The 72089-nt window shown below is 46.3% G+C and overlaps 1 protein-coding gene across 1 annotated transcript; it reads right to left on the bottom strand.

The window, feature by feature from the left end:
- Nucleotides 1-13847: 13847 nt before the first annotated feature.
- On the bottom strand, nt 13848-56328 carry LOC147701477 (ferritin heavy chain A-like). Its single transcript, XM_086930150.1, has 4 exons — nt 56128-56328; nt 48911-49057; nt 27266-27391; nt 13848-14065 (listed from the first exon to the last, which is right to left on the bottom strand). Exons 1-4 carry the CDS (start codon nt 56326-56328, stop codon nt 13919-13921), a joined length of 621 nt encoding a protein of 206 aa, XP_086786276.1. The 3' UTR covers nt 13848-13918.
- Between the last annotated feature and the right edge of the window lie 15761 nt (nt 56329-72089).

Raw genomic sequence — 72089 nt, 5'->3', positions numbered from 1 at the left:
TCTTTCCGTACCCGTTCACTCACAATGGCTCCTGTGGTGCATGGTTCAAAATAATTAATTCCTTAGATCCTGATATTGCTGTTTTCGAAGGGAGCTGGGTTTGGGGAAACTTGAACTTAGTTCTGCTCAACGTCTGTTACCCTGATAAGGAGGGACTCCCCACTAGAATAGGAACTGATCTAGAAAATGAAGTATACGGATTAAGTAATTACACCATTAACCTTATGATTCTTACCGTTGAATCCGAAGCTGCACCAGTTCTGCCCGCTATGTCAGTATTACCCGTCACTGGTAAATTATGTGTCAGGAAGAAAGGTTCAGTACACTTGGGTCATAGTAAATGTACTACTGTGGTCGAATTCAGTGATCATGGTAAATCGTCCTTTAAAGCTATCCGTCATTCCTATTTTGTTTGTGGTCATACCGCATACATACGCTTACCTCTAGATTGGGATGGTACCTGTTATATTGCATTCCTTCTGCCACCTGTTTTTCTAGCTCCTCCTGATTATCACAGAAATACACATCTAGTAAAGAATAGACTCAGAAGAGATCTCTCGCTTGTCGACTACACAGAAACGGCATGGGAACAATACACCGATTTTAATAAAGGATTCTTTTTCTTTTTAGGCCCTGTCCAAAATAGTAAATTAATACGCAGATTAACTAGAACACTTGAAGCAGTAGTGAATGAAACTGCCTCCGCCCTAGGTAACTTAACCGAAGAGCAGTCCGCCATGCGGGTTGTTGTCCTTCAGAATCGTCTTGTTATTGACGTCATCTTGGCAGATAGAGGTGGAGCCTGTAAGGTCATCGGGTCAAGTTGCTGTGTTTTCATTCCAGAAAACGCACCATCTGTATACAAAGCTATTACACGTCTTCATAAAATTGCAAATCTGATACATCAGAATCCAGGCACCTGGACTTGGTCCGGTTGGTTCTGGACAACGTTAACCGCTTGGGGATGGAAGATCCTATCCCTCCTAGGCATTGGCCTAGTCCTAGTATTCAGTTGCTGCCTGTGCTTACAGTGTGGGCCAGCGATTTGTGGACTGTGTGCCACATCATGCATTGAACATTCCAGTTTTCTTTCAAAACGTGAAAGAAAGAAAGAAGAGCAAATGATGTTACAAGAACAAACTGATCGATTCATGAGGATCGATATATCATGAAGGGTCCGTAGGGAACAAGGAGGGAATGAGGAAATATAAATTTTTGGTCAAGTTGTGTTCCCTAGCGTGTACCCCACCGTCTCCATGTACCAGCTTAAAGTGCATGTAACTTCCCTCTGTGCCAGCTATGAAGACGCAAATACATTTGCGTCCAACGTTAACATGTCCTCTTTCAGACCCACCCTGAATGGGTTGAATAGCCCGTTCCTAAGTATGCTATGCCAACGTCTTTTTGTAGTGTACCTTACACGTTTTTCAGCTCTGGCAAAGTAGGCCCTGAATTTCTGCCATCGAGCCTTTTTTCTGGCTTCTGACTCTGAAAGCCTCAGCCCAGGCTGCCTCTGTACCCGTGAACTCTGACTTACTTCCAGCGCGGCCCACCGCGCTTAGCTCAGCCTGCTGCCTGCCAAGACTGACTACAACCTTCGAATTATCTGTTCCGCTCCTCGAAAATACATTCCTGCCTACTAGTTCCAGTAAACATCCCTCTCAGCTGCAGGGCGAAAAGGGTCGGCCTGTCTCCGTGCAAGTAATTCATAGCCTCTGTTACCATGCTCCCATGGAAGGCCCATGCCCCCACGCTTCTCATGCAGACACTCAGGCGCTTATACACGCACTCACAGTCAGTATAGAATAGCTTCTGCCCCAGAGACCTTTTCCGTTCTGATAATATGGTTCCCAAACATCAGATATTAGATATGATAGAAGTACAAGTTGATCTGACATGCCAGACTTCTGTCTCTTTCCGTCAGTGTAAATGTCAAGTCCCCTGCACCCTCCAGTTTCACGTCAATCACACGTCATGCAGCTGCGCGCGCATCCAACCTTTCCGATTTCTGCTGACATTGCAACTTTCTGTTTAGTGCCACCCCTTTTGTGACACCTACCTGTGACGTTTCTAGCACACACCTCTAGTTCACGCCTAGTCCACGCCTTCTGATTACGTACTAGTAACACGTGGATGCTGTTATCTTGTCTTCTCTCAGCTGTTACGCCTACTATATTGCTTTCTATGGTGTAAATTAAGTATATAAGCTATGTATTGTCAATAAAACTTTGCTCTATCCCTTCTTCCACCCCTGTGGTGGGAAGAACATGATATCCAGGTCTTGACCATTCCTTTTTAAGGAATAAAACCCCTAAGAACTCTAACACCACGGACTCTGTTTTTTTCTTTCCGATTTGAGTTATTATTGATTAAGTACTTACCTGCATAGAAATTAAGACGGTAAATTATATATTTACAACAGCAGTGATCCGTAATCTGCCAGCAATAATGTTAACCACTGGCTGGAGACTTCATTAGACACCCTAATACCAAAACAATGGACAACCAGCAAAAAAGTAGAGCATTGTGCACCATGGTACTCCCCCAAACTTAGGGAAATGAAAGTGTGTAAGCGCTTGGAGAGAAACTGGAGGAGGGGTTTCTCCACAGCAGAAAAAACTAAATACAGAACTGCCATGAGAGCTTATGAGACAGAAATTAGAACTTCTCAATCTGACTACTATGGAAAGAAAATACTTTTTGCTGCCAATTCCCCCCGGGAAATCTTTAAAATCACTAAGTCTCTTCTGAAACCTCCAGTACCCCCTTTACCCTCAGAGGATAAAGATGAAAGATGTAACAATTTGGCACTGTTCTTCCATAAGAAAATTGAAGATATTTACTCCACCTTTCCCCCGCTAGTAATGCCAACACGGTCCGACCTTTCTGAATACCCTTCCCAACTCCCTGTCCCCACTATTGACATAATCCCCCCCATGGATATAAAAGCTTTAAAAATCTACTTTGTCCAATTGAAATCTGACTCCACGTGCGATAGCGCTCCCCCCACTATCCTTAATAAAGTCCTCTATGCTATCGCTCCGGTTAACCTGGAACTTATTAATACCTCCTTTTCTGCCGGGACTGTTCCCTCCTCCTGGAAACGGGCCATGGTCAGAGCCGTGTTGAAGAAACCAACCATGGACCCCGAAGTCTTTGCGAACTACCGGCCAATTTCACTTTTGCCTGGGATAGCCAAAATAAGTGAAAAATACATTAACTCTGTTCTCTCTACATATCTAGAGCAAAACAACTGTTTACACCCCTCGCAAACTGGCTTCAGCCCCAACCAAGGCAAGAGACTGCCTTACTAGTGGTTATTGAGGAGTCACGGAAAATTCTTGATGCCGGAGTGTCCGCAGCTATTATACTACTCGACCTTAGCGCGGCCTTCGACACGGTCAACCACCAACTCCTGGTGGTAAGACTAAGAGAAAGCGGGGTGACGGGTATGCTTTTAAAGTGGCTGGAGTCCTTCATCACAGAAAGGTCTTTCCAGGTCTTTGAAGATAATGTCGTCTCAGATAGGATGCCTTTGAGATGTGGGGTGCCTCAGGGCTCTTCCCTGAGCCACACGCTTTTTAATGTCTATATGCACCCCCTGGCTGATGTAGTCAAGCCCTTTGGGGTTAGGATCATTACCTACGCTGATGACACCTAGCTGGTGGTGTCCCTTAATCTCTATGACAATTGAAATACCAGCCTGGCAAACTGCCTGGAAAAAGTGTCTGCGTGGATGGACAGCTCCTTTTAAAAATTGAACGCTGCTAAAACTGAGCTCATGTTTTAGGGCAAAACCACCAACCTGGAGCCCAGTGCCTTTTAGCCAAATTGTCTAGGTTCTATGCCAAACCCCAAGGACCATATCAAAAGTCTTGGGGTTTGGTTGGACAGCAACCTGAATTTTGGGGTACAGGCAAGCAAGGTAGCAGGCGCCTATTATGGCATCCTCAAAGTGATAAGAAAGATTCTACCACTCCTGCCTTTCAGTGCCAGGAAACTGCTGGTGCAAGCCTTGATTCTTTCTCGGCTGGATTATGCTAATGTGATCTATTTAGGTACCCCTGTTACTACTATCAGAAAACTTCAAATAGTTCAAAATTGCGCCGCACATCTTCTGATGCAGGCCCACAACCGGGAATCTGCTAAACCACACATCACCTCTCTGCACTGGCTGCCAGTGGCCGAGAGAATCCAATTCAAGGCACTGTGTATTGCTCACAAATCTCTCTCGGATACTGCCCCTCTAATCCTGCGTGCCATTATTCCCCGATATCTTCCTAAAAGGTCACTGCACTCTGAGAAGAAAAATCTTGCCACTATTCCCAGAGTGAACCGAGTGCGGAGTGGGGGCCTGCGTTTCTCCGCTGTTGCGGCGAAGTGCTGGAACCAACTGCCGGACCCTATTCGGCTCAAGCCCAACCATTTACGGTTCCGCAAACATCTAAAGACTCTGCTGTTCCCCTGAACCTGCTGCCCCGCCTTCGTTTTATGCTTGTCTCCAGCGCTGGGAGGCCTTTGGTAGCCATGCGCTTTACAAGGGTACACTCACTCACCTTTGCCAATCTTGTCACCAGCAACTTCGCCAATATTTTGGGCTCAGCCTTCAGCAGCGAAATAGGTCTGTACGACAAGCATATTGTCTTAGGCTTCCCCGCTTTATGAATGACCACTACATTCACCACCCATTGATCATATGGGAGTTGTCCCCCCTCTCTGCATTCTGTGAACACATAGCGGAGATACGGAGCAGGCAGTTTGTACAGTTCTATGGGAATCCTGTACGGGCCCGTAGCCTTCCCGGAGTGCACTCCTCCGATTGCCTGCGCCACCTCGTCGTCTGTGAGTGGGGATTCTAAATATTTCCGGTTATCATCCGACAACACGGGCATTTGGATGTCTTTTATCATTGCGCTGTTCTCCGCCTCCGTGTATTCCCCAGCCAAAGTATATACCCCGCTATAATATTCCCCGAACCTATCTGCAACAGCCTGCGGATCCATAAATGTGGCAGGATCCTCCCCCTGTATCTCTGGTACCAATCGCGATGCCCACTCACCCTTTTCCAGCCATGCTATCAGTTTACCGGCCTTATCCCTGTTCTTGTAAACTCTGCTTTGTGTTTCGTAATTCTGCACGCTAGCCTTGTCCCTAGCGAATCCTATGTACTCATCCTGCCGCAATTTAAATCTATGTAACCCCCCCCGCGTCACTGCCCTGGACACCTCCGCCTCCAATCTCGACACCTTCCCCTCAACCCTCTCTATCCCTGCCTGCCTCTCTTTTTCTTCCCTGCAACCAAGGTTAAGGCCTCACCCCGAACGGTGGTCTTATATGCCTCCCACAGAGTCTGCGCCAAGTCCACAGTGCCTGCATATTCTTGGAAATACCTGTCTGAGATTTTAACAACTTCTTGGTGTTGGGGTCCCTCAGGTGCCAAGCGCTAATAGAGGCAACCCTGCTCACATCATACTGATCAAACTCCAGCCAAAGCCAGACCGGAGAGTGGTCTGAGATGCCCCTGCCCAGGTGGCGAGCCTCCCGGACAGCATTTGCCTGGGCAGCTGGCACCAAAACGTAGACTATCCTAGACAGACTACTGTGTCCGGCGGACACATGTGTATAGTGTACTTTGTGAGACGTTAGCCAGGCATATGATGTCCACTAGTTCTAGTGGGCACCTTGCACCAGTCTAGTTGACCCTTATTGATGGTGGTTGTAAAGCCAACCTTATAGAAAGCTATCTGTGTGGTAGCATGAACCAGCAGTCATCAGGCTAAGACTTCAGTAGGCGAGTTAAGCAAGTTGTTTTTACCAATTATAATCCTTTGAATACCAAATGAAAGGACACCACACAAGGTATATATCAAATATATATGTATTTAATCTAAACAGATCGGCATTAACCAGAGAGCAGGAGTTACCAGGAGGCTATCATTGCCCCTCGAAGATACGCGCTACTACCATAAATATTGCGGTCTCCGCGAACTATAATCAAAACTGCTTACTGCTACATCTGCATAATAATCATGATAAGAAGGCCATCCTTGCCCTATAAAGATACGTGCTCACCGTCCCGACAGTCTGCGCGCTCAAAATTTGAATTTCGGGTTAGCCAATCCGGCAATTTATCTTACGCTCTAGCATTATAGATAGCGCCCACGAATTTGAGTCATTACCACTACATCTTAACAACCCGGTGCACAACTGAGAATCACGTCATCGTCTCTGCATTTCCCCTTAACTACATGACGGGAACTTCCCCGAAAACTGTGTAGAGCTGTCCGTTACATGCAAGAGCGAGAATGATACGCTGTTCACCATCAAAGAGAATACCGCGGTTAACCTAGACTTCCTCGTTGCTGTGCTGCATTTTCTTTGCTCCAGATTGATTATATGATGGTACTTTCCTGACTAAGACACCCACTGTGTCGAAACGGGTTGAAGAAACCATCACTACCTATACCTCATTATCTATTAGGATATGTGGTTTATGTATATTTCTGCCATACTGTAAAGTGTCATAATTTTTTAAACCAATTTGTTTTATGAAAATTATTAAAATTTGTGATTTTTAAAAAAAAATGCTTTTTAGTAAAGCTTTATTTGTATTTTGCTGGTGCACATTGCCCTGTTGAACTTTATATTGCCTGGGATTGTTATTTGTCATTATATTTAATCTAAACACAACCCCTCTGCACTCTTTATGAGGTCAGAGGTAAAAATACAATACAAGTCACACAATTAATATACGATAAGTTGCACAGTATACGTTATGCCCTAGGGGCCTCACAAACTATATACTAAAATAGTGGTATAAGAACAACAAGAGAATAAGAAAGCAGGCGTGGGGCCTGTGGAATCGCTGGGGCTACTCTAAACAACCAAAGGTTAGGCAGTAGGAGGCCCACAAGAGACGTGTGCAGTGTCTAAACACAGGCGCGGGTTACCATTGGCTTTTCTTTGTGAAACATAAAAGTTATAAATATACACTTCCGGATGGACTAGGATGGACCTCTTTTAAGTTAGGACACTTCGAGAGTCCAGACTCACGGGAGCACCGGAGTACTCGTGTTACCTCACCCAGGGAAGCCGGGTGCATGGGTGTCTTTTCGTGTCGGGTTTCGTCGTCGTTTTCTAAGGAGAGCTGCAAAGAAGTGCTGCAGGTGACCAGAGGAAAAGTGTCCGGGTGGATCCAAGGGTGGATCGAAGATCTGAAGAAACTGAAAGCAGTAGGGACAGAGTCTGGGTCACTAGTCAGTGACCAGGAAGGAACCAGGAAGGAACCAGGCGATGTCGGGTGATTTCAGGTGAAGTCGTCGATATTGTCTCTTCAGCCACGAGGTCTAGGAGGCATCGACGATGACCAGGCGCTGGATTCGAGCTGTCCCACGACGGATCTAGTTGACTGCAGTATCCGGATTGGACCCAACAAGCATTGGCAACCGCAACCCACGCAGGATGTCGAGATTGGCTCTGTTGCAGACCAGCAAGGTCTGTGGCGCTTCTCCTTTGCATGGAAACTGGAGCAAGCCTGGAGCAACCAGGAAAGCAAGTTAAGTTCAAAGAAAGGTCTTCAGGGGGCTCACTAGCCAACGGGCAAGGAACCGGGAAGACGTGTCGAGCTCAAATGCAAAAGCAGGGCCCACGGAACACTCGCGGAGTGTGGGGGCCTGGGCTTAGGTGAAAATGGTGCTCGGGGCTGGGGCTTCAAGCACCCCAAAGCACAACTTCGAGAAACTTCATTGAAGGAGTGCAGCTTACAAAATGCAGGATGTCCAGGAGTTCCGGTACCACGTCTCTCGTGTCCGCCACTTGTCTCAGCTTTGCTGTAGGTGTGGGTCGGGTCAGAGATGTCTGGAAGTCCGTGTCCTGTGTCTCAGATTCTTCGGGATCCGGCGGTAGCCTCGAAAATACAGACCGGCAAAGTTGCTGTTGGTGCCTGTTTGAACAGGGTGGTCACTCCTTGACCACAAGGGAGATGTCTTCCGTCTCCCAGTCGAAATGGAATGTCGAAGGTCCAGGATACTGTATCAAAGTTTCGTCCAGGGTAATCTAAAGTCCTAGGGACACAGCTCCTATACTTATACTAAGGTTGGGGGCTGGACTACCTGGCTATGTCCCTCCTATGGGTGGACCTGGGCAGGGGGTGATAACACCCCCTTCCCTTTGTCCAGTTTCACGCCAGCAACCGGTTTGAACCGCGCTATGCATGGAGCACCTTGTGTGCCCCAGGCAGTGTCTGGAAAAGCATCTGCTGATGTAGCCCTCCCTGCCCCAATACACAAACCCCTGTCTGGGGAGGTGCTGGCGCCTCCCTTGACAGGAAACCTATTGTCCAGGCCTCCCCTGCCGGAGTTTCGTCCAGCAGCAGGAGGTCAGACTCGTGTCTGTGGCAGCAGCATCCATTTTGTGATGCTGAGGCTCTGTTTAACTTTAACTGGGTAAACAAGTAACTACATGTCTTCTCCCTCTAGAAGGGTGGAATGTTACCCCCACGACCAGGACTGGCGGGGGGAGGGGTAGTATTCCAACGTGTTTGACACCTTACACAACATGTTTTGATAAAGACAAACCAACGTTAGCATTAACTGCGAGGATTATAATGCACTTTAGAGTATATGATATGGCTATATCATAGAACAGCTATAAGGAGATGGTTCAGAAAGCTGCAGAGGGGCTCAGCTCATGCTAGGGCACCCTCTCACATAAAACCAAGCACTCTGCCTCCAGGATTGTTAAGGCCTGCCATAGGAGTGACTTGTAGGTGTATATGTGTCTATATGTATATATAGATATAGGTATACTATATCTAAGTAAGTGGTGATTACACCACCTTACCCAGGCTGTGTGAACAGACCTGTGGTGTCAGTTTGGAAGGCAAATCAGGGGTGGCACAATACATGCTGCAGCCCCTGGTAGGCCTAAGGTGCTCCTATGTCCTGGGTACCTATGGTACACTATACAGGGACTCACAAGGGTGACCCAGTAACCAATCTGGTATGTACCTAAAGTACATGGTATCAATTTGGAGAGAGAAGAGCTGGGCTGTGGGTCTGATTGGCCGGCCCACAGCCACACTAAAGTCGAAAAAACAGAGAATCACAGCAAAAAGTGGGGGTGACCATAGGAAGCGGACCCTACTCTCGTACACACTTCTCTTGGATTACAAACCCTCCAACCATCCACCAGCCCCATCGTGTCTAAAAAGTCGGGGAGCCAGCTCTTTGCTGGTCTCAGAATTCGGGCCGGGTGTCGGTCCACCTCCCCGTCAACCTCCGCGTTAAAGTCACCCCCTATCACAAGAAGACAAGATAGAACCCAAATCTCGGAACGTGTCGGACTGGAGGCCAGGTGGGGCATAAATGGAGACATAGGTAACCGTTCTCCCCTCCCATTGCCCCGATATGCTGATGTATCGGCCACGCTGGCCAGACCATGTTGCCTGAATCGTTAGGGGAAAGGATTTTTTGATCAGGACACCTACTCCTCTCGACCCAGTGGTAAATCCAGCTTGTGCTACCAGTTTATAACCCCCTCTATGTAGGGCCATGCAGCGATTCCGGATGAGATGTGTCTCCTGTAAGAGCACCCCGTCCAGGGAGTGCCTTCGAATCAACTGGCTCACCATACCCCTCCTAATTCGGTCTCCTAGGCCATTAACATTCCAACTAAGCACAGTTATCCCAGATCCCCGTCTAACATTGGACATATAACTGGTATGGAAGCAGTACATTTAAAGCATTGTCTCCTGATGTGAGAAAAGAAGGGAAAAAAAGCATCGCATAATGCAAATGATTAAACAAGCAATCAAATTGTGCAAACAATTCTGTATTTGATAGAACCCCAAAACTAAGAAACCCTATCGCTTCCAACTCCCACCCCCCCCTCCCTGCACCCCAGCATACGGCTGACGCCCATCCCCAACTAGCAGTGTGCCTGTCGCCCAATACCTAACCTAAAGGGGAGAAGAGCCAACGCCTCCCCCCGCCCCCCAACCCCTAAACCACAGTCTCCGAACCCGGACCAATCCACAGCCGCTACACAATCAGCAAAATGCAGCTAATAAACTGGCTGCAGATTCACCTCACCACCTGCCAATCCAAAACAGTTAGAATGTTCCAGCGGCCTCCATCACTCCTGCTCCTGCTGCTCCTCTCCTCCACCTCCGTCTTGCCCCTCCCGCTCCTCCGAGTGTCTGCTGTCGACCCAGTCAGATGCCACCTCAGGGTTATCAAAAAAACAGGCCTTCCCTTCGATTTCCACACGCAAACAAGCTGGGTACATCATGGCGTATTTGAGTCCCTTGTCTCTAAGTTTCTTCTTCACCTGCAGAAAACTTTGCTGTTGTTTCTGCACCATCTGGGTGAAGTCTGGGAAAAAGGAGAGTGTGGCATTCTCCAATTGCAGGCCCCCCCCCACCCCACACGAGCTGCCTGCAGGATCACATCTCTATCTCAGAAGTTCAGGACTCTCGCAATCATTGGGTGAGGGGGAGCCCAAGGCCTGGGCCTCCCCCCCCCCCGGTACTCTGTGGGCTTGCTCGATCATGAAAAAGTTGCTCAGCCCTTAGGCTTGAGGTGATTGGGGATGATATCTTCCACAAGCAAGTCTGGCGCCGGTACCGCTGATCTCTCGGGCACCCCAAGGATACGGATTTTGTTGCGTCTGGCCCTTCGTTCATATTCGTCGAGCTTCTGGACTGTCAGGTCACGGGAAGTCTTAAGATCACGCACCTCCTGTTGCAACAAGGCCACAACGTCGATTAAGCTAGCAGTCTTGAGATCGAGCGATTTAACTTTTTCACTTGCTTTTGTAAGATCTGCTCATGTCAAGTTAACCTCGATCGTGACGGTGTCAAGTTTGTTGTCCAATGCGACCATCTTGGAACCCAAAGAGGATTGGACACCATTTATGGCCGCCATGACGTCTGTGAGTGTGGGTTCCACTGGAGAGCCCAAGGAAATTCCCCCTGCCGATTGGGTCTGACTAGAGTCCTTAGGGGAGCCTTTAGGCATAGTGTAACGATCTAGTTTATTGGACTGAACATGTTTCGGCCCCCTAGAGGATCGGGGCAAGGCCTTATCCGCGTCGGGCTTAGTCAACATTAGGGCGCCAGTCACTCCCCATCTCAACACTCTATTTACTGGAACCCCACCGGGGTCTGAAACTCTGGGGTCCACCTTGTGACCCCCTGCTGCCCCATGACTGGCGATAGCTCCGCCTAAAAACAGGTGCCTGATCTTAGTGGAGGCCTTTACACCTCCGGGAGTAAGCAGGAACACCACCGTTTGCACCCACGCTACCAGTGGCAGCGCAGGTTTCTCTACGGGGCGGCCGCCGCCCCCTTACCACAGAGTCTCCCACCCCCGACCGCAGGAGAGCTCCTCCACCACCGCTCCAGGGACAAGAAGGACTAGGCCGGGCTAACCTCTGGGCCCCATCACTAAATTGCAGCGCAAGCCTCTCCCTATGATCGGATGCCCCAGCCGCCAGTATCCGCCCATACACAATGGCAGAATACTGTCTCTGCAGGGACTCCGACGTCCCACCGCCCGCAGGCCGCAGCTGTTGTGGGCACGCCCCCCCCCCCCCATCCTGCAGACACGGGCCATGTCTCACAATGCCTGCAGTCCACAATGTCCACTGCCGCTAGCAGACAACACGTTGGGCCCTCCGCCGGCAGGGAGCCGGGGCACTTGCGTAGCTTCACTCCAACTCCAACGGCGGGGCCTGCTAGCGCACCTCCTCAATGTAGCGCAGAGTCGGCCCGCCGTCACCGCGTCTCTCACCGCCCAGCCAGCTTGGGTCCTCAATACGGGGCCGGGGACCTCCCGGTGGTGCTCCTGATCCTCCCGTGCCCTAATTGCCTTCGCGCCGACTGCTCTCCGTCTGCACCGCAGTTCGGGGCTGGACCGGCAACTTCCGGTGTATGGCCCCGATGTTGTTCAATTCGGGGTCAGCCGCTGTCTGCACACGAGTCCCTTGGGGGGCGAGCAGGCCGCTTGCTGCCAGGCAGCGCAGCTACGGCTCTGGACCTCGCAGGGGGTCTATGAGCGCCGCAAACTACGTCACAGAAGTTCGGCCGTCAGGCGTTGGGGCCCGGCTTCAGGATATCAGGCCGTATATGTGCGGTCGGAAGAAGGGGTCGGCGGAGCCGAGCCCTCACATGGCCATCTTGGTCTCGTGCGTGGCTCCTCCCCCTCCAATTTTATTATAATTATATTTCAGTTTCTTTAGTTGAGTCAAAGCAGACTGGTCTTTTAAATCTCTGAGTAACATTTCTTGGAATTTCATATCAGTCACCAATTTGTCTAGAGAAGATCTCATTTATATTTGTATTTCTCGGCCATCTGGCTTATCACCTGTCCTCAAAACACATGTTTGACTGAAGAGGAGACAGAGGAAATGTTGTCTTCTAGGAACAATGTTAATTCCTATGACATAATTTATTTCATCACTGATGCCTTGTAAAGGTTAGCATGTTGCATTACATGCATGGTAAAAGGATCCTTGCTAAATTCATACATGGTAACGTGCAGCCGCCATTCAAAATCAGAATTGGTGAAATGGCCTATTTCAGTAATACTATTTGACTCCCACCTGCCAACCAGCATGAATATCTGCAGTTAGACCCCTTTTGGTTGGGCCATTGCAGAGCATCCACAAATCGTCTTGATATCACTCGCCACCTGTTCCATTAATGAATATTCTATGAGTGACAGGCTGAATGAAGGCAAGCCGATAATCTAGCAGTGGTTTGAGGTGCACTGCAAGATGCTACCTACCTTCTGCTTTTTGCCACCTGCAGTAGCAAACCTTCAGAATTTATGGATACTCACCGAGATTAGATTCGGTTTACTGTGGTATAAAATTAATTATTTTGTCCCACCTAATAAGGATGCCTACTTCTTTAAGCAACCTTCATGAAGATCACAGAAGGACAGAAATGGACATCAAAAAAGAGGACATTGTTTCCTTAGATAACAAAAACTGGCAAATAACGAGAAACAACTTTGTCACCAATCCAAAAGATGTAGGTGCATGCACGTATCTGGTATACAGAAGAATCAAAGGTATCACGGGGACCAAAAAACACCCGAGAAGGAGAGTAGACCAGGAACAATCACTGTTGAGACTCACTGAAGCCGATCTAAGGATCATTTTACAGTATAGCTTCATGAAGTGGCCTAAATTCGATACTGTGAAGAAATGAGCTATTGAGAGCCAGGCCTTCTTTCAGTAACAATCCAAGAATGTAAACGAGAGGAAAACAACTGCTGGCCAGCACTGTCTCCTGAAGAGCACAACGCAGAGGAGAGATGCTGAAGAGGAACCTGACGCCTCTTAGCACTTGCAGTCAGATGTCCCCAGGTACTTCTATACCCATGACGCTTCAACTCTGATGATCTAAATTTGGAAACACAAGGTGATCAGGTTTACCTGCGGACAATTGTCGGTCTGTAGACCTGAACTACATATGGTTTGAGTGCAGCAGAGAAGGAGGACAGAGTAGTTAAAGGTTAAGGAAAAGAGGCACCTTCACCGCACCGACATCTCTACTGGCAGCCCACCATGCTATTTACCATGAAGGTGATCAGGCCTGTGGTCAAGTGAAGCGAGAGGTAGTGACAGATTCTTACGGATTTTAAGGAGTCGAGAGTGGGTAGAGGACACAGCCGCATTAATACTGCTGATTATTGTCCCTCTGTAACCACCATCAGCACACAATATTTCATTCTAGTATAATGGCCTCTGCATTCATCGGTGGACAGCACTCCCGTAACATTACTGAGTATGAAAAAGAAAAGTCACACCCTGTCGTTTTAGTTGGTCGATGAATTTTATTGGTGACAACAGCAGCTTGCATAAGTCCTTAGGTTGACCACGTGGTCAAGAGCTCCCCAAGCCTATGGTGCTATCCAAGTGTGTGCTTGTCGAACAGGTACTCCCCCAGGCCTGTCTGTGGCACCCCCAGGCGCTTCAGGTTGGTCACATGGTCGCCAATCTTCTTGATGGTCTTCACCTGTTCCTGCAGGTACACCGTCTCCAGGAAGTCGCAGAGCTGCCATAGAAAGAGGGGGATAGTTAAGGAGTTGGATTTAGTAGAAGATTTGTGCAGCACTTGCGTCCAAATATAACAGCAAACAAAGTACTTGTGTTCCATTAAACATCATTCTAATTTTAGAGTTTAAACCAGGATATGTGTCATTTTAGTTGTAAATACTTTAACAAATCCCTTTGACTTGTGTACTGTCTCTTTTTCACTGGTGTCCTGTGATCTTTACATTTATTATTTGCTTTGAACTTCTCTAGATCGATGAAATATTAAATATCACTAAAATATTAAGTTAAGATGTGAACACGAAAGCTATCCAACATAAATAATGTTTTATGTGCATGTTTCCTCCCATTCATAATTTTATAAAAGATGGGGACAAATCAATGAGGATTTCTTGAGACAAATGTATCCTGGCTTTCTGTACTCTGACTCTGTACTCACCTGAGCAGAGCACAGGGGGCACACTGTATGTCTAATGTTGATTCCAGTCCCATGCTCAGCAGCTGGACCGACATGAAAAGAGTATGTTGGCCATGGCTGTCAGTCACAGCGCCTGGAGCTGTGGAGCGCCAAGTAGGACATGTTCGTAGCTCTGGTGCCTGTCTTTGGCATGGAGCCCTTCCCCTTCGACCCACAGAGGAGCTACCAAATATTTCACGCTGTTTGTGTTATGTGGTACAAGTAATGCGACTATAGTGTGACCCTACCTACAAAGCAACCCACCGCTACGAACAGAGCTGTTGCGTGTTTATCTAGGTTCCTGATCGATACTGCGACCTTATGCCCCTATTCGGCTATAAATCCATTTATTCCCTATATTGGCATAACCGTTCAAGTGCGATATTCAGAAAGTCATCTCTGGCCTCACACGAACAGAGCCACATTCCAGAATAGTTCTCTGCCACTTCCTTTGCAACCAATTAGTGCAATGACAGAGCAGAAGTCACTATCTGATATTCCTAGATTAACACTCCGAGTTCTTCAACAAGATAAAAACTCAGCAAACCTGGAAATCCCCGCTTGCTGTGTTTTGATTAGTAATGGAACTCTAATGAGCAACTGATAGCTATCACTTCCTAGTGACATCTTTAATTGACGTCTTATGTCCAGCAAACTTGCGTCAAACCAGGCACCTGTCAGGTATAAATACTACCAACGTTGCCTTAAGCAATTGCTGGTGTCCCATTGCTGTTGTATGCTGTATGCAGTACGCTGATGCTGCTGCTGTCCCTTTGTTGGTGAAGCTACTGATACCATTATCGCTGCTAAAGCGCGAACGATGGTGTGGTGAGCTTAGGAGCTGAACAGCCGTCCCTCTGCGAAGAGCCCAGCAGATGCCAAGCTGCCCGCGGACGCTGTCCCCCCTCCTCCTCCTCGACGCGCTGAAGAGAGACGCTGCCTTTCTTCTGCTGAGAAATCCAGCTCCAGCGTTTCTAGTCTGCCCTCGCGGGTGACTGGGATACCGAGTGCCTCCTGAAGGAGATACCAGACCTCCATCATTCTATTCAGAGGTATGGTGTTGACTAAACCCTTAGATGAGAATTCTTGAAGCAAACCTTGGCAAAACCAACTTAACTTAAAGCTACTTACTTACTCCCCTTCCACGTGTTAGGTTTAGGTCAGGCACACTGGGGTAGGCTTAGTTAGAAGCACCAGTTGAGTATTTTAGCCTAATGTATATATGACTGTATATATGTTTTATTACTTTTAAACCATTGTATGGCTAAGAAACCATATCAATGCTTTTACAGTATTATTTCGCAATACTTATCTTACTGTACGTACTTTTTATCATAACAAGTCTTGCAATTGTGGCAATACATTTCTCTTGTACGAGAAGAAAGACTGTTCAATAAATGTTAACCCTTTATTGACAAACGCCCGTCTCTCTAGTCTCTACATATTGTGAAAGTAAACTGCACTAATCTGACTGAGTGAAATACCTGTCTATTGTTTCACACGACCCTAGAGATTGACTCTTGATCTGAGGAGCAAAGTTGTCATGTTGCACGGTTGTTGGAAAACTGAATCCCTTCTTGTCTGTGCCAGGGAAGCTGATCACTTCCTATGCAGAGAAGAAAGTTTCCAGTGACCTCTGAGCTAGTTGGTAACAAACCCAATTAAGTTTAGCATAGTCAGTAGAGGCCTGGAAGATCCGCACTTCTACGTCGCTACTACTGTTTATGTTATTCCAATGCGCAGGGCCTAGTGGGAAACTAGGAACTACACTACATGGCGCCCAAACGTTTGGTAAGGCGATAAACTAACGCAAGACGTTAGAGTAACTCAGTCGTGCATATTTCACACAGACCCCTTTCTCCCATAAATACTCCAATAGACGTCTGGAGTGGGTGAAAGGTTAAAATCCGCCCGAACTCAGTAGGAAGAGATTCCTATGTAAAGCTCTGGTTTATTCAACGTTGAAGGATACAGTGTTCCAAAATATTGTGCACCTAATCTTTGTCTCCTTGGAGACCAACTCTGCAAACCTTGCATTTTAACAATGCCAGGAGAAAACGGAACCACTGGGGCCGCAGCAGATGCGACTCAGCAGGGTCCCGAACACACAGACCCGGATGCAATTATCATCCCGGTCCACTTAAGAAAATCTATAACGTTAAAACTTATAGAAAACGGACTGACACCTCAAGGTGGTACAGTAATTTTCGTGATAGAGGCTCACGAATATCGGCAGACAGAGGTATTCTATTCATGGATAAACTTTCCAGCGGCAAACGCTACAACAAAAGAGTTTCACTATTACAAAATAGAGGAACCTCCGGAAGAGTACGCTCCTTTCGAGGAGATTGAAATTCCACTTAAATTTCAAGAGCACCTGCTCTGGTTTAATGGCGCCCTAAAACACAATGATCACATTACCAGGCTCGGTCCACTAGATAGACCAGGAGCAACGTGGCCGGTTCTAGCCAGCTACACACCACATCCGGACATTGTAAAAATGTCAAAGGAAGAGCTGTTAGTACAGCTAAAAACACTAATAAAAATACATAGGCAATTAGTCCAATATGTAATGCGGACTGCAACAGTCCAGCCAGCTGTTAATGTACCACAGCTGACCCCTCATCAGGGGAACACTAATAAAATTACACCACAGAACATACAGTCATGTCTTGGTAAAACACCCGTAAAACGGGAACAAATTCCTTTCTGGTTAGCACAGAAAATCACTCAAATAGAGGCAGTATTTCCTGATACTACCCCTAGGGAGAAACACAGAATCTTGACAATCTGCCTTCCTATGGGAATCGCACCACACGTGGAGGACTGCGACACTTGGGGTACAGTCTTTGCTTCCATTTACACAAAAACACACGGTGTTCCGTCTATGGCGGTAATACCAGAAGTGCTAAAACAGATTCAAAATGAATACGGTCCAGAGTCCACTTTAAATCTAGGTATGAAATTACTGAAAGACTTCAAGCAGGTCTCGGCTATATTATTAGCCAACATAAAAGGAGAAGCAGCATCTGCCGCGATTCGCCAGAAGTTGAGGGAAACAGATATAAAAGATCCTGTTGAGCTTGCAAAAATCATAGAAAAATGCTATGAAGAATTAGGTAGAGACAGCTTGGGTGGAAAACCAGTAAAGCCCCAACTGCTCGAAAATCCTGAAAAATTATTTATTAAAAATAATTTAGCTGGGATGGAAATAAACAATCCACTCCCAAGGAAAAAGTTTTCCAGTCCAGAGGAAGGTCTCCTCGACGGAGGGAAAGAACTCTGACTCGAGAACACCAGTCTCCCCAGAGGGAGCCCTCTGAGAAAAGATATAACCTTAGAAATAGGGATAATCTGAAAAAACCTGATAGATATCAAAGTATTGATACACGTCCCTCTCGATCTTTTCCACAGAATTCGGAAAGAAGAGGACGGTCAGACCCAGGAGAGCACACCAAGTCCAAAGACAAAGAACCTGCTCAGAGTAAAAAATCTCAATTTCATTAAAAGAAGGTAGCCAATATTAGAGTAATCAACCATGCCGAGAATCCTGAGGACACAGTTGAAAAACGGGGAGTGGGCATTGACAATGTTGGACAGTGCAGCAGAAATCAGTATAGCGCGCAAGATCTTGATGAGTCATCTGGAGACAGTGGACACGAATTAATACATTCAGGTTGAAACTGCCGACACCGGACTTAGCGAGCCCCATAAAATATACGAAATAACATTGCGTATAGAGGGTGATAAGACTAGGAAAATTAGGGGTCTATTTTGGGATAAACTCTCAAAAGGCTATGATATTCTGTTAGCTGAAAAAGATTGGCCCCCAGAGTTTGTCAGGGAGGGCCTTCGTGGCGAAGAAATGATTATGCCTGCCTTCTCGAATCACATTCCGATTCACAAAAAATATACTTATGCAAGGAAATGGGCAGTAGCCCAGGCACCTGCATTATATAAAAATCATGTAGGATGGGATGAGGACTCGACTCCTCACAAAATCCAGTTAAAAAGTGAACCAACTGCCCAACGGCAGTATCCCATTAAGCAAGAAGCTAAAAAACAAGTCAGGGAGATCTTAGATCAACTTGAGTACCAGGGGGTGATTGAAACATGCACCTCTCAAATGAACAATCCTTTCTTTCCTGTCTCCAAGCCAGACAATTCATATCGTCTAGTTTTGGACTACAGACACCTTAATGCATGTTGTAAAACTTTTGCAGTACAAAACTCGCATAGTGCAGCCCTAATGAATAATATAGTTAGGAAAAAATATAAAACGACATTAGACATATCTAATGGTTTCTTTTGTCAAAACATTGCACCGGAAAGCAGATATTTGACCGCTTTCTCTGCATTTGGGTCGCAGAAAAAATTCTGTCGACTCCCACAGGGGTTCAAGAACAGCCCAGGACTATTTTCAGCTAGGGTAACAGAGTTACTACAAATATATGATGATGAGGCATTATCTTACGTAGATGATATCTATCTCACAGACGACGACTTGGATACTCACTTGAAAAGAGTGAACACCATTATACTTGGGTTCGCAGCAGAGGGATACAAATTCAACTTTAAAAAGTCTCAAATTGCCCATCTGACAGTATTATTTTTAGGATACGAATTATCAAGTGAAGGGATAAGCCTAGCGGACAACTTCTTAGAGAAGTGCGCTGTACTCCAAGCTCCAAAAACGCTGAAGAATTTACAATCCATTCTAGGTTTTCTGAATTTCGGAAGAACTTACATTCTAAATTACGCAGAGAGGGTTAAACCTCTCTACGAACTAATTAAACCTGATTTTAAACAAATCAATTGGACTCAAAAACACACAGAAATTTTGAGATCACTGCAAACAGACATGTTAGCTAAAACTAAATTAGTTACACGTGACAATACACGCGGTCTTGTAATCCGAGTCATCCCAGGAAGATGCGGATTCACGTACCTAACCTCTAATGAGGGAGAAAAGGTACCTATTTCAATTAAATCTCACTTGTACACACAAGCAGAAGAAACATTCAGTCACACAGAAAGAACTGTGAAAGCAGTGCAATTCGCATTGGAAAATGAACGAGAACTAGCACATGGTAAAAGGATTAATATCCTCACAGCGGTATCCGCCTTCGAGGCGCTATTCAGCCCAGTAAACCTGCCTACAGTGTCACTGGATCCGAAATGGATACAGTGTGTAGATTCTCTAGGAGCGGAAGACGTGAAATACTATTTCGCCCCGCAATTCAAAGAACTGAATGATTTAGAATATGAAGAAGAATATCCTCTGCCAATCGAACTTCTGCCTCTCCCACAATACGCCTGTATAATCTATACAGATAGATTTGTACAGCATTTCAACGTAGAGAGAAAATCCTACGATGCAGCATGTGCGATAATTAAAGGTCGTTGGCTGTGCGGTAAATTCAGACCGAAAGTAACAAAAACTGAATCTTTGAGAAACTGTTCGGCTCAGAGAGCTGAAATCAGATGTTTAAAGATGGCGCTCGAAAATGCAGAACGTGAATTCCCGACACTTATCGTGTGCGATTCTCATTTTTGCGTCAACTCTTACAACAATAAACTGCAGAGGTGGATTGAAAACGATTACAAAGATGACACAGGTGCCACAATAAAGCATAAATTGCTCTGGAAACAAGTAGCTCTTTTATACAAAGAACTACAAAAGACTCACGTGATTCACGCACAGAGTCTTCAACGTGATGGCGTTCACGTTGCAGGGAATTCATTGGCTAATACAGCCACAGCGGAAGCAACTAAACCGGCTTCCGTAGCCACAAAAAAGCGTACAGAAAAATACATAGACGGGGAAACCATGCTGGCAGGAAAAAACGACCGTAAAAGGCGACTGTGCAGCACTACCCGTGAACTATCCACTCAATTATGCATACGTAATCGATGCAAACTCCGTTCCTTTTGCTCGAATCCCTGGAGTGGGGGACAGAGTAATTCCAAACAGGAGCAGGAGGGGCTTCCTCTTACTGGAAGCACACATGGGGTTGGGTCTGAGACACCAAACAATTAAGGATTCTCTGAAAGAATTACAATCAGAGTACTGGTGGCCAGGAATGAGCATAGATATTCAATGTTTTGCTCAAAATTGTGAAAACTGCAACAGAGATCGCAGTAATGAACAGGCCAGTGTAGTTTCAGGATCCCTGCTAGACAGCATAAGGCGGTCTATCTGCGCAATCAAAGAAGAGAAGCGCGTCCCATTGTACACAGTTAAGGCTAAACACACTTAAAAATGTGGCCTCCAGCACTCGGCTGACGCCTAGAACTGTTATAAAAGATTTGCGAGTCCATATCGGCATATACGCAATTACCACGTTCCATTCTGACCAGGGTCCTGCTTTTAGCTCTCGAGCTTCTAAGGAGGCCATGGCCAGCATGGGAATTGGGTTGCGGTATTCTTGTCCGTCGCACCCCGAAGGGAATAGTGTGGTTGAAAGAAAAAACAGAGACATAAAGCGATCTATAACAGCAAAGGTATTAGGGTCAGGCGCTGGGTGGGTCAAACATCTAATAAGTGTCCAGACTAGTCTTAATAACTTGCCAAGAAATTCTCTAAGAGGTTTCAGCCCATACGAACTATTGTTCGGAATTAGAATGAACATTCAGGACCTCGATAGTCAGATGTCAGTGGTACAAGAAAAAACAACAGACTTTGACATCAAAGATCGTTTGGCTGTTTTACAGGAACTGAATGAAACAAGAAAATCCTTAAGCAACATAAAGTTAAAGCAACAGCCAGATACCACTGACGAGGCACCACAAGCAACAGCCCCAGCAAGGCCTGTCTGGATTCCAAAGATTGGGGATCTAGTCAGAGAAAAGATCGCGGTGAAGAAGGAATTTGGGCCTTCTTACAGAAAAGCAGTACCTGTCTTGGCAGTCACCGGAACAAGATCAGTAGTACTACCGCCCCTTGCTGGTAAGAAGGAGAACAGAGTTGTGTCTATCGACCTGGTAAAACCACAAGCATGTGGCCTATAATCAACAGTAGGCCCAGTGGACTCCCAAGAAACAACAGAATACCCAAACTTGCAACAATCCAAGAGGTTCAAACTGAAAGACTAATCACATTCGATCAGCCTGCAGTGCACAATGAAGGACTATGCAATAATGCCATGGAACTCGTGCCTCTTGAGACACAGATTGAAACAGTTCGTCAAGAAACAACACCAGTCTACACTAATGTGGCATCAGAAAATGCTACCGAAAGACAGATTGAAAGAACAATCCCATCAATTGACAGAACTGCCTCTGGTTATTTCATCAACTTCGACAACTTCTCTGAAGATGAAAACGACCCCGAAGTGATGCCAGAAACAAAAAAGTATTCGAAAGAAAATACAACAGGACTCCTTCAACAAAGCAAAGAATTATATCTGGATTCACCGTTGATTGAGCATTGGATTATTTCAGGGGTATTCATACTCCTACTATGCCTAATTTTAGTTTTAATTTTAGGAAAGTTTATTACAATTGAATGGACACAGCAAGTCAGAACATCAACCTAGTCCTGAAACCACACAGATCATCACACGTGAAGAAAAGAGAACTGTCAACAGTAAATGTCACAGCAATTCCAATACCTGGTGGGGTAGTATGGGAGAAAACTGACTATGAGATATATGGTCCGGTCGAAATCCTGAAGTATCCTCATCAACTGAAGGTTTCCTTAAGTGACTTTGTAAAACCTAGTACATTCTCTGATGATTGGGACTTTAACAGTATTAATGACATGATGTCTGATTTAGTAATGTCAGCTAGATTCACAGATCATGATTATTTACAAGGTTCATCTAGTTATGAGCAGTTATTTTGCTACACACATTATGGTGATCACTATTTGCATAAATCTGCACAGCCTAGAAATGTTTTTATGTATAATCAATGGGAACATTGTGCTACACCACCTAAAAGCAGTTCTAAAGCATTTTTTGAGAAATTCAAATACTTCTCAGGGTTTAACACCAGTAATGCAGAAACGTTTTATTACAAACTGTTAGATAAAACAGGAATGAAAACAATGCTGACAAACTCTAAATTGATATATTCAGAAACATTTTATGATAAAATGATGACATTTGGTTTTGATTATTGGAAAGATAACATTGAAACGAAAACCATTTGGGGTACAAAAGATTGGCAGGTACAGGGCATTGAAGCACTATTCAGAACCTGCATGATACCAGAACAAATGTTGTTTTTAAATGACACAATACACCAAACATCCTGTCTTGGCCTAGCTAAGATCAAAGACCTTAACAAACCGTCTATACCAAAGCCAATACCTGAAAATGCAACTGCAGATATTGAGTTAGACGTATCACAAATTTTACATTTTAACAGAACACATCCTGATTGGAAAAAGTGGTTAATCTGGTCTACTGACACAAACAGCTGTCAAGATAGATTCCTGAATAAAACACAGGGGTTAAAAATGACCAGACTAGACCCTAGATACTCCCAGAGACAACATCCAGGGATAATAACAACATACAGTGTAGGGAAACTCTGCCTTGAATGGCTAACATCATCCACACCGGCTGAAATTAAGCAACACTTGTCTTTAATAAAAGATGGTGCTGATTTGCGCGATTTCATTCTTGGACCACGCAAACAGCGTCAAAAGAGTTTCATAGCGACCAGTATCTATGCTGCGTACAACGAGGCTTGGAAAGTCACACAAATTGAAACAGCAGAAAAAATCGAGAAATTGATCGTATTAATTTGGAGAAATCACTTTCTGTAGTAGACAATGGGTTAATGACTCTGTCTTCCAGAATATATTCGTTGGACAATATTGTATCCCCTGCCTTTGATGTGATAGATAGAGACTCGCTAATGTTACAACATGGCCAATCTCAATTACGTTCTATTATACAATTGGGCTGGACGCTGCAAAATCTTCGTTCAGGCTATGTGCCTTGGCGTTTAATCAACACAACGTCATTATTTTCCATTTTTAACCTTACTGATAAACAGATCAGTTTGGCACAGAAAGGAGCAGACTATACAATCCTGAGCATCGAAAAACTTGAGAGATTACCATTGACAATGTCAGAGAGTCCTGTCATTGAATGGATAATACACGGAATTATCACTATTCCGATAACAACTTTCCGATTTAAAAAGTGCCTTGAGTACATACCTGCTGGCCAGTATGAACAATTGGGTAAAGGATATGTAAAATCAGAATGGAAATTACCATACACACATTCTTGCTATAGTGACAGCGACAAAAATGTATTTCTTAGTGGTGACAACTGTAAACATTCACTGAGCGGTACACTTTTGTGTAATGGTATTAATTTACACGGAGCATGTGATGGAAATTCTAACAACCTTTCATGCCACCAGCTAGTCACACCTGCAACTCAGATAGAGCCCTTCTTTATGCAACTTGCAAACGGGAGTTACATTCTTAGAACGGATCACAGATGTTGTGGCCTTGTGCCAGGGAAAAGTTATCTAGTAGGCGTAACATCCATGGTCAAATGCTGTATGCAGGCATTGTTCCCGAGTGGGCCTGCAGACACAGTGACTCCCATCTGGCCTCGTCTGAATCTCTATTCTATACGAATTGATACTTTAAGCAAAATGAAGTCTGTGCTTTTGCAGACAACAGTGCCTATAACGTCATCAAAAGAGACGTATGATCTTGTAGTTGCAAGGACAGCTACTGAAGTTCATGAACTTTTATCAACAAATTGCCCCGTGCATTTCATAGAAATGCTTAGCCAACTCCTTAACATGTCTAGTGCCACAAGCATCCCAGGCATATTTAAGACGATTTTTACGGGACTGCTAACACCTTTTCAAGCAATTTTGGGAATGGTTCCTAATTTTGTTCACTCTGTTTTTGGCGGCATACCATTATTTTTGGGACTCGTTGCAGGGATTTTATTTTTGACCCTCCTGCTTCGTTATGGCAAGCCGAAACTCAGACATAGCTCCCATGGGAATGGAAGAGACAATCCTAGCAATGCGCTACCGGGACCAGATAACTAACGTCCTCGGATTGGCCAGGCTGAGAGATCTAAACATGACCTGGTTCCTTTCATTCAGACCTATATGGTAGAACTGTATCTTACCGGTATGCTATGCGGAGATGAATGCGTGTTGGACATCTGTCTTTCACTTCCATCAGCAGTACCAATGGACGTCGATACTTTGCTCAGTCCAATAACGGCTCACGCATTGTGTTGTCCCCAGCGGCTACCAATCCTGATGATGGCATTCGTTGAGACTCCTGTACTACGACTAGGTGGTAACAGTGGAGCGAGTGACAAAAGCAACATCACCCAGGTACGACCTTCTGTGAGCATTGCTGATCCCGACTATGATGACAGCAATCATTCTCACACCTGCCAAGTTACAGCACTATCGAATTTGGTTGAACTGTCACCTGATTTTGTAGACCAATTCTTTGAGAGCCTGTCTGATACGATGTTCTCACCCGTACAGAAACAATAACTTTGGAGAAGCTTTCCGACACACAGCGTTCCCATGAACTCTGAATTCGGCCTTCAGTTTTGATCAACAAAAACTACTAAAAGCGTTGGAACTCTATTTCCCCGTTCAAGCAATTAATTCTTTTGAATTGGACATTTTTTAATATTCACCCTTTTTTTGGCACGAACAATTCTTTGCTTAACGTAAAAACTATTCTTAGAGAACAGAAGCTTCAAACTTCTATTTCTAAACACATCTAGAGACATAACAAACTTACATCAGCCTCTAGCACATTTATTGCAATGCATTTATATGTGATGATTTATCTCGCCCTTCTTCTGTTTCAGAGATACTTCATGTGTAATTCTTTTTGCATAATCGTTCACTGATTTCATATGCAATAATTTTTGAATGATTTCTATGCTTCAAAAAAACGTACAGTACCTAAATTTCACGTATTACAATATACGCCTATTTCAAATGCATTTATGTATTTTGGGGTGGGCAATGTTACACATGCATCTAATTGCTCTAGTTTTAGTAATTTGATGGACATGAAAACGTGGAGTGGGTGTTGCGGGTTTATCTAGGTTCCTGATCGATACTGCGACCTTATGCCCCTATTCAGCTATAAATCCATTTATTCCCTATATTGGCATAACCGTTCAAGTGCGATATTCAGAAAGTCATCTCTGGCCTCACACGAACAGAGCCACATTCCAGAATAGTTCTCTGCCACTTCCTTTGCAACCAATTAGTGCAATGACAGAGCAGAAGTCACTATCTGATATTCCTAGATTAACACTCCGAGTTCTTTAACAAGATAAAAACTCAGCAAACCTGGAAATCCCCGCTTGCTGTGTTTTGATTAGTAATGGAACTCTAATAAGCAACTGATAGCTATCACTTCTTAGTGACATCTTTAATTGACGTCTTATGTCCAGCAAACTTGCGTCAAACCAGGCACCTGTCAGGTATAAATACTACCAACGTTGCCTTAAGCAATTGCTGGTGTCCCATTGCTGTTGTATGCTGTATGCAGTACGCTGATGCTGCTACTGTCCCTTTGTTGGTGAAGCTACTGATACCATTATCGCTGCTAAAGCGCGAACGATGGTGTGGTGAGCTTAGGAGCTGAACAGCCGTCCCTCTGCGAAGAGCCCAGCAGATGCCAAGCTGCCCGCGGACGCTGTCCCCCCTCCTCCTCCTCGACGCGCTGAAGAGAGACGCTGCCTTTCTTCTGCTGAGAAATCCAGCTCCAGCGTTTCTAGTCTGCCCTCGCGGGTGACTGGGATACCGAGTGCCTCCTGAAGGAGATACCAGACCTCCATCATTCTATTCAGAGGTATGGTGTTGACTAAACCCTTAGATGAGAATTCTTGAAGCAAACCTTGGCAAAACCAACTTAACTTAAAGCTACTTACTTACTCCCCTTCCACGTGTTAGGCTTAGGTCAGGCACACTGGGGTAGGCTTAGTTAGAAGCACCAGTTGAGTATTTTAGCCTAATGTATATATGACTGTATATATGTTTTATTACTTTTAAACCATTGTATGGCTAAGAAACCATATCAATGCTTTTACAGTATTATTTCGCAATACTTATCTTACTGTACGTACTTTTTATCATAACAAGTCTTGCAATTGTGGCAATACATTTCTCTTGTACGAGAAGAAAGACTGTTCAATAAATGTTAACCCTTTATTGACAAACGCCCGTCTCTCTAGTCTCTACATATTGTGAAAGTAAACTGCACTAATCTGACTGAGTGAAATACCTGTCTATTGTTTCACACGACCCTAGAGATTGACTCTTGATCTGAGGAGCAAAGTTGTCATGTTGCACGGTTGTTGGAAAACTGAATCCCTTCTTGTCTGTGCCAGGGAAGCTGATCACTTCCTATGCAGAGAAGAAAGTTTCCAGTGACCTCTGAGCTAGTTGGTAACAAACCCAATTAAGTTTAGCATAGTCAGTAGAGGCCTGGAAGATCCGGACTTCTACGTTGATACTACTGTTTATGTTATTCCAATGCGCAGGGCCTAGTGGGAAACTAGGAACTACACTACAGAGCAACACCTCGCTGTTAGCTCTGCTTTTTCAAAAGGATGAGCGCCCTTAATAATTAGCAATACTAAAAATACACGTATGAAACCTCGCTTTCTTCTGTGGTTCAGCCTGGACCTTCAATCTACAGTTCCTTCTTGAAGTCTGGGAGCCCCACAGGGCACTAAGCACATGCACGGCTTCCGGCGCAGCCATACTCACGTGGGGGTCGCTCTTCTCTGTTGCCAGCTTGTGCAAATCAAGCAGGGCCTGGTTCATTGTCTTCTGCAGGTGGAGAACAGCCTGTAGGGCCTCCAAGGAGTTACCCCAGGTCTCCTTCTCTGGCTTCTGCAGGAGAGGAGGTGAAAGTGAGAGATATCCTTTGTCGTAACAAGCCTTCTCAAGCAGCCCCATGCTACCGTATACCTCTCCACACATTCTGCAACTTCTACTGCAGAGACACCGTGAGAACTCAAACAGACTTAGCCTTACACTTCCTATGGATTCACCATGACACCTCTCACAGATATATTGTAACTCCTCCCACAGATAGGTACTGGCAGTGCCCCTCCTAGAATCATACACGTATGAATTATGCCATGGCACTAGGTACCGATACTAAAGCAAGAGTTAAGGGACCCCCTCTATTTAGTAGTTTAGGCCAGGGAAGAGAGGGGTTAGGAAAAACGCAGTATTGAATATTTCCCTCACAGCCTGTTATACTTTCTCATTGAACATTGTTCATAAACATTTAGATAAACATTAAAATACAACAGTGACAACTATAATCATCTTATCATTCTTTTATTTCGACAAAACATTTCTTTTCATTACTATTTTATTTTATCAAAAAAGATTTTTTCTTTCTTTTCTTCTTTTTAGATTCTTCTTTTCATTATTTTTTTTTATAAAAACACATTATACATTATTCATCATGGTTTATACAATAACAAATACATTTCTTTTAGTCCGTGATTGTTCAGATCCCCCAATTTTTTTTTACTTAGAAACATATACAAATTACATTTTTAAAGCAAAATCACCACAAGCCCCTGGATTAGATTTAATAAATACAATCATACTACAATCACACCAATTCATCCACATTCACACCAACTGCAAACATCCAGTACATCTTTAGTCATAGACCTAAGCACGCGTACATTTCAAATGTCAATTTTCAATAATTGGTAATACAAAAACACAAGAAAGTAATTCCATTTGTTCTACTCTTTTCTTTTTTTCTTTTTTTTTAATATGTCTTCGCCTTTTCAATTGGTGAACAGTTCCCAAGCCAACACGAGTTTCGTCGCCTCAGTATGCTTGTACATGCGACTTGTTCACGGCTAGGTAGAGAATAATACCACGTTTTACAACACTTGCATAAACTTTGATTAGCTTGCTTGTTTTTTCTGTGTTTCCTTTTTAAAAATCTGATATACATACACAGATCTTGGATATTTAGAGGAGTTGATACAGAGAACGACTTATGAGTCCTCTTCAGGAGTTACCCTCATGCCACGGGATTAGTGTGGCTTGGAATTATAGCCATACTAGAAGTAGGTCCCCGTTTTTGTTTCAACTTCGAATTCTTTTGGCCATTTTACAATGGCTTGCATCCTAACTTTAAATTGAACGAAATGTTACCTCTTAATGAAAATTCTCATAGTGGTGTTTTGTTTATTGCTGATTTTCTACAGATATATTGAAGTGAATTTGTTCAGGATAGTGACATTGATAGTTACGGTGCTAATTATTTTGAGACAAATTTTCTCTCAAAATCACAGACATAGAGGTGGTGTTTTGAAGTCTGGTCACTGGGTGGCATACTCTGGTCTTGCCCTATGATCATTGTCATAACTAATTTATTTTAGCACATGAATGATTCACTATCCAAACACAAACGATATATACACATTCTTGAGTCTCCACAACATGTGAGGACCTTTCCCCTCTAGCCACTTTTATGCAAAAAATGCATGAATAGACACTATGATGCAAGGTGCTAATATTTATTTAGCACCACGCCACGTGGTTTAGCCCTGGGAGCACACTTGTTTCTAAAAAATAACAAATGTTTTGAGAATTTCAAGTGTTGTAAAACGTGGTATTATTCTCTACCTAGCCGTGAACAAGTCGCATGTACAAGCATACTGAGGCGACAAAACACGCGTTGGCTTGGGAACTGTTCACCAATTGATGAACAGAAAAAAAGAGAAGAACAAATGGAATGATTTTCTTGTGTTTTTGTATTACCAATTATTGAAAATTGACATTCGAAATTTACGTGTGCTTAGGTCTATGACTAAAGATGTCCTGTTGCTCATGCTACAGAACCTAGAGAGGCAGGTGGTTCTCTTAAACCTTTAAGCACAGTCACTAATAAGGCTTGCTTGTAAGAATAATTTGTGTAATTACCTTGTGGCACCTATCACCTATTACCTATACCACCAAGTATTATTCAACTACAAACATCCAGTATCTGTACACAGTTGAGTACAATCTGTGACAAGAGAGAGCCTCTGCCACAAACGGAATCACAGTCCAGGGCATAAAGCTTAACACAAGGTTGACGCACATTTCGGTGGAGTCAAGATGTTGGGACCACCTTCCTCAGGACATTTTCAGATACCAATCTTTCAAATACCAGGGAACATGAAAGAAGTATAGCAGTATTACTTCAAGGTGATAATGTCAAAGGGAATCAACTTATGTTCCCAGACTGGAGTCCATCCGAATCCCCAGTTGAATGTATCTCTGTATTCCCCAGATTATATCAACTTCTTATCTTTATTTTCTTGGATAAGGAAAGACTAGGTACAGATACACCCTTACTGATGCACCATGACACTTCCCACAGATAAACCCTGACACTGTGTACAGATATTCATGTACACTTCCCACAGAAGCACGCCTACAACTCCCACAGCCTGACATATCCTGTAGATAAATATTCCCACCTCCCCCATGCAGATATCCCTAGCACCTCGAATGGATACACCCTTACAGCTTCTATTGATACAATTCCTCCTGTGGATTCATCCTTCCATCTCCTACAGATACAACCAGACATTTCTTAATGGTTCACCCATGCACCACCAACAGACACAACCTTACACCCCTACAGAAATACCCTTTCACACACACTCAATATTTGGGCTTAACCTTCAAGAGGAACTTGAACTGGGGTATGCATTCGGAAGCCATCAAGCAGAAGGCCTTATTGCAGGCAAGCTGTTTATCAAGTTTTAATAGCAGATTTGGGGACTCTCATCTTCCACTTCTAAGGGTCTAAGTGGGGAAGATACCTCCACTGGGTATATACGGAGGAGAGTTTTTTTTCGCTTGACCTGACATATGAATGCAACAGATTAGATGGGGTTGTGCTTAGAAGGCTTCTATCCCTCCCCCGGGGCACTATGGTTCAGTCCATAAGGAGAGAGTTCCATCTGGTCTCTAGGAGCCTGATGGCCTTTACTCGGGCTCTAAGATATTTCAGTACATTCGTGGTGGACGATGAGGTGTCTAATGTCTCCAAATTGTGCTGGGAAGAAATTCAATGAAGCGAAAGAATTTGGGCAAAAGCTGGAAGAAATAGATTACTCACTCTTGGGACCCTCCATTTAGACAGTGGTACAATTACATCTTGGTCCCCCCTCCAAGGCAAGCACGCGTTGAAAGAATCTGTTGCTTTGGTGTCTGAATTGAATGACCTTTCTTATCTGCACAAGAAACCATCCATCAGTTTCTCAATCCCTACACTAGGCCAGGACACTCTTTTTTAGGTCGATCCTGGTGTAAGCAGCGCAAAAGCTCTGTCGCCAGCGAGCTCTATTGTTAGGGACTTGCCTTGGAAGTGGGACAGGAGATGGGCACGCACAGAGCTTTCGGCGATTTCAGCAGGTGTACGCGCACGTACAGCCACGCGCCGTGCACATCTCCTGTCCCCTTCCTTCAAGCCAGCATTCAATTTCAGTTAGTTCTTATAAAAAAATCCTTGCCCCCATCGTTGGAGCGGCCCGCAACGGCGGGTCCGCTCAGGAAATAAATCTGTACACTGTGCCTTCATCGGCACAACCATTAGACAAATGGAGAATCCCCCACTCACCTGTCTGCGGGGGGAACTCCTCCTCAACAGCAGCTGGCTCCAGCGCTTTTCCGGAATACTCCAGCTCCTCTGCCAGCACGACGAGGGGCTCTCTCCTTAGGCATGGGAGCCCTGCAGTGCTATCAGCTGGTCTTCACCCGGGCCCCCTCCTGGGACCCGGGACTTTAGCTCCCGCACTTCCTCTTCGGCACCGGGGCTCCCTCTTCACAACGAAAGTTACGAATAGCGCGCATGCACGGGCAGCCCCTGCCCTCCTAGGTCTCGTCCCAGACCGGATACTGAGCTGCTTTCTGTTTCGCATCTTATCTCCCTGCCTCAGCTTGTTGTCAATAGTGATCTTCCGTGCTCGCTGGTTGCTGCGGTGGCTGCTGTCTCTTATTTTATTTATTTATTTAATGCATTTTTATATAGCGCAGACTTTACCCGAAGGTGTCAGTGCGCTTGGAGAGCAGAGGGGGTCCTTCCCGCGCACGCGGGTTGCCGGGGTAGGGGCTAGATAATGTGCTCAGACAGCGAGGCACGCACACTATCACACAGCCACAATGCGCGCTTGCGCCCCTCGGGTCAACAGCAGCCCTTCGCAGCGCCCACGAGAAGAATGGAGCGCGAGGACCCGGCGGAGCCGAGCCACTGGTCCCAACTTACCGCCCTCCGAGCAGCGAGGCTCTAGAAGACGCCTTCACGCCCCTCAGCGCCCTGTGCCAGCGGCGGGGGCCGCGTTCTCCTGCGCCGCACAGCCCTGACTGCCAGGGAGTTGCGCGCTCCGCGAACCACCTACTGTTTATGCGGGTATCGCACCGGCGCAGTGCTGGCAAGGTAAGGGGGATGCTATATGGGATGCAGGCGGTAGTCGCAGGCGGGTACCCAGAGCTAGAATCCCGGCTACTCCTAGCCCTCCTACAGATGGTAGCCACAGGGATGGTGCTGTGAGTGAATTCGGATCAGTGGGCTGCACAGACTGCAGACAGCGGGGTCCAAAAAACTGTTTTTGAAACGACCGGGCTCTATATTTATATTCTTAACAGTATAGTCGGAAATCGCAGCGAGGACTGTAAAAATCCTTAACGACCGTTTATGTCAGACTGCCCGCATATATTTCATCTGTTTAGCTTCATCTTGCATGAGAGAGAGAGAGAGAGAGAGAGAGAGAGAGAAAATATGAGAGAGAGAAAATATGAGAGAGAGAGAGAATATGAGAGAGAGAGAATGAATGGGACTCTTGTATAGAGCTGGGAAATGAGTCGTCTCTGGGCGTTTGGGTAAGTTCAGATTGTTTGTGGGTATTCATGACTGGGCACGATTGACAGCTCTGGGATTGATCACCCAGACCTCCACAGTTAGATTTTAGTCTTGGAGGTTCATTTTATTTGACTGTACCATCATTCCCTGGCACCTCATTTCTCCAAGCAGAGAGACAACTAGTACACGATTCTTCCATGACCACAGCCGCCACCTAAACTCAGCCAAGGACGCAGATCTTTAGCCAGGGTTCTGTCAGTCATTAACCCTTCCCTACTATAAAAATGTCATGCCCCCTCCACTCAGCCAGGGGTCAACACTGCCAGGTGAAGGTGCTCCACTGCCTCTCCACCTGTTCTCTGCAGAGAACCAGCCTGTGGGATGCTGCAGTGGCCACGTCAGTTCAGAGCCTGACCTTTGATCCCAGAAGCCATCTATAGGGTTAGTGTTGAGGGAGGCAAGGGGCAGCGCAGTGCCACTTCCATTAATGTTTGTGCCATGTCACCTGGACTGTGATATTGCAGCCGTTTTCCGTGGTACCCATCTCATGCTGGTGTGTTGTACATTTTTGGTAACACGTATTGCTATGTTTCCTTTACATTGAGCACGCTGGGAGCGCACAAGGTGAAATAAGGTCCCTCAAGTTAAACCCTCCACTCCTTTGGCTGTCTCCGCAGGGAGGCCAAAAATAGAATGATATGGAGTTTTAATTCCATTCATACACTAAAAGTTCTCATCAACTGAAAGTGGTGCCAGGATTTGCTAAAGCACAGGGTAGCAGGGGCTTCAGGCCCCTGTACTCTATCCTTACATTCTTAACCAAAAGGCATACCCTACTGTCTCCCATAGCCGTACTGGTGAAGCAGTTCATATTGTCACTGTACTAAAACCTTGTTTACTGACAATGCTATGCACTTCCAGGATGACTTAACAAAGATCGGTAAAGGGAGCTGATGGTCCACCTTTTCTGCTTCTCATTATTGTGCTCAAATGTTTTCACCCACCCAATATCGCTGATTGTAGGCCACATGGAGAGCTTAAGCTATTGGCATTAGAAATGACAAAGCTTTTTACATATGTACATCTAGACAAGAATGGTCAAGAGAGCACAATCCTCAAATGGAAATACATTCAAGACTAAAATGATTTATAGTCATAACAGCAATAAGTCCAAAATGCAATCAGCAACTTGTAGTGTAGGACAGAACACAATAAATAAAGTTCAAATGTATGCCATCTTTTTCTTTATTGATCCTTAAAAGTGATTTTCCAGTTGATAAAACGACAGCCGACACGTGTTTCGTCCGTACTATTCAATAAGTACAGGGACTTTTTCAAGGCTAATGCAGCTGAAATATGCGACGTATGTATCATCAAATCATGTAGATGAGAATGTGGACATAAAGCTCCAGTTCAGTCGCAATCGTCCCAATTATTCAAATGGTTCGATCCCAATGAAGTAACTGGATAGATGTAGAATTAATTCTCACACTATGAGTTCAGTTCAATAACAATCGTCCCGATTATCCGAATGGGTCGGTCCCAATGAAGTAACTGTATAGAAGTAAAGTCGAGTCTCACAGTATGAATTATGTATAACCACAATGGAAATATCCAATTGGGTCACACGTATTGAGAAGCCGGAATGAGTGGCAGGATGAGGAGGTCAAACAGGACTCAAAATAATTTTCCACAGTCGAATAGGAAGATAATACAAAGAGCATAATAATGATCCGCATACGTCTTGGTCAAGCCATTTCAATCATTATTACTATGGCCCAATTCCGAGTCGCAATATCTCATAGAGGTGTACTATTGCACCAACGCACTATAGAGTCGCCTCAAGGTGTGTGAGGCGCACATGAAGAGTCTAACGCCACTTGATACTGGCACTCTGTACAGAATTGGGCCACCTCGAGGTAGCGGGTCAGTTGTTCGTTGATGGTCTTCTCGATGACCTTTGCCGGGAACGGGAGCAGGGAGATGGGCCGGAAGTTCTTGAGGCCCTTGGGGTCCGCCTTGGGTTTCTTGAGTAAGGCGTTGATCTCGGCGTGCTTCCAGCTCTCCAGGAAGGTTGCTGTCTCGAAGGACATATACACTCCAAGCCCTTTGGTGGCAGGTGGGGTAAATGTACGAATCAGACAGATGGAGGGGGTGGATTTCCATAGAGTGAATCCTGTACGAGTTCCTTCGCACAGATTGTGTATAGAGGATTGATGGCTTGTTACTTCAGGGAGAAAACTATTAGGTGTCTGCTCTGTTTATGGTGGCAAAGCACCCCTGTGAGGTAGGTGGGCACTCCTCTGTGAAGTGTCTGTGTTCTAGACAGAGAACATTCAATTCGGATCTTTATTTGTCCAGTAGTGAGGCAAGAAGTTCTGAGCTGTAAGCTGCTTTCGACAAGCTTACGTTTCCTATGAGACTTGCCAATGTGTCAGCTCTGGGTGTCTGCCACAAAAGCCCTACATTTCTGCTGCCTCGGTGCCTCCCTCGGGGCCTAGCTGGCTGCCTGGAAGCCTCATGCTTGATGGAAGAATTTGCACTCTGGGGTAATCAAGAAAGAGGTTTAATATTTCACACTGCATGATGAATTTAGATCGTATATTCAAATAATGCTATAAACCATGCAAAGGTAAAGAATTCTAATTTCCTCTGCAAAATTATGTATATTCCAAATATCCTTTCACTAAGTTCAGCCTGGAGTTCAAGGTCGTTACAACAAACATGGTGATGGAAGGAAATGTTAAATTTATTTTAGCTATTTGTGATTACTCAGGGCCAAATCCTAGTCTGTCATTTTGTGCCCACGGTGCCATTGTAGACTGAGACCAGCCGCTTAGCTCCAATAGGAACAGTCCAGTCCGAACTGACCCCTCCGGCAACCCCAGACTGGTTTCGGTTCAAGATGGCTGCCATGACTACTCAGGATGTGAAGGTGTACAGCAAGCTGCTTAGAATGCAGCTTCATTCATAGGCAGGTGACTGGAACGGACGGTCTGGTTGGTGTGCAGGCTCACAGGGAAAGCATCATCAGACAGGTCACACCGGGGAACGTTTCTGCTTGCCTCTGAAGTGCGACAGCACAGCATTCTAGCGTTACTGACTGAGTGAGCTGTGTCCCTAGTGCCAGGGTCAGATTGGTAAGGCGGGCACTCGGGCAATGGCCATGGGGCCGGTATCAGAGTTCCAGCTGTGGGCTGCTTTCTTGGGCCTCCTGGGGTGGCCGATTTAGGCGGTGTCTGTGTTGTTCGATGCGTCCCAGTTGGTGATTAAGAGACCTTTATGGAGGCGGGTGGGCGTCCATTACCACACTTTTATTAATGGACAGAGATGGCACACCCTTTCTCTCGCTGGGCCGGCCCATTAATGTGTGCATATTCAGCGAGGGCAGGGGGCCTGAGCAGAAGTAGCCTCACTTGTTTTCAGGTTTGTTTCACCAGTGTTAACTAATCCGTGCATTTTTAAAAATCTAAATAAAGTTAAGAGAAAACATGCCTCTGTTAGGGACCACCCCTTCTTTTTGTATAAAACTTTGACAAAGCAGTGTTTTGCGGATAGGCAATATGCAAATGTGGGCCAGGTTTTCTTTTAGTGTGCCCAGGCCTATGTGTAATCCCAATCCAACCCTGCCTAGTGCCGGAATGAGGTGAAGTGAAAATGTTCATGTGCCACCTTGTAGGTCAGGCCGCTCCTAAAGGCAGGGCTGCCCGCAACAACTTATCAAAACAATAAATGCATTAAACATAAACTGTAGCGAGGCCCCAAACTACTCCCCTGGCAGTGGCCTTCTTCCAAGACAGCAGAAAAGAATGGGACTTAGTCTGTGGGTCTGGCCAGTTTTCTGACAGCGAGGCAGAAGAAACGATTCAGAAAAGGGGGGTGGTGATGAACAGAGTGTCTGAATTAAGCAGACCACACTTTCCCAGTCCAAAGATCAGGGCTTGATCCATCACCGTTATTTATCTCACTGCACCATCCCAGCTCAGAACCTGGCTATATGCAAATCAGTCTGTCCCTGGCCCAGTGCATCATGGGAACAGGGCAGACTAAACTACCAAGCCAATTCTTCACCAGAAAGGAGACAAGCTACCGGGGACCAGTTTCTGGCATTTCAGCCGTCTTCGGCCCGGCTTGCTTGAATCCTGATGGCACAGTGAGAAAGGGACTCATGTCTGAGTATACCCTGCCACACCTATAGTGGCCAAAAACGATTCAGAAAAGGGGGTGGTGATGAACAGAGTGTCTGAATTAAGCAGACCACTCTTACCCAGTCCAAAGATCAGGGCTTGATCCATCACCGTTATTTATCTCACTGCACCATCCCAGCTCAGAACCTGGCTATATGCAAATCAGTCTGTCCCTGGCCCAGTGCATCATGGGAACAGGGCAGACTAAACTACCAAGCCAATTCTTCACCAGAAAGGAGACAAGCTACTGGGGACCGGTTTCTGGCATTTCAGCCGTCTTCGGCCCGGCTTGCTTGAATCCTGATGGTGCAGTGAGAAAGGGACTCATGTCTGAGTATACCCTGCCACACCTATAGTGGCCAAAAACGATTCAGAAAAGGGGGTGGTGATGAACAGAGTGTCTGAATTAAGCAGACCACTCTTACCCAGTCCAAAGATCAGGGCTTGATCCATCAATGTTATTTATCTCACTGCACCATCCCAGCTCAGAACCTGGCTATATGCAAATCAGTCTGTCCCTGGCCCAGTGCATCATGGGAACAGGGCAGACTAAACTACCAAGCCAATTCTTCACCAGAAAGGAGACAAGCTACCGGGGACCGGTTTCTGGCATTTCAGCCGTCTTCGGCCCGGCTTGCTTGAATCCTGATGGTGCAGTGAGAAAGGGACTCATGTCTGAGTATACCCTGCCACACCTATAGTGGCCAAAAACGATTCAGAAAAGGGGGTGGTGATGAACAGAGTGTCTGAATTAAGCAGACCACTCTTACCCAGTCCAAAGATCAGGGCTTGATCCATCACCGTTATTTATCTCACTGCACCATCCCAGCTCAGAACCTGGCTATATGCAAATCAGTCTGTCCCTGGCCCAGTGCATCATGGGAACAGGGCAGACTAAACTACCAAGCCAATTCTTCACCAGAAAGGAGACAAGCTACCGGGTGCCGGTTTCTGGCATTTCAGCCGTCTTCGTCCCGGCTTGCTTGAATCCTGATGGTGCAGTGAGAAAGGGACTCATGTCTGAGTATACCCTGCCACACCTATAGTGGCCAAAAACGATTCAGAAAAGGGGGTGGTGATGAACAGAGTGTCTGAATTAAGCAGACCACTCTTACCCAGTCCAAAGATCAGGGCTTGATCCATCAGTGGTATTTATCTCACTGCACCATCCCAGCTCAGAACCTGGCTATATGCAAATCAGTCTGTCCCTGGCCCAGTGCATCATGGGAACAGGGCAGACTAAACTACCAAGCCAATTCTTCACCAGAAAGGAGACAAGCTACCGGGGACCGGTTTCTGGCATTTCAGTCGTCTCCGGCCCGGCTTGCTCGAATCCTGAAGGTGCAATGAGAAAGGGACTCATGTCTGAGTATACCCTGCCACACCTATAGTGGCCAAAAACGATTCAGAAAAGGGGGTGGTGATGAACAGAGTGTCTGAATTAAGCAGACCACTCTTACCCAGTCCAAAGATCAGGGCTTGATCCATCACCGTTATTTATCTCTTTGCACCATCTCAGCTCAGAACCTGGCTATATGCAAATCAGTCTATCCCTGGCCCAGTGCATCATGGGAACAGGGCAGACTAAACTACCAAGCCAATTCATCACCAGAAAGGAGACAAGCTAACGGGGACCGGTTTCTGGCATTTCAGCCGTCTTCGGCCCGGCTTGCTTGAATCCTGATTGTGCAGTCAGAAAGGGACTCATGTCTGAGTATACCCTGCCACACCTATAGTGGCCAAAAACGATTCAGAAAAGGGGGTGGTGATGAACAGAGTGTCTGAATTAAGCAGACCACTCTTACCCAGTCCAAAGATCAGGGCTTGATCCATCACCGTTATTTATCTCACTGCACCATCCCAGCTCAGAACCTGGCTATATGCAAATCAGTCTGTCCCTGACCCAGTGCATCATGGGAACAGGGCAGACTAAACTACCAAGCCAATTCTTCACCAGAAAGGAGACAAGCTACCGGGGACCGGTTTCTGGCATTTCAGCCGTCTTCGGCCCGGCTTGCTTGAATCCTGATGGTACAGTGAGAAAGGGACTCATGTCTGAGTATACCCTGCCACACCTATAGTGGCCAAAAACGATTCAGAAAAGGGGGTGGTGATGAACATGGTGTCTGAATTAAGCAGACCACTCTTACCCAGTCCAAAGATCAGGGCTTGATCCATCACCGTTATTTATCTCACTGCACCATCCCAGCTCAGAACCTGGCTATATGCAAATCAGTCTGTCCCTGGCCCAGTGAATCATGGGAACAGGGCAGACTAAACTACCAAGCCAATTCTTCACCAGAAAGGAGACAAGCTACCGGGGGCTGGTTTCTGGAATTTCAGCCGTCTTCGGCCCGGCTTGCTTGAATCCTGATGGTGCAGTGAGAAAGGGACTCATGTCTGAGTATACCCTGCCACACCTATAGTGGCCAAAAACGATTCAGAAAAGGGGGTGGTGATGAACAGAAGAAAGGCATTGACGCCATCCCCTCCCCCACATTGCAGGTGGTTCGGCTCCTCCCCTTATCGCCTGCTTTAGAGTACATATATATCCAGCTGGAGTGATTCCCCCACCTACCAGTAACCTCAGCGGGACTCTCCTGCAATAGATTTGCTGCAGATATCACAAACATAAGCTTTTATCTCCATCTAGGTGATCGGTGCTTGTGCGCCTCACAGGTCCAAGGTCTCCATGAAGAGGTTGCTATAAAATACTTACACCTTGAACTCTTAGCCCGGTTGAAAGGAACTGCGCCTTCTATGCTCATCTCCTCCAAGTGTAGAGATTATCCTGGTCCAGTTGAATGAAAAGAACATGGAAAACTACTAGTTTGAGGCACGAGTCAGAAAGAGACCGGCTCATGATCTGCAGAGTGATATATTAAAGGGATGGCGCCGGGCTCCTTCATTCAAGCCCGCCACTTTATGGTCAAGCAAAAAGTAGAGATATCACATGGAAATTAAGATGTAGTTCGAAAAAATGTGAACTGATTAGAGAACAAACATTTGCCTCATGGAGAATACGCTGCTGTCTTTGTCCAGTCTGGGACAAGTGCTTGTGATGCCTACAGTTGCATGGTTGTTGTTTTCCCCTACAAATTCATACGGTTTACACTTTTCCCATGAAGGCTCTGATCCCCAGAAACTGGGCGCAGTGAAAATTTTAGCCATGTCTAGCTGGCCTATACCGCTTCTGGCCAGATGTATATTCAAGGTCTTTTCTGGGATGAAGAATCATGGCCTACCTGGTAGTATGGAGGTTACCTTGTGGGTGGGAGTGTTGTGTACTTTATAGGGTTCAGATATTGATTGCTGTGCCCGGGGGTGATGCCTACAAGTAGCGTCATTTAAAATTCGGCAACTGCTCTAACCGTGGAATCATCCATCACTTGCAAATGCAGGCGGATTATTGAATGTCATAGGTGAGACTGGAATGGCTTTCTGGTGGATTAGCGAATTAGCTGCTTAACTTCCATTGCGGAAACTTGGGGTAATTTCCGGCTCTGGCTCTTGACCAAAATTGTGTCATTCTCGGAAAGTCACTTTATGTGCATCTGCCGCACATTGTAAAATGGTGTCATTTAAAGTACTTTTAGCTAGTTCATACATAAAATATGTGTAATGTAGTGTCCCAAATACGTTCTCACCCCCCTTTCGCATCCTTGTTTTTAGGTCTCGCCTGGCGAAAGCCGCGCATGCGCAGCTCTCGCCATGGAGAGTACCTTTTGGAATCAATTCAGGGGAGGGCTTGTATGCGCGCCTCTGCATGGACAAACATGGCGGCTCTTGCCATGTGTCCATATCAAACAGCAGGCATGTGTCCCAGGTCCATAGGGCCTGTGGACAGTCCACGCCATTTTGTTGCTATAGCAACGAAAATGCTGCTTCGCGTGTGCTTTTGTTTTTTTTTTGTCAGTGCCCCCGGTGCACAAGCAGGCATCCACTTCGGTGTTTTTGTTGTGATCAGCTGTCCTGCAGTTCCCCCGGGGTTTAAGCAGGCATCCACTTCGTGTTTTGGTGCGATCAGCTTGTTTTCAAGAGGTGTGTCTTCAACTAAGTTACAAGGAACAACACAGTGGTTTTTAAGCGCAATGTAAACAAGCGCTTGTTTTAAATGGATTGTGCTTGTTTTTGTTGCAATTTTATATTGCGCAAACTCAGCCCCTCTGCAGCAGCTGTGGACATGAGCACCAGTTACGAAACGCAAGGTAGATTCATTTTTTATACACCGAAGATTAGGTAATCGCATGGTGTTGAGGCTACGCCGGGATTCGAACCTGCTTCCCAAATTCCAATTATTGCAGCTCTGGCTGTAAACCACATCCTCTCCCTTTTATTGCTGTCTCCTGTTTTCAAGCTTTACCTGACATTATTGAGCTGAAGAACATTGTTTATTTTTCACACACGCAGGCCCGAATACCAGCGATTTGAATTCCGGGTACCTTTGGCTTATCAAGGATGCCCTGTAATAGATGTAAGTAATGAGATATAGTAAACATTGTGAGATTCTACACTATACCTAATTCATCCAGTGTGGAACTTGGACTTGTGGGAATGTCTTCAATTAATCGGGTAAGTGTTTGATATAGATCCTGACCTAATACATAGGTAATCACCCCACATGAATTACATTTATGAACAATGAGCGATATTCTACATACGATTAATTCAAACATGTTTGTGGCTTTTATAGCACACATACAAAATCCCTTCCTCGTGTTACATACGAGTCGACTTTAGTCTTTCAAATAACACATGAAAATTATTTTCTGGGCAATATTTATACCCATGTTGGAAGAGGCTGCATGACAAGTGGAGAAGTGTGGCTCACTGGTTAGAGGAGGCAGACCTGGAAGCAGAGGTCAGCCCAGGACCAGCGTTCAATTCCCGGCTCGGCGGGGTCTTGAGTCCTAAAATGTCCATGGACTCGACAATTCTCGCTCCGGTGCCTACTCGATTCACGGGTTCACACTCTGCGACTCTGGGCAATAGCTTGCTTAATCTCCACAACGGCTCCTCGCGGCGGGATGCCTGGCTTTCACCTTGCGGATACCCTGCCGGGGTTATCTCACAGGGGAATACCAGGACGGGTTCCCTAAGCAAGCGCTTAGAGACCGGTTGGTGATTTGCGCTATATAACTTCCTGTACATTTACATTTACAAGTAAACAACAGCCCACTGTGATAACCTGGCGCCACCCGACTTACGAGGGCTTTAATTGTCTGTAGCTTAGGCTCCTCACCCTTCCGTTCTTTGGCCTCTGTGCTGTTTCTCTTGGCCTGTCTTGCAGAGGCTGCAATTGCTTACAGCTTCTTAGACTCTTGATAAACAGATATTTGTCCAAAATACGTAAACATTACTTTGGAAGCCTGATCAGTGACCCCGCAGTACTTTTTACTGAAGGGGAGAAGTCTAGCAGTTGTACTTGGCATCACCCCTGCACTTTGAAGCATGGACTACTGGACATTGTGTTTGGCACTGGAAGATCCTAAACGCAGGGTGTGCGCAAGTCAACCAGATTTGTTCCAGATGATGGAACACCCCTCTTGGGCTGACTTCTCTGTTTCACTTACTCACAGAGTGTAGACTCTTGTGAACATCAACTCCTAAATCGTTTACTAGGAGTTCCGAATTTTACAGATTAGGACTTCAGGGGATGGATTACTGAAAGGATCTAGGGTCACAGGGGCATTTGAAACCATTTTGTCCAGCACGAGGCACTGCAGCAGGGTCCTCAAACACTTGTGCTGCCCTAATACGGATCACGCAGCACACATTCTGAGCCTGCAGGATTCCCCTTGGGCTTCCCTCATTTGTACGGCAGTGTGGACCTTTGCAAAGGGAATACCTTTCCCACTGATCCATGCTGTATTACAGATGTGAACAAAGCAAAAACAAGGCGATTGCAATGCAATAGGTCTCTCATTTAGGCAAGTTTATGCTATTGGCATTGTAAATGACATTGCCTTTTATTTAGGTTCTAAAAAACAAAAACATAAATAAAAGGCATTGTCATTTACAACGCCAATAGCTCAAATTTACGTAAATGCGAGACCTAATGCATTGCAAATGCTTGTTGTAATATGTTTTCAGCTGGGCATAAGGGGACCGAACTATAGTGAAGTGAAGCATTCTCTCGTTAAGAACTGGAGCTGCAACACTCCCTAACACGAGGAGGGAGATTTAGGGAGCATGCATGTTAGAAGTGACCACTCACCCAAACCTGCCAGTCTTAACCCAATGCAGCTAGCAGGAGTGACTCAACCTTTCACAAGCACTCCAAAGCTGCCAGGAGTATCTTGCACAAGCCCATGCTAGCCCAATGTCTGCTCCACTGCAGAAGAATGCGCCTGTGCCCCACATTTTGTTAATACTCCCACCTCCCTGGCTTAGGAGAAAACCTGTGTTCTCGTGTTAGGGGTGGGCAAAGATTTAAGTTTGGCATTAAAACTGCAATAAGTTCACATCCTTTGGCGTTTACTAAATATTCAAAATCGTGTATTGTGCCTAGGTTTGCTTTGGAGCGAAACATTCTAGCAAAATCGTTTTTGGGCAGAGAATTCTCACTAATTTTTTTTGGGGGGGGTTTGAAAATCTTCCTATAAAAAGTACGGTTTTCTTTTTTCATCATTAGAAGCCTAGTCCTTGAAGATTTTTCACCTCCAAGCTCATGAACTCCTCCATGTTTTAAAAACATTGAAAAGTGCGTATAGGTAAAGTTTCACAACTTACCACTCTTGTTGTGACTGCACACGTCCGTTTGAGTTGCACTATTTAAACATTCTGCTATGGCACAGGAACATTGAGACTGCATGGTGCATGCCATTGAGCTGCTGAACACTAGAAAGCTAGCCCGTGCTCATCCCCTTACACAATTAACAGTGATGAATACCAATGGATAACTCTATACCACAGAACAGAGTTCTTTCATATTACACAGTCTCCAGTTCAGCCTACTTCTTAAGTATCAAAACTGAAGAAGTGTTGCTGCTAGCGCATTCAAGTTTTCTGATATGTATCATGTATATCATTATGTTGCGGCTTAAGAGTAGAGACACCTATTTTACATACAAAAAATACATGGTAAATACCATTAACTTTGGTGATAATTGTGTTCTACTGTTTTGGTATAAATCGTTGATCCACCCACCCCCTATGGAGCTTTGGCCTTAAACTGCTCATCTGTTAAGAGTACGAGGGTCCACACTAGAGTGGTCCGCACCTGAGTTTTTAGTACTAGGACGCAGGATCACAGGTCTCTATCTGACAAGTACTCACCTGACAGAGTGGGTCATTCCTGAGTGAAGTTGCTGGCGTCGTGAATCAACTTAGCAGCAGGAAGTGTTGCGCGTCTTTGCCGCCAACATCCAGAAGGAGAATATAGCACAGGGCGACCATTACTGGGACTTCTCAGTCCATTTAGTGAAGGCTTTGAGAGATTGTCAGTTGGGACATTGGAATTCATCCCCTCCTGCCTGTCTTGTGTACAATTGTTTCTTCCCAGTTCAATGTGATGGAATTCTTTTCTGGTTACTATGCAACGCTTTTTGTGCTATTTTAATGTAAATGCGTTCCGTTTTTCAGTGCATTGCATGCAATGCTTCCAGTTCCATTTTACCGGCGAGGTTGTTGCTAGCTTGCTTCTCATTTTTGTCCGCGAGGTACTCCCACTTCTTTTCTTTAATCTCTAGCTCTGAGTTTATGAATCTGCAATGTACCTTTTACTATAACACTTTCAATCCGGCTTGTATTTTTGTAGTGTGATGGGTTGCCATTGCTTGTTCTTCTTCAGCAACCCCAAAGGTTTTTATGCCACTAGCTTTTTCCTCCTACAGAAAGTGATTTCTTTTTGGGAGGCCTTCTTAATTGGCATGACTTTTGATCATTAACTGGGAAAGTGGCTATTTAAAGGTATCACCCTTATTTTGGGGTCAAAGACTTCCCAGATAAAGTAACAACCATCACATCCTGTTCTTAACATCACCTTGCTGCAATAGGTGATGTAAGAAAGCTACAGGCTACCATGTGTTTTCAGCTGGCTGGTTACTCTCTATTTGCTTCCAGAATCTGTGCAACTGCCTGAAATTTAGTACATGCCATGTGGTTAAATGCTGGATGAGCATAACTTAGGCAGCAGAGTTCTGGTTCCATTATAGCTTGATAGTTGATACCTGCTATACTGTGCAAACGCAAGTGTAGTAAGCAAGGCATTATTTTGTGATGCGAGAACGAGGGCGACTATGGGCCAGCATTAGAAGGACTATAGTGATTGTCAAAAATAGTGGAAGATTGGAGGTGTAGTTGACTTGTTGGAAGTAAAGTTCAAAGTCGGCTAGTAACTAGTGATTTAGTACTTTTGAATGGTTTAGGGTAGTGAAAGAAATTGCCCAGTGTCCAATGTAACAATGATAGATAGTACAAATAATGCAAGGTAAAACAATTGGGTACTCAAGGTTGAAAAAAAAAGCCACCAAATCTTTTCTTCAAGGAGTTCAATGTCCATGCACAAACAAGTCAATGCCAAGCTCTCCGACACAGATCAATATTCCAATCTTATGTGAACAGTCTTCTTGTGTTCTTTACTCCTGAACCAAAATCAGAATATCTTTATTGAGATCTTCACCACAAATGTGTGGGACAACGAAGGGTTCTAGATTTGCCCTTTCATACGCAAACCTATTTATGTGTTGGTTTGAGGAGAGGCAGCTTTGGGGCCCAGGTGGTGCGAAATGGGTAGACTATATACATATCATTTGGGAAGGTTTATAGATGATCATTTAGACTGGATTTCTTAAGGATTTGTGTGAGTTTGTTGCATATTTGAACTCTAATTCCAATAATATAAGTGTCACATTAAGCTACAGTTATGACAGTATTCACTTTCTGGATGTGGAGTTGTATGTTAGTATTATGACACTTAAAAGTTGAATGTATATAAAAGAAGCTTCTTGGAATTCGAAGTTGTATGCATTTAGTGCACACCAGAGAAACCAACTAATGGCTATTCCATTTAGAGAGATGGTGTGAGCTAGAAGACATTGCAGCTTAGGCAGTGAGTTCATACAGACTATTTATGATAATGAGCAGAGGTTTTTGGCAAGGTGTTATGATAGACAAAAAGCTATGACTACAAGTGCTAAAGCTAGAAAATGAAATAGGAAGGATACATTAAGAGATACAAATAAAAGAAACCTAAATACCAAGGACACAAGAAGACTTATTACATCCGATGGCTTGGCGATTCATAGAGTAACAACATTTTTTATTACTGAAATGCTTAGATTTTCAGCAACTTTAAGTTACATTTATTAATATCAGTTCTCTTAAATTATATTTCTGACTTATAGAGAGTGCTTGCAAATTTTAAGTTATATGAATTAATCTAATTACTATTCAGTCTTTTTGGTGGTTTATTAAGTGACTATAAGTGACTTTGCTATGCCTTGACACCTAACACCTCGAGGTTACTTCAATGACTTGACATGAATACCTATTAGCTATTTGAAGTCTATTTACTTTCCCAAATTGGTATTTGTAGAAGATAGTAATTCATCCATTTAGTTTTCTAATTACAGCGTTATTTGTCATGCCTTCAAACTGCCAAGGTATCATATGTTAGTATACTTAAGATAGCTGCGAGTAGTCCTTGATTGTATATTTTTGTACATTTGTCGATAATAACGTGGTCATGTATATTATGTATTTTGTATATCTTTTATGCTGCAACTGCAACGAAATAAAGATTATTGAATTGAATTGAGTAGTCCTCTTTTTTTTTTTTAAAGGTATACTCAGGCTGCATTAAGATGGCACCGTTATAGAACTCTATTACAATATAGGCGCCACGGAGTTCTGAGCACTTTCCCATCATATAGGATGCTTTTTTTTCTGGAAATTTGCTATGTGTTTTTGGTTGAAAGTTATGTGTTTTTGATAAAATATATATCATTTTTTTGTTGCGCGGGGTAAACTTGCCCACTCGTTATGGTGCAGAGTGCTTTTAAGATGGTTGCAAGGTTGGAACAAAATAGTCCTCTTTCTAATGAAGTATTTAAGTTGCACCAATATGGTGCCGTTTCTGTCCGCCACTGCAGTTTGGAAGCTGCGGAGTGGAATGTTACAGTCTATGAATTTACAGACTGCTTTTCCACGACAGATCCGTAAGATGAATCCTGATAGTTTGATTTGGTGCTAAGTGTCTCTTTAGTTGTTTGTCTCGGGAAATGTCTGATATATTATTTCGTTACTTTGCATGAGTATTCTACTTGGCCTTGATTTTCTTTTTACTCTCACATAAATACAAGGTAAATCGTGAACGAAGTGCTGACTTTACTTCGTGTTGAGAGCTTTTGGCTCATTGTTCTGTGACCAATGCATGTCAATTAATGTAGATTATATACGTATTTACTTTAAACCTAGTTTACTGTTAATTTGCAGTGTATACACAACTGAGTATGTTTGAAACCAGAGTTGGTGATTTGAATGCATATCTGTTATCAGGCGAGATCTGAGTCTGAATTTACATTACTCTTTTGCCACACTATGGTTTATTTATTTACGGTTTTCTATGTCTTTATATTCTCCTATTTCATCCTTTCAAGACTTGTCTTGTGGGTGCCAATTGCTATGGTATACCACACTCGGAAATACTATATGTGATGTAATATACTTTGACATTTTTTTTACTTGCAGTATTCATTTGGATCATTTTGTCATCAACGTGGATTGCTTACTTATTCACTTCATTATGTGGGATTTACAGTTCTTACTCTGTTTTTCCTATGTTTTACTTCTCTGTGCATTATTACTTCAGTCAGAGGGATTATGGTGGAGGCTTTTGTGTATACCTTGGAAGAGACTAGATTGTAATGTTGTATGTCAATTACTGTTTTAACCCTGAGGAAGTTAACTATAATATAATTATCCAGACTGTTCGCAGAAGAGTGGAATGTTGATTTGTGTCAGAGTGCTCAGGATTGACTTCTTTGAGCAATAGGTTGTTGCCTACCGACATACAGAAAGATACGTTGCACATAGAAATACACCCGTAAAACTCACTCAGATACATCTGATGGTGTGTATCTACACTCTTTTACTATATGGCAGAGTCAACTCGGCTGGGATGACTGTCTTCCCTTTGCTCTACAGTCCCATGGCATTGTAGAAGCAAACTGCTGAGCCTAGTGACCAATCCCTGGTGCAACAGTGACACCCATTGGACAACAAGATTCTGGAGGGAGCTGCTTGCTGTATTAGTCTCAGGCGGTCCCTATGGATTATTGGCCTAGGACTTCATAGGGAAAGGGTGTTGCCAGGGGTCAGCACATTTTCAGAGGAACAATGATGAGTCCAGTAGATCCGAAACAGTGTAGATATAGCCTTTGTTTGGCCCTTGCACAGAAAACATTAAGCACTGCCGACATAGCCTTAGGTTGACTCCGATAGTCTAGATAAAGCAGTAGCCCAGATTTACTAAGGGATTGCGTCGCTGTTGGGTCACCCAAAGCAACACGGGCCCTTAAATTAGATTTACAAAGCTACCTTCCTTGGCTCTGCATGGCTTAGGAAATGTGGAGTAACGCAAGGCAGCACAAGTCATTGCCTAGCGTTACTCTGCGTTGGGAAGGCATCCCACGGGAGGAACGTGGATATTCCCACACATCCACCCATGGATTTTGGCAGATTCACAGATTTACTTAGATTAATAAACCTGGGAATGTGTCAAAATGGTGCGCCATCCCAACAGAGGTGTAACAAGGAGAAATATCTTTATTTCTCCTCATTATTTCCTCTCTCTACATGTGCTGCATTCTGCAGCTCACGAAGGAAGAGGAAAATGCCTCCGACATTTTCTTTTGTTCAGGACGAGGTCCCTTCCTGCACAAAAACAATCCTTCCTCGTACAGCAGCAGCATCAGATCACAGTGAATGTATAGAATGCCAGACTCCAAGGAGTCTTGGTATAGCCTTGGCTTGCCTAGTGCATACAAGACTTAGTGGTGGTCTATGCTACGGGCTGAACCTTTTCAAGGTAGGACAGAAGATAGTACTGACGTGGCCACCAATGCCATTCCACAGTGGACCTTGAGAAGGAGATGGCACAGTATGTACTGGAGCTTTCCATAGGGGATTTGCAGTGGTGAGGACCTAGAGTGGCCTTATGTTCCCTTGCAAGGTGAAACTCTAAGAAGCACAGACTCAGCCGGGGTTAAAGTTTTCCATGGTTGGTTCGACTCTCAAAGGTTATGCATCAGGGTGTGTAGACAGCTTGCACCGAGTCCTTGATTCACAATGCTCTAAGTGGTGAAGATGCAGCCTTGATAGAACACTTACCCGTATGTCCTGCAGGACCACCCGTCCCCCGCGCTTGTTCAGGTATCTTAGGAGCTTTATGGCATGCTCATGCTCCTCCTGGCTCTGTTCGTTGAGAAAGTCAGACAGGTGGGGTAGAGCCACGTCATCCCGATCAAAATGGCAAGACTAGGGGCATGTGAAGCAAAGACAGGGGAGTGTTAAAAGAAGAGAAACGTATGGCAATGAACATAACCTGGAAACAATTTACAATAAGAAACAATAGATAAATGATGTAACAAGCTTTAATTAAAGCATACACAACATCTGAGATACAACCTCTAGGATACACAACATCTGAGATACAACCTCTAGAATACACAGCATCTGTGATACAACCTCTGGAATACACATCTGAGATACAGTCTCTCAAAACCGAACTGATCTGATTATTAACAAGCCTCTTTCTACGTGTTATTTTTCAGCTAAAGAAGTGTGGGAATGCCTGTGGGTTCAGGGGACCTCGGTCTGCACTTTTGTGTTCATGCTCTGTTTACAATCAGAAACACGCTTCGTGATTGGAAACACAACCTGCGGCCCTCCGGTTGAGTATCCCCAGTTGTGTGCTCTTTTTTCTGAACTCATTGCGCCAGCCTCCACAGCAGTCTTGGTCAGACATGTGCCTCAACATGATCCAACCACCAGAAACCTCAACAGAATTGACATCACAGACACCTTGAGGAATCACCTTACAAGAACTGACATAGGAATTACCCAAGGAGAACTCAAGTAGGATGCACCTAATGAGTAGTAACAGCATAAAACAAAGGAGAAGCTCAACATGATTTACTCAGAGAGCTCCTTAACGTCATAGAGTAAATAAGCCCTGGAAGATCCTCTCTTAGATCCCATTAACAAGATACACTCCAAAGGACCTCAATAAGATCTACCCAACAAGTACCCAATCAGGATCTATCCAGACAGCACGTGAAGATCTTCTAAACTACACAAAGAACATGACAACCAGGATCAGCTCAACAAATCTTCACGCTGAGCACCTCAACAACATTAATTCAAAAGGAACATCAACACAACACACTCAATAGGCGCTGCAACAAGATCTACCTAAAGAGCATCTCAACAGACCTATATGGTGAAGGTCTCAATGTGCTTTGAATAACAAGCACCACCACAAGATCTACAGTCAGCGATGCAGACCTCAACATCATCTGCACAGCAATCATCACCACAAGATCTAGGGTCAGCGATGCAGATCTCAACAAGATCTGCACAGCAATCATCACCACAAGATCTAGGGTCAGCGATGCAGACCTCAGCGTGATCTGCACAGCAATCACCACAAGATCTAGGGTCAGCGATGCAAACCTCAACGTGATCTGCACAGCAATCATCACCAGATCTAGGGTCAGCGATGCAGACCTCAACGTGATCTGCACAGCAATCATCACCACAAGATCTAGCGTCGGCGATGCAGACCTCAACGTGATCTGCACAGCAATCATCACCACAAGATCTAGAGTCAGCGATGCAGACCTCCACGTGATCTGCACTGCAAGCATCTCAATCAAATCTAATTAACAAACACATCTACAAAGTCTACCTACTAAACAAGCACCCCGAAAAGAGCTCCACAGCAATCTCTTTACACACCCATCATTGCAACAAGATTTATTAAACACATCTAACTAGCACCGTAGTCAGATTTATTTAACAGTGCCCCCAAGAACATCAGGCCTTGAACCAGCTGACGCTCCTCCGCACCAGACCCCACACACCTCTGCTGGAAGATATTAAACCAGTTCTGCAGAACCTAGCTGCTGTTTTACTACTGAGACTCAGCCCTGCCAGTTCACCTCATTGTAGATGAACAGCACCCACCTGCCATACTAGGATTACATAAAATAGGACTGTCAGTAAAGGAAATACCAGCATTTGTAAAGCCCACAGCTACCTCCTGAGAGATGTCCCAGCGCTGGGGGCCGTTGGAAAGATTAAGCGAGCTATTGCCCATAGTCACAAGGTGCTGGGCTAACCTGGCGCCGGGGATTGAACGGTGAGCCCCCATGTTCCAGAGTCAGCTGCCCTGGCCGCTGCACCACACCTCTTCGGTACATTTGATCATGACCTGCAGATTATCACTCTTTGCTCTACAGTACTAGAAAACACACCTCTCTGACAGAGCACCCAGTGCTAACCTACACCCCCTGCTGCTCCAGTCACTCTGACTCACACAGAACTCTACCAGTACACTTTAACTACTGGTAACCTGCTTTACCTAGCTGCTCCAGTCACTACCAGTACACTAACTAGTGCAACCTGCATCACCCCTGTTGTTCCTGTCACTGTGATTCACACAGAACTCTACAGAGTGCACTTTAACTAGTGTAACCTGCATCCCCACTGCTGCTCCGGTCACAACAAGTGCACTTTAACTAGTGTAACCTGCATCACCCCTGCTGTTCTAGTTACTGTACCTTGCACAGCGCTCTACCAGTGCACTGTAACTAGTGTAACCTGCATCACCCCTGCTGTTCCAGTCATATTGACTCAACACAGTGCTCTACCAGTGCACTTTAACTAGTGTAACCTGCAACACCCCTGCTGCTCCTGTCACTACCAGTACACTTTAACTAGTGTAAACTGCATCACTCCTGCTGTTCAAGTCACTACCAGTGCACTTTAACTAGTGTAACCTGAATCACCCCTGCTATTCCAGTCACATTGACTCAACACAGCGCTCTACCAGTGCACTTTAACTAGTGTAACCTGCATCACCCCTGCTGTTCCAGTCACATTGACTCAACACAGCGCTCTACCAGTGCACTTTAACTAGTGTAACCTGCATCACCCCTGCTGTTCCAGTCACATTGACTCAACACAGCGCTCTACCAGTGCACTTTAACTAGTGTAACCTGCATCACCCCTGCTGTTCCAGTCACATTGACTCAACACAGCGCTCTACCAGTGCACTTTAACTAGTGTAACCTGCATCACCCCTGCTGTTCCAGTCACATTGACTCAACACAGCGCTCTACCAGTGCACTTTAACTAGTGTAACCTGCATCACCCCTGCTGTTCCAGTCACATTGACTCAACACAGCGCTCTACCAGTGCACTTTAACTAGTGTAACCTGCATCACCCCTGCTGTTCCAGTCACATTGACTCAACACAGCGCTCTACCAGTGCACTTTAACTAGTGTAACCTGCATCACCCCTGCTGTTCCAGTCACATTGACTCAACACAGCGCTCTACCAGTGCACTTTAACTAGTGTAACCTGCATCACCCCTGCTGTTCCAGTCACATTGACTCAACACAGCGCTCTACCAGTGCACTTTAACTAGTGTAACCTGCATCACCCCTGCTGTTCCAGTCACATTGACTCAACACAGTGCTCTACCAGTGCACTTTAACTAGTGTAGCCTGCAACACCCCTCCTGCTCCAGTCACTGTGACTCACACAGAACTCTACCAGTGCACTTTAACTAGTGTAACCAGTATCACTCCTGCTGCTCCAGTCACTATTACTCACGTGGAATTCCACCAGTGCACCATAACTAGTGTAACTTGCATCACCCCTGCTTCGCCTGTCACTACCAGTGCACTCTAAATAGCGTCACCTGCATCACCCTTGCTGATCCAGTCACTGTGACTCGCACGGAATTCTACCAGTGCACTTTAACTAGTGGAACCTGCATCACCCATCCTGCTCCAGTCACTACCAGTTCACTCTAACTAGCGTCACCTGCATCGCCTCTGCTGTTTTAGTTACTGCACCTTGCACAGCGCTCTACCAGTGCACTGTAACTAGTGTAACCGGCATCACCCCTGCTGTTCCAGTCACTGTGACTCACACATAACTCTAACAGTGCACTGTAACTAGTGTAACCTGCATCACCCCTGCTGTTCTAGTTACTGTACCTTGCACAGCGCTCTACCAGTGCACTGTAACTAGTGTAACCTGCTTTACCTAGCTGCTCCTGTCACTACTAGTACTCTTTAACTAGTGTAACCCGCATCACCCCTGCTGCTCCAGGCACTACCAGTGCACTTTAACTAGTGTAACCTGAAGCACCCCTGCTATTCCAGTCACATTGACTCAACGCAGCGCTCTACCAGTGCACTTTAACTAGTGTAACCTGCATCCCCACTGCTGCTCCGGTCACTATTATTCACGCGGAATTCTACCAGTGCACCATAACTAGTGTAACCTGCATCAACCCTGCTTCGCCTGTCACTACCAGTGCACTCTAACTAGCGTCACCTACATCACTCCTGCTGATCTAGTCACTGTGACTCGCACGGAATTCTACCAGTGTACTTTAACTAGTGGAACCTGCATCACCCCTTCTCCAGTCACTACCAGTGCACTCTAACTAGCGTCACCTGCATCACCCCTGCTGATCCAGTTACTGTACCTGGCACGGAATTCTACCAGTGCACTTTAACTAGTGTGACCTGCATCACCCCTCCTACTCCAGTCACTGTGAATCACACATAACTCTACCAGTGCACTTTAACTAGTGACTAGTGTATCCTACATCAGCCCTGCTGTTCCAGTCACTAACAGTGCACTTTAACTAGTATAACCAGCTTCACCCCTGCTGATCCAGTCACCTGGACTCACACAGAACTCTACCAGTACACTTTAACTAATGTAACCTGCATTAGCCCTCCTGCTCCAGTCACTGTGACTCACACATAACTCTACCAGTGCTCTATAACTAGTGTATCCTACATCAGCCCTGCTGTTCCAGTCACTAACAGTGCACTTTAACTTGTATAACCGGCTTCACCCCTGCTGCTCCAGTCACCAGGACTCACACAGAACTCTACCAGTGCACTTTAACTAATGTAACCTGCATCACCCCTGCTGCTCCAGTCACTACTAGTGCACTTTCCCTAGTGTAACCTGCATTGCCCCTCCTGCTCCAGTCACTGTGACGTCCACAGAACTCTACCAGTGCACGTTAACTAGTATAACCTGCTTCACCCCTGCTGCTCCAGTCACCAGGACTCACACAGAACTCTACCAGTGCACTTTAACTAGTGTAACCGGCATCACCCCTGCTGTTCCAGTCACTGAGACTCACACATAACTCTACCAGCGCACTTTACCTAGTGTCCTGCTGTTCTAGTCACTACCAGTGCACTTTAACTAGTGTACCCGGCATCACCCCTGCTGTTCCAGTCACTGTGACTCACACAGAACTCTACCAGTGCACTTTAACTAGTGTAACCTGCATCACCCCTGCTGCACCAGTCCCTACAAGTGCACTTTAACTAGTGCAACCTGCATCACGTCTGCTGCTCCAGTCACTCCCAGTACACTTTAACTACTGGTAACCTGCATCACGTCTGCTGCTCCAGTCACTACCGATGCACTTTAACTAGTGTAACCTGCATCGTCCCTGCTGTTCCAGTCACTGTGACTCACACATAACTCTACCAGTGCTCTATAACTAGTGTATTCTTCATCACCCTTGCTGTTCGTCACTGTGACTCACATAGCACTTAGGCATTTCACTCCTACTCCCACTGAAGAGCATCGGGGACAGTGAGGGACCTGCTCCTACTCCGACTGAAGTGCATCAGGGACAGTGAGGGACCTGCTCCTACTCCCACTGAAGTGCATCAGGGACAGTGAGGGACCTGCTCCTACTCTCACTGAAGTGCATCAGGGACAGTGAGGGACCTGAACCGACTCTCCCTGAAGTGCATCGGGGACAGTGAGGGACCTGCTCCTACTCCCACTGAAGAATATCGGGGACAGTGAGGGACCTGCTCCTACTCCGACTGAAGTGCATCAGGGACAGTGAGGGACCTGCTCCTACTCCCACTGAAGTGCATCAGGGACAGTGAGGGACCTGCTCCTACTCTCACTGAAGTGCATCAGGGACAGTGAGGGACCTGAACCGACTCTCCCTGAAGTGCATCGGGGACAGTGAGGGACCTGCTCCTACTCCCACTGAAGAATATCGGGCACAGTGAGGGACTTGCTTCTTTTCCCACTGAAGGGCACCGGGGACAGTGAGGGGCCTGCTCCTACTCCCACTGAAGGGTACCGGGGACAGTGAGGGACCTGCTCCTACTCCCACTGAAGAGCATCCAGCAACGTGAGGGACCTGATCCTACTCCCACTGAAGTGCATCAGGAACAGTGAGGGATCTGCTCCTACTCTCACTGAACGGCATCGGGGACAGTGAGGGACCTGCTCCTACTCTCACTGAAGGGCATCGGGGACAGTGAGGGACCTGCTCCTCCTCCCACTGAAGTGCATCGGGGATAGTGAAGAGCTTGGTCCTACTCCCACTGAAGAGCATTGGGGACAGTGAGGGACCTGCTCCTACTCCCACTCAAGTGCATCAGGCACAGTGAGGGACCTGCTCCTACTCTCACTTAGGTGCACCAGGGACAGTGAGGGACCTGCTCCTACTCTCCCTTAGGTGCACCAGGGACAGTGAGGGACCTGCTCCTACTCTCACTGAAGAGCATCGGGCAAAGTGAGGGACCTGCTTCTACTCCCACTCAAGTGCATCAGGCACAGTGAGGGACCTGCTGCTTCTACTCTCACTGAAGTGCACCGAGGGCTGTGAAGGGTATCCATCAACGTGAAGGACCTGATCCTACTCTCACTGAAGTGCATCAGGGACAGTGAGGGACCTCCTCCTACTCCCACTGAAGGGCATCGGGGACAGTGAGGGACCTGCTCCTATTCCCACTGAAGTGCATCAGGGACAGCGAGGGACCTCCTCCTACTCCCACTGAAGGGCATCGGGGACAGTGAGGGACCTGCTCCTACTCCCACTAAAAAGCATCGGGCACAGGGAGGGACATGCTCCTTCTCTCACTGAAGGGCACCGGGGACAGTGAGGGACGTGCTCCTACTCCCACTGAAGTGCATCAGGCACAGTGAGGGACCTGCTCCTACTCTCACTGAAGGGCACCGGGGACAGTGAGGGACCTGCTCCTACTCCCACCGAAGTACATCAGGCACAGTGAGGGACCTGCTCCTACTCCCACTTAAGTGCATCAGGGACAGTGAGGGACCTGCTCCTACTCCCACTGAAGTGCATCGGGGATAGTGAGGGACCTGCTCCTTTTCTCACTGAAGGGCACCGGGGACAGAGGGACCTGCTCCTACTCCCACTGATGTGCAGTTCGCAGCCTAGTCCTACCGCTAGTGCAGTGCCCCAGGCACAGAGAGGACTCTGCGGGGCTGGGGTAAGGTCACTCACCATGGACAGGAGGGTGTAGGAGGCGTACAGCTGCAGGTTTGCCAGGCCGTTTAGTGCGGCCTCGCAGTCCTGGTGCCAGTTCTGGCGCACCTGGGACTCCATGGGGCTCTGGTGCTGTAGGGTGTGCCTGCGCAGTGCCGGAGTCCAGCCGGCCGAGGGTTCAACAGGCAGCTTCCAGGAGCAGGCAGAGCGCGGGGGCATTTATAGCGAGGGTCGGGTAACAGGCAGCCGAGGTCCAGCGGATGGAGAGGAGTTGCCCCACCCACCTGCCAGGCCTCCTCGAGGGTGACGTCACAGCACAGGTAACACTGCACCAGGACAGCAGCACCAGCTGCCCGGGCAGGTGGGTTGTGCTCACCCCTCCCCCTCTCGGATAATGGATTATACGCAATGTTCATATCTACCCTGCCAGATAGCCGAAGCGGGTAATGCACCTGCTTCGAGTCACTGGTTCGAGCCCCAGAACGGCCGACAGTACCCATTGTACACATTGTACACGTACAGATCCTCAGAGCACAGGCGCCAAGTACTCATTAAACAGACACCAGACCCTCCGAATACAGGCAACAAGTAATAGTTATACAGACACCAAATCCTCAGAATACAGGCATCAAGAAATAGTTATACAAACACCAGATCCTCAGAATACAGGCATCAAGTAATAGTTATACAGGCACCAGATCCTCAGAACACAGGAATCAAGTAATAGTTATACAGGCAGCAGATCCTCAGAACACAGGCATCAAGCAATAGTTATACAGGCACCAGATCCTCAGAATACAGGCCTCAAGTAATAGTTATACAGGCACCAGGTCCTCAGAATACAGGCATCAAGTACTTATTATATAGACACCATATCCTCAGAATACAGGCGTCATATACTCATTATACAGACACCAGATCCTCAGAATACAGGTGTCAAGCACTCATTTACAGACACCAGACCCGTAGAATACAGGCATCAAGTACTCATTTTACAGTCACTAGATCCTCAGAACACAGGCAACAAGTAATAGTTATAGAGACTCCAGATCCTCAGAATACAGGCGTCAAGTACTCATTATACAGACACCAGATCCTCAGAACACAGGCGTCAAGTACTCTTTGTACACATACCAGATCCTCAGAGCACAGGCGTCAAGTACTCATTGTAAACACACCAGATCCTCAGAATACAGGTGTCAAGTAATAGTCATACAGACACTAGATCTTCAGAATACAGTTATCAAGTACTCATTATACAGACACCAGATCCTCAGAATACAGGCGTGAAGTATTCATTATTCAGACACTAGATCCTCAGAATACAGATGTCATGTACTCATTAGACAGACACCAGATCCTTAGAATACAGGCATCAAGTACTTATTATTCAGACACTCAATACTCAGCATACTGGCATCTAGTCTTCATTGTACACACACCAGATCGTCAGAATACAGGTGTCATGTACTCATTATACAGACACCAAATCTTCAGAACACAGGCATCAAGTACTCATTATACAGACACCAGATTCTCAGACTAAAGGCGTCACATACTCATTATACAGATGCCAGACCCTCAGAAAAGAGGCTTCAAGTAATAGTTATACAGACACTAGATCCTCGGAATACGGGCAACAAGTATTAGTTATAGAGACACCAAATCCTCAGAACACAGATGTCAAGTACTCATTCAAAAAAGATATAAGAGACCCCCTAAAACTAGTAAGTGTTCCTAGGGCAGGGCAACAATACTTTAAGTAATAAAGGTTCCTAGGCAACTAAGTACCTGTCTGGAGTCAGGTATGACAGATGCAACTTGATGAACACGACCTCAGTGTACTAACAAAAAAGAGATTTATATTTTATGGTTTAACTCTTTTTATTGAAATCGTGTGCTTTCGATGGTAAAACATACAAGCAAATAGAAGGCCAGTACAGGCGCGTTGCAGCATACAAAGTACAGTCAGGCAGGTGTTGGTACATGGTATGAAGGAATGAAATGAAAGAACCAAACTTAGAAACCTCCCCCCCCTCCTCCCACTCGTCCAGTGCTCCCTTTCTACCCCTATTCTTCCCCGCCGCTCCCTCCCACTATGCCTCAATAACTACGCCTGCCTTAAGGGTCTACCTTCTTTGGCTCCGTGAGCCTCAACAGTCTTAGGTACCTTGGACATGTGATTTCTCTAAATTCCGTGATCAAGATAGACCTAAATGATTGCCAGAGCTTTTCATATCTATCTCCTTCCCCTGCCATAGTGAATGATAATTTCTCCAATCCGAGTACATGCCACAACCTGTGCAGCCAGCCTATAAAGGAGGGTATAGTGGAGGTGCGCCAATGTGTAAGTATGTTTTGCACCGCGGAGCCCAGGGCAATGGCTATTTGTCTACCTCTGCGGGAGCATAGGGGATATGTTAGTGGGTTAGGAAGCCTTAGTAAGACATACGCTGGAAAGCGCGGGAGCTCTGTCTGAAAGTGTTTATCCACCTCGTCTAACACTTGCGTCCAGTAAGGTTGAATCTGGTCACAATCCCACAGCAGGTGCACCAGGTTGCCAACCTGGCCACAGCCCCGCCAACAGGATGCCTCTCTGCTACGGTCCATCTCCTGTAATCTTTCTGGAGTGTAGTACCAATATGTTGTTACTTTCGTGAATCTCTCCGTGAGCCCCATGTGGTATGCGGAGTGGCCAGCTCTATAGGAAATCTACTCCTATTCCTTATAACTAAGGACCCTGCCCAGCTCTCTTTCCCATCGCTCTCTGCCTGGGTTGTGTATATGTGTCTGTGTTGCCTGCAGAATCTTATAGAGATCAGATATGAGTTTAGCATCTGATGTGCGGGATATGAGCCATCGTTAATACGGAAGGAGCTGTCTATCTGAACTTGCTCGTACTTGTGGTTGCAGTGCCCCGTGACTCACTTGTAGGTAGCCTAACCATTCTGTCTCTTGGAAGCTGTACTCTTGTTTGAATTGGGGGAAGGGGACGGCCCCCTCCGTTCCATAAATGTGATATAAGGATCGGCATCCCGCAGACCTCCAAAGGGCAAAAGTCAACCCCACTGTGCCCGGGGCAAAGCGGGGTTATCCACCAACGGGGTGAGTGGAGAAGGGAAGGTTGTATGGTCGTGTGCAATGTTGGTGGCGTCCCACACTTCTAGGGGAACCCGAGTGATAGAAGAGGCGTAAAGGTTAGGGGGCCGGTGGGGCTTGTGAAGAAAGGGGATTTCTTGCAGTGGGCTGCCAGCCACCGCCTGGTCTTGAAAAAGCCAGTGTTTCTCCAACTCCCATTTACTCCATTCCACCAGGTAGCGCAGTTGCGCCGCCTGGTAGTATTTGTGCAGATCAGGTATCCCTAAACCTCCCAACTCTGGGGCAAGCGTGACCAGCGTTCTCCGCATTCTCGTTTTCCGGCCCTGCCAGATAAATTGGGCAAGTTCGGCTTGTGTCTGCCAGATCCATCCAGCGGGCGGTCGTAACGGAAGAGCCCGAAAAAGATAGAGGATTTGGGGTAAAATGGTCATCTTGACCGCCGCAATCCTACCCAGCCAGGAGAGCGGATAATGTCTCCACCGGTTTATCTCTCCCCGAATTTTCCTGCGGAGTGTGGTGTAGTTGGCCGCAACCATGGTGGGGAGTGAGGAGGCCAATTGGATCCCTAGGTACGGGACCGTGTCCGATGCCCATTGAATGGGAAAGAGGCTTTGCAGGTAGGATCTTGTGGGGGGAGACAGTGGGAGGTCTAAGGCTATCGATTTGTCCGTGTTCATTTTGAACCCGGCCACGTTGCCGAAGGCGTCTAGCTCGGCCACACAGGCTGGTAAGGCAGTTCTTGGAGTATCTAAAGAGATCAATATATCGTCTGCGTATAGACTGATTGTGTGGGTGTAGCCGCCAAACTTGATCCCTGTAACTTTCTGATGTTGTCGTATTTTCTGGGCTAGCGGTTCCATGTATAAGGCGAATAGAAGGGGCGAAAGTGAGCACCCTTGCCTCGTGCCCCTCTCAATGGGAAAACTGGCAGAGCTATAGCCATTCATAAACTACCGCCGTGGGGAATTTGTAGCAGTTAAAAATAAAGGTACGGAATTTCTCCCCAATCCCCACCCTCTCCATGACCTGTTCTAGGTAGGGCCAGTGGAAGCGGTCAAAAGCCTTTTCGGCATCTATTGCTAACATCATTCTCTCTCCAGGCACTCGGGTGGCTTTCTCTATCAGGTGAATGATACCGTTTGGTGTTATCTACTGTCTGGCGTTCTGGGATAAAGCCTGCCTGGACTGGGTCTATGAGTCCAGGTAAATGAGGGGCCAGTCGGGCCGCCAGGATCCCAGTATACAATTTAAGACCCACATTTAATAAAGATATCGGCCGGTAGGCCCCGCATCTAGTCCTGTCTTGCCCGGGTTTCGGGATGACTGTTATTGAAGCCCGTAGAAGGTCAGGCGGTATTGCTCCTCGTTCCGCAAACGTATTAAACAGTCGGGTCAGGATTGAGGCGAGTACAGCGCAAAATTTCTTTTAGAAAATGGCGGGCAAGCCCTCCGATCCCGGTGCCTTCCCTAATTTAAGCCTATAAATAGCGGCAATGACCTCTTCCGGTTGAATGTCCCTCTCAAGATATTCTGTTTGAGGAGCGCAACCGAGTTCGAGAAATAAGTGGCCTCTGAGCCATTCAGCTGGCTGCCAGTATAGAGGGTGACAAATGCAAAAACAACAGTTGATGGACAGAATGCAGAACAATGTCATACATTCGCCTGAGCCTAAATCCATCGTTTTTTTGCACTCCACACCACCCCAGTTCAGACATGGCCATATGCAAATCAGCCTTGACCCTGTGCCTCATGGGAACAGTCCAGCCCGAACTGCCAAGCCATGTCTTTCCTGGACCGGAATCAAGCATCCTAGAACCGGTTTCTGGCTATCAGCCGTCTTCAGCCAGGATAGCTTGACTCCAGTGGTGTGGAGACCATGGGACTCACGTCTGAGCATACCCATCCCACTCGGGGTGACAAATGCAAAAACAACAATTGATGGACAGAATGCAGAACAATGTCATAAATTCACCCCAGTACAGAGATCTGAGCCTAAATCCATTTTTTTTTTGCACTCCACACCACCCCAGTTCAGACATGGCCATATGCAAATCAGCCTTGACCCTGTGCCTCATGGGAACAGTCCAGCCCGAACTGCCAAGCCATGTCTTTCCTGGACCGGAATCAAGCATCCTAGGACCGGTTTCTGGCTATCAGCCGTCTTCAGCCAGGATAGCTTGACCCCAGTGGTGTGGAGAGCATGGGACTCACGTCTGAGCATACCCATCCACTCGGGGTGACAAATGCAAAAAACAACAATTGATGGACAGAATGCAGAACAATGTCATACATTCACCCCAGTACAGAGATCTGGGCCTAAATCCATCGTTTTTTGCACTCCACACCACTCCAGTTCAGACATGGCCATATGCAAATCAGCCTTGACCCTGTGCCTCATGGGAACAGTCCAGCCCGAACTGCCAAGCCATGTCTTTCCTGGACCAGAATCAAGCATCCTAGGACCGGTTTCTGGCTATCAGCCGTCTTCAGCCAGGATAGCTTGACTCCAGTGGTGTGGAGAGCATGGGACTCACGCCTGAGCATACCCATCCCACTCGGGGTGACAAATGCAAAAACAACAATTGATGGACAGAATGCAGAACAATGTCATACATTCACACCTGTACAGAGATCTGGGCCTAAACGATGGATTTAGGCCCAGATCTCTGTACTGGGGTGAATGTATGACATTGTTCTGCATTCTGGTAGGGCTAGAGGACAAGAACTGCTCAGGAAATTTACGAGAGCACAGCCGATAGCAATCGCGCTCCAATAAGTGAGTCTCCTGAAGTAAGCATATGTCAGCTTGCGCATTTTCTAGAGAGGATAGGATCGCTCGCTGCTTAACAGGACTATTAAGATCCCTCACATTGAGGGTCAAGATCTTAAGGGTGGTGGGAGGCATAACCATCGAAGAACCAGGTCAGGCTAGTGTCTAAGGCCCGGCGAGTAGTGTCATAGGTGTGAGCATATGCATGACTTGAAGGGGACTCACGGCCATGCGTGAGTATAGGATCCGGGGGGTTGAAGTCGAATACAGAGCACTGGACACCCTTCCCCCTCCCCTTCCCAACTCCCCCAAAAACACCCCCCCTCCCTTCTCCCTTCCTCCTTGCCCTCAAAACCCCAAAAGTTCCAAGGTCCAAAGTCCATCACCCTCAAAAGCGATCAGGAATGTGTTCACACGGGGTAATACAGACCGTTCGGAACACTCCTCCCTCCAGCCGACGGTCCGGCAAAAGAAATGAACAGCCTGCAACTGCAAACGACGAAGCCATTGAGGTCAACTGGGATGGGTCGATGTCAGATCCGAAGCGACCGCTTTGACCGCGGCTCGCTGGCATCCTTGATTTCGGTCGACGGGGGCTTCCTGACACGGCGTCTTCTGCCCTTTTGGCGCCACTGGGGGCCCGGGGCCGCTGCTCCCCCAGAGCGGACCGGTGAATCATCTTCCTCCTCGGGTGGGTCTATCCCTAGCAGGCGACAGGCTTCCTTCAATGAGCGGATCTGATACAGCTTGTTGTCGAGTTTAAACATTATGCGAAATGGATGGCCCCAGCTGAAGGGGATTTGGAGCTGTTGGAGATATGCTGTGACAGGCTTGAAGGACCGTCTCTTCTGCAAAGTAAGTGCTGACTGATATTGGAATAAGACCAGTGTTTGATTCATGAAGGTTATGGGGTGCAGCTGCCGAGCTTTCTGTAGGATGTCCTCCTTTGTGCGGTAGTCCTGCACACATACCAAGATGTCCTGCAGGGGGGCTGACACGCTCCTTGGGGGTCCCACTCTGTGCACTCTATCCAGTCGAAGTTCTGACTCTAGTGGACGACCCAAGATGTGGTTAAAAAGTTCCCTGATGAAGCCAAACAGGTCGTTGGTATCTTCGGCCAATTTTACTCCCCGTATTCGCACATTATAGCGACGAGATCTGTTCTCTAAGTCTTCCATATGTGATTGCAAATCTACCTGCTGGTCGTGGAGCCTCAGTATCTCTTGCTGTATGGCCTCAATGTCAGTGTTGTGTCCATCAGTCTTTGTCTCTAGCGTCATTACGCGCTCCCCTGTCTCGTCAACGCCCCTGCGAATCTCCTTGAGCTCATCTGTAAATTCTTTTTTGAAGGTGTGAATGTCGTCTCTCAACGCCGTGAATAGCGATTCTATGAAGGCTTTCGTGATGGGCTCTGAGCCGTCCGCCAAGCCCGTGGACGGACGTGTGGCAGTCGCAGCCATGTCTTTAGGTGATTGGGTCACTTGGCCTTCGCAAACAGGTCCTTAACTGTTTTGTCCTTACTTACCCTCGTGCCGGACATGATACATATATCACGTATTGGGATCCCTCTTCCTGAGACTTATACCAGGCACTGGGTGTCTGCACTGTCGATCCCACCGCTATGCGGCGACACTCAATTAATGTCTGTGTGTTGTTGGCTACGTGTTCGGCAACGAAAAATTGGTGTGCTGTGTCTTGCCAAGCAACCCAATTGTCTTTTGGACTGTACTGGGTCCGGCCTGTCTCACACCCGATCCGCTCACCAAACCAGCCCATAACAGTCCATCAGTGGGGGGGTCCAGGCTACCACATCAGCCATTCCACTCTCCGCTCTGTTGGCCAACAGCACCTCATTCAATAGGCCCCCGGCAGTGTCAACCGAGTTGCCCACAAGTCCACTCACCGGCTGTATCGCTAGATCCACTCCACTGACCTTGCTCGTCTGAGCTGTAGCCCTGTCGCAAAATGGCGGCTCCGCTGCACCTTCACCCTGTCTCCCGCGAGCCACACTCCGCACTGGGCATCAGGGTCGATGAGATCTTCCTCCTCTGGGTATAGATGTCCTCTCCGGTTCCCCACGTTGTGCCTCCTGAAGCCCCAGGTCTCAGTGGCGGCTGCTCTCCTCCGCGTCTATCTGCTCCTCGCCAAGCTCCAGCAGTTGGTTTCAGGCCCAAACACTCTAGTGTGCCGCATCAGGTTTAAGGCGGCGGCACCTGGTTCAGCTCCCACGCCAATGCCCACTGCGTGGTAGTCAGGGGCTCTCCACTTCGCCTCCTTCCGACAACGTGGCTCTGCCCTGCGTGTGCCTGTCACCTTCGGGGAGGTTGCGGACCGTCTCGGCCGCCTTCGGGTCTTCCCAGCCGCTGCGCAGCCCCCCCCCCCCCCGGTGCGGTCCTCTAATATCCCCGTGAGGGTAGGTGCTCGGCCCTTCTAGCTTTCGCCTTCCCTCAGCGGCGTCCAGAAATCGCCCCGTTCTCCTCCGCTATGTGTGCCTCTTGGTGTCTTTGGGTCCCCAGAACCACCCTTCACACCAACCTCGCAGGAGATCCGCAATTCGGGCCTCGCTGTGCCTCCACTCGACTCTTCACACCGGGCACCACCACCTCGGACTGCTAGACTCTCTCCTGCTTTTTCCGTGTCAAGACTCTCTCCGCTGGCCTCTTTCTAGGTGGCCTGGGGTCTCTCCGGGCTGCTGCAAAATGGTGGGTCCGGTACCCCTCTCCGGTATCGCCGTTCGATCGCTTCACTGGCCATACACCGGGAGGTAGTCACCCCGTCTGCTGGCGTTGGGATGGTGCCGCTCCGTCTGCTTCTCCGATGATCTTCCGAATCACTGCACGGTCTCGGTGCCCCGTCGGGCACTCCGGGTCACTCACCTCCGGCTCCGCTGCGTCCAAGATGGCGGCTCATCCGCGGTCTCCCGCTGCACTTCCACCTCCGTTACGGGAGACCGTCGCCACACCCGGCCGCTTCACCCCAGACTGGCAGCAGCTGCTCCCGGAGCTATCCCGACTGGGGCTCCCGCACCGGCAAAGCGACACTCACTGTCCAGCCACGACCTCCAGTCCTCCACCTCATGGGCCTCACATACCCCTGGTCCGCCAATCGCCATCAAAAGCCCTTTCTGCAGTCTTTACGGTCTCCACAGGGAGCCCAGCTGCCCCAGGGACACTCGACTTGTTTTTGGGGTGCCGACCGCTGCTGTATCGGCTCCAAAGCCGGTGCTATTGTAGGCCGTCGGCGGAAGCTCCGAGTCAGAGCGTCTTCTCACGCCGCCATCTTGGCGTAACATACGCCTTCTTCAGGAGAACCACTTGATTTTCTATGCATAAGAAAAATACATACATAAGGTCACAAATTCAATATAACAAATGAAGTACACTGATTGTACACATACCAGATCCTCAGAGCAGAGGCGTCAAGTACTCATTGTACACACACCAGATCCTCAGAATACAGGCATCAAGTACTCATTATACAGACACCATATCTTCAGAACACAGACGTCAAGTACTCATTGTACACACACCATATCCTCAGAATTCGGGCGTCAAGTAATAGTTATACAGACACCAGATCCTCAGAATACAGGCGTCAAGTACTCATTTACAGACACCAGATCCTCAGAATACAGGCGTCAAGTACTCATTGTATACACACCAGATCCTCAGAATACAGGCGTGAAGTATTCATTATACAGACACCATATCTTCAGAACACAGGCGTCAAGTACTCATTATACAGACACCAGATCCTCAGACTACAGTCATCAAGTAATAGTTATACAGATACTAAATCCCCAGAATACAGGTGTCATGTACTCATTAGACAGACACCGGATCCTCAGAATACAGGCATCAAGTAATAGTTATGCAGACAATAGATCCTGAGAATACAGGCGTCAAGTACTCTTAATACACACAGCAGATCCTCAGAATACAGGCGTCAAGTAATAGTTATACAAACACCAGATCCCCAGAATACAGGCATGAAGAACTCATTATACAGACCCCATATCTTCAGAACACAGGCATCAAGTACTCATTATACAGACACCAGATCCTCAGAATAGTGATGTCAAGTACAGGCATCAAGTACTCATTTTACATACACTAGATCCTCAGAATACAGGCAACAAGTAATAGTTATAGAGACACCAGATCCTCAGCATACAGGTGTCAAGTACTCATTCTACAGACACCAGATCCTCAGAACACAGGCGTCCAGTACTCATTGTACACATACCTGATCCTCAGAGCACAGGCATCAAGTACTCATTGTACACACACCAGATCCTCAGAACAAAGGAGTTAGTACTCATTGTACACATACCAGATCCTTAGAGCACAGGCGTCAAGTACTCGTACACACACCAGATCCTCATAATACAGGCATCATGTACTCATTACACAGACACCAGATCCTCAGAATACAGGCACCAAGTACTAATTTGCAGACACCAGATCCTCAGATTACAGGTGTCAAGTACTCATTGTACACACATCAGATCCTCAGAGCACAGGCGTCAAGTAATAGTTATACAGACACCAGATCCCCAGAATACAGGCATGAAGTACTCATTATTCAGACACTCAATACTCCGCATACAGGCATTTAGTATTCAGTGTACACACACGCGATCCTCAGAATACAGGACGAAGTACTCATTATACAGACACCATATTTTCAGAACACAGGCATCAAGTACTCATTATACAGACACCAGATCCTCAGAATAGTGATGTCAAGTACAGTCATCAAGTAATAGTTATACAGACACTAGATCTTCAGAATACAGGTATCAAGTACTCATTATACAGACACCAGATCCTTAGAATACAGGCATCAAGTACTCATTATTCAGACACTCAATACTCAGCATACAGGCATCTAGTATTCATTGCACACGCACCAGATCCTCAGAATACAGGCGTGAAGTACTCATTATACAGACAGGCATCAAGTTCTCGTTATACAGACACCAGATTCTCAGACTACAGGCATCAAGTAATAGTAATACAGACACTAGATCCTCAGAATACATGGGTCATATACTCATTATACAGACACCAGACCCGCAGAATACAGGCATCAAGTACTCATTTTACAGACACTAGATCCTCAGAATACAGGCAACGAGTAATAGTTATAGAGACACCAGATCATCAGCATACAGGTGTCAAGTACTCATTCTACAGACACCAGATCCTCAGAACACAGGCGTCAAGTACTCATTGTACACGTACCTGATCCTCAGAGCACAGGCATCAAGTACTCATTGTACACATACCAGATCCTTAGAGCACAGGCGTCAAGTACTCGTACACACACCAGATCCTCATAATACAGGCATCAAGTACTCATTATACAGACACCAGATCCTCAGAATACAGGCACCAAGTACTAATTTGCAGACACCAGATCCTCAGATTACAGGTGTCAAGTACTCATTGTACATACAACAGATCCTCAGAGCACAGGTGTCAAGTAATAGTTATACAGATACTAGATCCTCAGAATACAGGCACCAAGTACTCATTATACAGACACCAAATCCTCAGAATACGGGCATCAAGTAATAGTTATACAGACAGTAGATCCTCAGAATACAGGTGTCATGTACTCATTATAGGGACACTAGAGCTGCAGAATACAGGCATCAAGTACTCATTTTACAGACACAAGATCCTTAGAATACAGGCATCAAGCAATAGTTATACAGACACTAGATTCTCATAATACAGGCAACAAGTAATAGTTATAGAGACACCAGATCCTCACAATACAGGCGTCAAGTACTCATTGTACACATACCAGATCCTTAGAGCACAGGCGTCAAGTACTCTTACACACACCAGATCCTCATAATACAGGCATCAAGTAATCATTATACAGACACCAGATCCTCAGAATACAGGCACCAATTACTAATTTGCAGACACCAGATCCTCAGATTACAGGTGTCAAGTACTCATTGTACACACACCAGATCCTCAGAGCACAGGCGTCAAGTAATAGTTATACAGACACCAGATCCCCAGAATACAGGCATGAAGTACTCATTATTCAGACACTCAATACTCCGCATACAGGCATTTAGTATTCATTGTACACACACGGGATCCTCAGAATACAGGCCGATGTACTCATTATACAGACACCATATCTTCAGAACACAGGCATCAAGTACTCATTATACAGACACCAGATCCTCAGAATAGTGATGTCAAGTACAGTCATCAAGTAATAGTTATACAGACACTAGATCTTCAGAATACAGGTATCAAGTACTCATTTTACAGACACCAGATCCTTACAATACAGGCATCAAGTACTCATTATTCAGACACTCAATACTCAGAATACAGGCATCTAGTATTCATTGCACATGCACCAGATCCTCAGAATACAGGCGTGAAGTACTCATTATACAGACAGGCATCAAGTTCTCGTTATACAGACACCAGATTCTCAGACTACAGGCATCCAGTAATAGTAATACAGACACTAGATCCTCAGAATACATGGGTCATATACTCATTATACAGACACCAGACCCGCAGAATACAGGCATCAAGTACTCATTTTACAGACACTAGATCCTCAGAATACAGGCAACGAGTAATAGTTATAGAGACACCAGATCCTCAGCATACAGGTGTCAAGTACTCATTCTACAGACACCAGATCCTCAGAACACAGGCGTCAAGTACTCATTGTACACGTACCTGATCCTCAGAGCACAGGCATCAAGTACTCATTGTACACACACCAGATCCTCAGAACATAGGAGTTATTACTCATTGTACACATACCAGATCCTTAGAGCACAGGCGTCAAGTACTCATTATACAGACACCAGATCCTCAGAACATAGGAGTTATTACTCATTGTACACACACCAGATCCTGAGAGCAGAGGCATCAAGTAATAGTTATACAGACACTAGAGCCGCAAAATACAGGCGCCAAGTACTCATTATACAGACACCAAATCCTCATAATACAGACGTTAACTTCTCAGTATATAGAGAGCAGGGTATTATGATTAGTTTGGCGGTGCTAAGGAAATCCGTATAGTTTTCTGAGACTATTGATTATGCTTCATCTGTCCATTTCGAAGAGATTCTGGTAGGAGAGAGACAGGTCTTCAAAGTCCACCAGAACTCCATTTGCTTGTCAGTGTCTGGTAAGCTTAAGGGAGTTCCACAATTTAGCAGCTCCAGCAGTGTGTGGGGGTGGGCACCGATGGCTTTCTACATGTAGGATGGTATGATTAGGGTGGTGCTAATCTGGGAAGCAGGGGCTAAATTCCAGGTGGTTATCAGTGGCCTGCATCCTGACTACCATTGTTTATCAGCTGGCACTGAAAAGAAGGGCTCGCCGACGGTTTATTCTCGTAGGATGGTATGATTATTCGGGGTGCTAGTCTGGAGTGAAGTGCTCTTTTATGAGAGTATCTCTCAAACTCCTTCTGTAGGAAAACGGGCCCCTTTCATTTGTTGCCTTATGAGTAATGCAGATGACTTTGATAGTTAATCTTCTAGCAAGCGGGAGCGAAAGAAGGGGTTTCATAGGTTTACAAGTACAAGATGGTTCGCTGCTGCTTTCTGAACCCTATGAAAGTGTCACATAACTGAAAGTGAGTCGATGTACGAATCCTAGGCATAATCCAGTTGTGCTAAGATGATGGAAGCAGTTGCCTGAATGCCTTCTCTGGGAAACTCTGATGCAGGAGAATATGAGAAGTGTCCACACAGTATAAAATGTAGGATTTGTTCCTTGGTTAACTTGAGGATGCATAGAGAGGGTTGAGACCATGATAAATTCTCAAGTTTCTTATTTCTTTTGAAGTTGGGGGTGCTCTCAGTTCCATAGGCCAAATTTGTTCAATCTCAGTTTTTGATGGTTTGAGTTGAAGGTGGCTGTTATCAGACAAAATTCTATACTCAAAGGCTGCACGTAGTATTGAAGCTTCAAGGTAATCTGGGTTTTTTCGGTTATCATGTGCAGAATTTTAACATGTGAGGTGACTGGACTTGATAAGGTCACAGAGTGAATTAATGTATACATTGAAGAGGAGAGACAAGACGATTGATACTGGAGGTACAATGAAACTCAGTGGTCAGAAGATTGATGTTTACGGTACACCTACCTTGATATTATATGGTAACGAGGTGTAATGAGGTACAGGCACAATGCTTGATCTGTCCATAAGGTAGGAGATGATCCGGCTGTGGATGCCTACTTCTATGCCAATTTTCTTTCATTCTGTCTATGTAGTAGTTTCATAATGCACAGTGTCGAAGGCGGCTTGTAGATCACAGAATGGTGGCACAGCTTCTCGTTTCTCTTCAATGGACTTTAGATCAGTCAAGATGGAAATCTGAGTAGATTCAGAACCTCTCTTTGGCCAGATAGTAAAATGTTCTCTTCAAGGAAATATTTATTCTAGAGTAAGGCCGGTCTTTCTATACGGTTTCTGAGGAAAGGTGCATTGAGTTTGTTTTGGTAGTTGTTTGAGTCTGCTGGGGCCAGGTTGTTTTTCATAATGAACTGTTGTCCATATGATATATTGAGCTCGCTGGAAATGTACCTGCGGAGGCCACCGGCAGGATTTCTCAAGGAGCTGCTTGTTCTTGTCCTAGAGGAAGGACCAGGCCAGAGCAGACCAGTGGATCATAGGCCAAGCTCTGCCAATTTTCTGAGGCCACTTCCCATCAGATGAGGCCAAAAGCTGCCCAGCCTTTCCACATCTCCATGACCCCAGCCTGCCTCTTTAGTTCCCTCAGCTAGGGATCCCAGACCATCCCACTCTGCCCATTTTCTTGCAGCTAAGACCAGGGACCCTCCTACTCTGAACCCTTCTCCTGCAGATACAGGCCCACCCAGTCACCCTTTACCCAGCAGATAAGCGCGCAATACATCTTGTTTGGTTGCGCCATCAAATCTTATACCTTAGTCTCCAGCTCTATCTTAGTTTCCACTCTATAATCAATTTGCTGGGACTCTATGGGTGGAGGTTGGAGAAATGCTAATTCTGTGACTCATTTTTCCCCAGCACTCATCCCTGAAGCTGGTACTGCGTGTTAGACCGCTATAGATGAATAACGTCCAAACTTATGTTACTTCTGAGCTCCACCTTATCAGCACTTCCAGCCTTTTAAACTGAAGTCCGGCGTGGCTGACTCTACCCCAGGCCTGTCAGCTTCTCGTCTGGTTCTCCTTGAAAGTGACCCCCTCCCTCCCCCCAAAATACAATATAGAGGCCTTAGTGGAAGCTCCGAATCTCCCTGCCGTCCACGCCCCGGCACGGTCGTGTGGGGGCGGGGGGATTGACAAAACACTCATCATTCTTCTGTGACCTGGTTCGATACAAAGTGCTCGCTGACCCTGATCTGCAAACCGAGCCCCTTCCCCACTCCACTCACCCACTGAGCTCCGTCACATGAAAAGCCTTCCTGAGGTGTATCCCACCTGCCGCCGTAAATAAGTGATGGGCGGAGCACGCGCCATCTGCTGCCCCGGAGGCGGAATCCCCACCCAGGCCTCATGCCTAATTCACTCGCAGTGTGACTGCTTCATTACAAAAAAAACAACAAAGCAAGCTGTGTAGCCAGGCAGGTGTGACTGTCTATTCTATACCATCTCTAGGGAATCACCTGACTTTCGTCTTTGGTATCACCGAACCCGGTGCCATTTTGGTAGCACGGGTTCTGGGGGCGTGGTCATTATTTGGATGGGGCTTCAGCCCGGTCACCTGGTGTCACGTTCTGTCTCGAAGCACGTGGGATGGGCGGTCGATTTAGGCCAAGGTTCGACCAAGGGGGGTTGAGTGAATCCAGCACGAAGCTGGAACGAGGTACCACGGACGGTCCCTTGCACTGAGGCAGGCCCTCCATGAATTGTGGGATGAAAAAAATAGGGGGGTGGTGGGGGGGTCTCTCAATGGGCCACGGCCGATGTAATGAAGGGCGTGCTGTGCTTTAGCATAGTATGCCGCCAGACTGGTACTTGGCTGCTTCTGCCATTGCATCCTACAACTAGTAACATTACGCCCACAACAAGCCAGGACTATTGGCTTTGTCAATGATTGTTAGATGCATAAGATT

The sequence above is a fragment of the Lissotriton vulgaris genome, chromosome 7 (genome assembly GCF_964263255.1).
Source record: "Lissotriton vulgaris chromosome 7, aLisVul1.2, whole genome shotgun sequence".
NCBI lineage: Eukaryota > Metazoa > Chordata > Amphibia > Caudata > Salamandridae > Lissotriton > Lissotriton vulgaris.
The sequence above is the reverse complement of the archived record's forward strand: the minus strand, read 5'-3'. Positions and strand labels throughout refer to the sequence as shown.

Excerpts from the sequence above, each read along its gene's own strand:
- LOC147701477 (XM_086930150.1), bottom strand. The coding sequence starts at position 56,328 with ATGCCCCCGCGCTCTGCCTGCTCCTGGAAGCTGCCTGTTGAACCCTCG. Across the intron at positions 49,058-56,127 it reads CCTACACCCTCCTGTCCATG|TCTTGCCATTTTGATCGGGA; the intron begins GTGAGTGACCTT and ends ACATGCCCCTAG. Across the intron at positions 27,392-48,910 it reads TGGTCCTGCAGGACATACGG|AAGCCAGAGAAGGAGACCTG; the intron begins GTAAGTGTTCTA and ends CCTCTCCTGCAG.